The 72,089-nt window shown below is 35.9% G+C and overlaps 1 protein-coding gene across 1 annotated transcript; it reads left to right on the top strand.

Annotated features, from left to right (window-relative positions):
• The first annotated feature begins 28,601 nt into the window (after positions 1-28,601).
• LOC145669292 (ionotropic receptor 84a-like) lies at positions 28,602-69,754 on the top strand. The gene is made up of 8 exons (XM_081737606.1): positions 28,602-28,920; positions 34,987-35,102; positions 37,278-37,451; positions 40,832-41,055; positions 43,812-44,020; positions 49,303-49,577; positions 61,893-62,090; positions 68,808-69,754. Exons 1-8 carry the CDS (start codon positions 28,660-28,662, stop codon positions 68,977-68,979), a joined length of 1,629 nt encoding a protein of 542 aa, XP_081593732.1. The 5' UTR covers positions 28,602-28,659; the 3' UTR covers positions 68,980-69,754.
• Positions 69,755-72,089: the final 2,335 nt, after the last annotated feature.

Here is a 72,089-nt window from a genome sequence, read left to right as displayed (position 1 = left end):
TTAAATTTCCAGTAACTTGCTACGCTAATTACTATGATCACTTTTCTTATTGTTAACTTCATGTGTACAACGAAGTTCATAATTTTCCTATTTTAACTTTTCACTTTAACTTTTTAAACTTTTTGTGATTAACTTTCTACTTTCAATTAACATTCCTGTTTTCACTTTTAACATTCCTGTTCTTTATTTGCTTTAACATTTTTCTTACATTTTGTTCTTACTTTTCCGTTTTAACATTCTTTTAATTTTCTAACTTCTGATTTCACCTTTTAACATTTTTAAATTTTGTTTTTACACTTTGTTTTCATTTTTCACTATTTGTTTTAATTTTCTGTTTTACTTTTTACTTTTTCAACTTTTCTTGTTTTAACATTTTTCCTTTTAACTTATTTTTCTTATTACATTTTCTGTTTACACTTTTTAATTTTTCTATTTAACTTCTTAACATTTTACTACTCAATTTTTTGTTTTAACATCTTTAATATTTTTCTTTTAACTAATACTTTACATTTTTGTTTTCACTTTTAACTTCTGATTAAACTTTTTAACATTTTTTTAGTCGTCACTTTTCGTTTGTATAATTTTAATGTTTTAACTTTTTCTATTAACTTTTCTTGTGTTTTGTGTTTTGTATTACAACATATGTTAATTTCTCTAAGTGTAATGTGAAAAATTTTCAGTAATTTAATGTTACAACGTTGACAACAATTTTCTACTATCGTTTGTGTAGTCAACTTTTGTCACTATAATTATACATAACTTATATTTTTGTTAGTATTAAACTGTTTTATTTTGGTTGAATTTCAGTAATTTTTCAATTTATATTTATAAAGGTGTAAAAATTTACAATTTTTAATGTACGTTAATTTTTTATTCGTGTTGTCTTTTGTTTATGATAGAGTAAAACATTTTCCATAAAATCAGAAACATTTTTACAGGAAACATAATATAACCACATGAAACTAAAAATAAAATGTATTAATCAATTTGAACAATTATTAACTTAAATTGAAAATGCTTTTATTATAATTAAATTAAAGAATGATAAATACTAATTAGGAATATGTCATCTGGTGTTTCTCTATTTCACATATTTATTGTGCATATAGCATTTTTACGGGAACAAATACGTTATAATTTATCGGAGACCACGGGTCCGTTTCCCAATACTTTTGTTATCTTCGGTAAACTTCAACTACTTTGACTTATAAACTCTGTATTTAAAACATTACCTTCGATAATCTTTCCTTTTTGAAATTTTGTATCTTCGCTTCGTTAATGTTCGTGTTTTCACTTCGGGAAAGTTCGGGCCTTCAGCTGGAGAATATTCGAGTCTTCACTTCAAGTATGTTCTGGTTTTGACTTCGGGAATATTCGGGTATGTTCGGGTTTTGGCTTCGGGAATGTTCGGTTATTTTCGGAATCTCGTGAGTGTATAAAATGGGCATGTCTCTGTTGAAATTTCAGTATACGTCTGCGCTTCAAAGTAGCATCTACTCTATATTCCGTGATACTTTGTAATTCACCGAACGTCGAAGTTACCCTTTATCGGCAACTTCTGGAGCATTTCCCGATACTTATGTCATCCTCGGTAAATAATTCATTTTCTATCGTAGAACTTTTACTGATACAGTCAATGTACAGTCTTGTTACGTTTGAAGATAATAACTTATTACACATATTAAAATATACTTTAGTGACATTTCAAATAATATGAATTCAAGAAAATGAAAGTTTAGATAAATGAAGTTACTCATTTTAGCTTAAATTCTACACGTAAATCAATCAGAAATCTAATGTAATAAGATAAAATATAATCAGTAATTAAGAGAATTGACTTGAATTAGTGTATATGTTGACGGTTGGATTCAATTCTATTTCGACGCAGTCAACAATAAATTATTTCTTTTCTTTTTCTTATAGATTCATTGTCATTACGAATCAAGAAAGGGCTATTAAGTACTAATGTAAGTAATTGTTTGATGTTTTAGACATACATTTCTATTTTGCATCAAATTTTATTTTTATATTTGATTAAACTTACTTGTTCCATTACGTGCTTAATACTTTGATTACTATTATCGTTCTAATTACTGTTCAATTCTTTTTTATTACAATTACGAATTTGAGAAATATTTTGATTAATATAGCATATATTACTCGCTTATCATTTTGTTTGAAATATTGTTCTTAACTAAATGATTAATTTATTCTTACAGATGGACGGCATTCGTACAATCAATACCATATTGGATTTCATAGAGGATCGAGACTATTTTGACGCTGAAGAGGTCTCATGGGAAATTGTGACGCGTTGTCATGCCACTGGTGTTAGAGTTGACAATCTTAAATATTTTAAATTGCGGCGTGCGTTATATATTCACTATTATGAAGCTCAAAATGTTGTCCTGAACAGTTGTAAGACTGCAAAAGATATAATTGATCTCCATGAAGCTGGATTTTTTAAACATGGAGAAATAAGGGATCAGGCGCGTGAAAAGGTAATGCAATTGATATCGGATGATAAAACTTCTGGTTTAACTCTATCCGACTTCGTTGAATATATGAGGGACACTGTGTATTCGCTTAGTCCTACATCAGACACAGTATTTTTTGGTACAATTCCATCAACATCTTCAATGTACGGTACTGGTGGTAAACAATCTAACTTTCATGTTGTCAAAAGTACATCTAAACACTATTCTTACTTTGGTTTACAAGGAAAAGAAGTGACAATTCGGCGTGATGATGAAGGAATCACAGACCCTGAAACGCATATTCGAAAACTATTTGATTTCGTTATTGATAATACCCTTAGTGAAGTTGATAATGACACGTATGTAGGCATAACTATTGAAAGCTCTGCTTGCCATCTGAACAAACCCATATACATGTCATGGCGTCCAAAAGCGCAACTGAACCCTGATGTTCTTTTTTCTATAGTGGAAAACATGTTAAACAGCAACGAAGAGTTTCTATTCGCAAATGAAGTTACTTTTAAAGTACATATCGTTGACCCTCGTAAAGGAAGAGGACGAACCCTTGGTACTAAGAAATATGCTGATTTAATTACTTTCCTAGAACAAAATGTGATTCCTATGAAAAAAGATGTGTACTGTCTTCCCAAGAGTATTATTCTTGGGAAGGCTAAAGCCGATCATAATCGTAAACAATTATATCATCTTAAGTCTAACCCAAAACGTTTGTTGAAACAAGCCAAAATTTTATGTGCAAATGTAGATATAGACATTGTGAATAAGAATGGATGTACTTTGGATGACGTGAAGAAAATTCAAAATCATCTGTTACCTGATTACCAAGTTATTGTTTACGAGAAAAATGGTATGACTCGCGAATTTAATATAATATATCCTGGAGTCCACGCTGGAAAGCAAATTTATATTTTATATGATGATCAACATTATCAGTTGATTACAAATATCAGATCACTCTTAGGGAAACAAGGATACTGTCATCATTGTTTGGAAGCTTATCATCATGTACATGATCACAAATGTGCATACAAATGTACGTATTGTGAGAAATATCATGAAGTGTCTTTCTCAGACAATATGAAACGCGAATGTACAGATTGCCACGGACTGTTTCCTACGGAAGAATGCTTTATAAATCACAAAAGTGTATTAGGGAATGGGAAAAGTGTTTCTGATAATGTCAAAGTTTGTGTTGAATGTTCTGTTATTTATGATATTCGGCGACGAAAATCTCCACATACATGTGATGAACGATTTTGTAAAACGTGCTATAATCATGTCGAGCGCGATCACGTATGTTTCGTTCAAAAAGCAGCACCGACTCATGTAAATACATTTTTGTATATTATATTTGATGTAGAGACGATGTTACTCGATAAGAATGAAAAAGGTGAAAAAGAACACACTGTTACTTTGGTATATGTAATGCATCTTTGTTCGGATTGCAAGAATAAATCCTTAGATGATCCATGCCTTAAATGCGGACATAAAGATGGAAGTCGCGAGTTTTCCTTTAAGAGCATGGAAGACTTTATACGTCACGTGCTGATGGATCGGCCCGCCTTTAAATCGATCATAGCATTATCTCATAACGGCAGTAAGTATGATATGATTTTCGCTGCTAAGACATTGATCGAAAGTCAAAATCTTTCACCTTCAATAATAGCACAGGGACACAAAATTATTGAGATGAAATTATCAATAAAATTATTTTTAGAGATACTTTCCTATATATGGGTATCAAATTATCTGCACTCCCAAAGACATTAGGCTTAAATCAAAACTTAAAGAAGGGATATTTTCCATACCTATTTAATACAAAGGAAAACCAAAATTATGTAGGAAAGATTCCTGAATTACATTACTTTGACCCAGATTCACGAAGTCCGGAAGAACGCAAAGAATTAATTAGTTGGCACAAAGAATGTATAGAAAACAACATGCAGTACGATCTGCAAAAGGAAATGTTCGATTACTGTCGCAATGATGTTAGAATTTTAGCGGAGGCAGTAATTAAATTTTCCGATCTAATTGAAGAAAAGACTGGTGGTCTCCAATGCTTTATCTCTGCTAACACTATTGCAAGTACTTCAATGTTAACTTATCGAACATTGCATCTACCGGAAAATACTATTCCTATTATTCCACCCCTTGGATTTGATCATCGTGACCGACAAAGCCTAAAAGCGTTGCAGTGGTTACGATATATGGAACGTACCAGAGGTACAAAAATCGAATATTCCGCAAATGGATTGGAAAAACGTTGTGGTAAATACAAAGTCGATGGGTACGAGAGTAAAACAAACACCGTATTTGAATTTCATGGATGTTTTTGGAATGGGTGTAAAACTTGTTATGCTAATCTTCGTCATACAAGCCTTGATTCATCTTCAAATCATCGTACAACCATGCAAGATCGATATGAATCAAGGATCACAAAAATCGAGTACTTAAAAAAAATTTAATGTTATTGAAATGTGGGAATGTGAATGGGACGAAAAAGTAAAATCAGACAAAACAATACAAGATTTTATTAAAGATCAATGTGATGATCTTGTTGATCATCTTGTCCCTAAAGAAAGTTTCCATGGTGGTCGTGTAGAATGCTATAAGGCATTGCATGAATGTAATAATGACGAGACTATCTCTTACCTAGATGTTACTAGTCTTTACCCCTGGGTAATGGCTCGTAAAGCTCTCCCAATAGGTAAGCCAAACATTCACAAAGGACCATTTTTTCCAGACATTGAAAAGATCCATGGTCTCGTAAAATGTACTGTTCTTCCACCTTCGGATTTATATTTTCCAATCCTCCCTTACACATGGAATGGAAAATTATTATTTGGTTTATGTCGATCATGCATACAAGAAAGTAATATTGGAGAATGTACACATTGTGAAAGTGATCGCGCCATTACAAGTACGTTTTGTACTCCTGAATTACATAGAGCAATGAAATGCGGATACAAAATACTGAAAATAAAAGAAGTTTGGGAATTTGAGCTTATGGGATCTGAAGTTTGCCATTCAAATAGTTTGTTTCGCAGTTATGTAAATACATTCCTTCAAATGAAACAGGAAGCTTCAGGTTTTCCTGCTGAATGCAGTACAAAAGAAAAACAGGAAAAATACACTGAAGAATATTTCAGGCATGAGGGAATACAGTTAAATTATGAGAACATAGAGTACAATCCCGGATTAAGATATATTTCGAAAATATTTTTGAATTCGCTGTACGGGAAATGGGGACAAAGAACAGATCTTTCACAATCTGTAATCGTCGATACTCCTGAAAAATTTATGACGTATCTATATGCACCACAATATGAGGTGCAGTCAGTAATTCCCATAGGAGAGAAACATTTAATTGTAACATATAAAGACAGGGAAAATGAAAACAAACCGAACAAATTTTCCAATGTTGTGCTTGCAGCATTCATAACATCATGGGCAAGGCTTAAACTTCACGACCTTTTGACCTCCGTTGGACCTAACAACGTACTGTACTGTGACACAGATAGTATTATATTTGTTCAACCACGATATGAGAAATCCAAGCTTGCGATAGGATCTTACTTAGGAGAATTAACAAACGAGGTTTCAGAGGGGTGGGAAATAGATGTCTTTATAGGGCGTGGAGCAAAGAATTATGCTTACAGAATGAAAAATATTCAAACTGGAGAGTTCGATTACGTGTATAAAATTAGAGGAATTACTTTAGATTCTAGGGCACGTCAAGTAATTACCTTTAAGCATTATTATGATTTAGTAGAGGAAAATATTGAAAGTAAAACATTGTTTAATCCACGTAAGATTACTCGTAAGCACGGATTTACTATAGTTACAAGACCTGAAACTAAAATGCATAGAGTAGTAAACAATAAGAGACGCCGGTTAAATCCTCACAGTAAAACAGACTATAGAACACTACCCTATGGATACAAAAGTTAAACACTGCTCAGTGAGTTATAATGCATTTATATACGTGAATTATGATCTATAACCAATGAAAATATAATTTTAGAAAAAAGGTAAACGTTTGTGATAATCATACCTGTTGATTCAACTTGATAATATTTTGTATATGATATAAAATTACATGGATATTTTCATGTATTAAAATAATGTGTATTGTATTATTTGTTATTATTCCCCAACTGTATAACAATATTATATGTATATAAATATTTTGAATATCAAATGTATGTACCTTAAATTGTACTCATAATGGTAAATGACAAAACACATATTGTATAATATTAATTGCTAAACTTATATATATTTAATAAATGTATATCATTTCATGTAAGAATCACTATATGCATAACTGCATATGTAACTTTTTAAAAATTTCTTTATAACAGTATAATTAGAATAAAATATTTAAAATGTAAAATATTGTTTTATTTATTTCAACCTCTTAATACTCAATCATTTATATGATTTTTCAAACAATTTATTCTAAATCTATTATATACAAATCGAAATGATTCTTCATAAAAATATATTTATGCAAGAGGTCAACATCGCACAAAATAATTGTGGATTTACGTAAAGATCATACAAAATACGATAATTTCTACAAAACATTTACAAAAAAGAATAATTAATATTTCTTACAAATCAATTTCATATATAAATATAAGAGAGTACGAAGCGGTTAAACTAAGCAGGTTTGGGCATGAAAAAAATTCATCACTCTCAAATATGAAAGTTCCGCGCGACACATCCGGAAAGGGTGAGTATGAAAGGTAAGTAAGCTTTACACATACATTATTATCAAGAATACTATCATACCTAACGTAATATCACAACTTTGATTCAAATAAAGGGTATATTACAACACTTCTATACTTTAATTACAGTCCGACAATGAAATTACATACGCGGAATGCTATGTTATATACAAGTAATGAGAGTGTATATCTTCAAGGTTACATACATACATAAAAAAAATTGACAGTAATGAAACTGTTAGTACAAAAACTAAATATTTTCAATGTTACATACGCGAAGTAATAAGACTACAGTCCGGTACAGCATAAGTACCGGTAAAAAAAAGCCGTAATAATTTAATTACAAATGAACCTTTGTACTTCAATTTATTACTTCAATGAGAGTACTTAGAGTAATTACAATATTCATTACTTCAACGACAGTATGTACATAGAGTATAAGTACTTTCAAGGTCAAAAATGGAGACGTTTACAGATTACTCTACTCTACATCACTACTAGATCCGGATGTTGTAGTTACTTGTAGCATCATTTTTTACTGTAGGCCGTAAAAAAATAGTTTGTATGTACTTTAAGAGACAAAAATTGAATGCCTGTGTAAATCTCTTTCATTTAACGAGTACTCCCTTCACCTCCTTTCCATAGTAAACTTCTAAACTATGTTATACATAAGGATGGGAAGTAGGAAATGTTACAACAAAAAAATTACGTCCGTCAGTCTGTCAACAGGTATCAGAACAGAAACAATAAAGGACAGCGGAAAACGATTGTCTGATATGGATTAGGCGTACAAGAATATATTCCATCTCCGTCCTTTTCCGTTAATTCCAACCACGATTTTTATATAAATCTACAATTTCCGGTTATATTGTTAATTGCAATTACGGTAAAAGGTAACAAGAAACACTTTTTTAAATGTGAATTCAGCGTTTCGAGAATAGATTCCTTTTCTGCCCTTATTATTCTCCTGAAACTGAAAGTGGTTGAAACACTGTAACTTTCTATTCCAACGTCGATTATCATAGAGCAAAAGAGGTGATAATAACGAGAAACTGTTATATATATATATATATATATATATATATATATATATATATATATATATATATATATATATATATATATATATATATATATATAGATATAGATATAGATAGATAGATAGATAGATAGATAGATAGATAGTGACAGAAAGCTAGCCTTTCCGGTTTCGAAATTGATCATCATTTCAAGAACAGATGTCATTTCCGACCTCAACCTTGTACTGAAATCAAAAATTGTAGACAATTTCTATAATATTCGGTTTGAATATTGATTCCCATAGAGCTTGGACAGTAAAAGATAGCATGAAGAGTGTTTTTATGAATTTACTGTCCCAGAAATAGGTTCAATCTCGGCTCTTAATTCCTATACTGGAACCACCGCCTGTCGGATCCTCGTAGACGTCGGATACTCTTAGATCCTTCGGAGTCTACAGAAATATCATAAAAGCTATCATATGAATTTGTTTCCGAATTCCGCACCATTATTGCATATAGAGTAATTCGGGGGGAAGTGAACATAGTAAGCACGAAAGAGAAAAAAATCTTACACAAAAATGATAAAATGGCTGATCGATAATTATATATGAATAGGACATACCTTCTGCATTCTGAAAATACAAGTATGGTTCATATCGTGTCTCATGTAACGTGTACACAAAGAAATGAATCATACAAGGTAAATTATTCACTTCGCCCCACACGTGGGGATGAAGTGAATATAAATATGGAATGAAGTGGTAAGAAGAAGTGTCCTTGACATAAGGTATAAACTGCTAAATAATAAGTATACAGCTAACGAAGAACACCTGCATGATGTAAAGGTACACAAGCTATTGTTGTAAAAATGTTTAAGAAGCAAATAGACATGCCAAACCGAGATCGTGTCAAAAGTACCGTCTCTGGGACTTTGAGTTGTTTGATATTACAAGAAAGAGCACAATATTTGAGTTCCAATATGTCTTGAACCCATATTTCTGCTATACGAGACTGTGGTTTGGAGGACAGATAAGAGATAGTTAAATGTAAATATGTTCTTTGGTCTAACAGAACATTAACAGGACTATTCACATCACCCCAAAATAAGTTATTCACTTCACCCCGTCTCGTCGTCTTTTTTTAAAAAAAAACATGTTTTGTAGCTTTGTTCCCATTATGTTGAGGCACACACATCTAATAGCCACCCCATGATGCTGTGGACGTATTGGGTACAATACGATTACCTCACGAAAGTATTGCCCTAGTTTCTTACTGTTGCATATTACAATAGCAACAAGAGGGCTACAAATCTACGAACCTTCCCTGTTGTTCGTGCTCGCTGCATTCGATAGTTCGCTTCTTTCCTCTGTACACTAGCTTCTTCGTCAGCCCCAGACTCAATACTACATATACAGGGACTTTGAAAAGTCAGCGCCGATCGTTTCTTTGTTGCCACATATCATTAACCTTAACTCTATTCACTTCACCCCTAAGGTCACATCCCCCGAATTATTCTACTGTTGTTAGCGAAAATGTTAAACCCCTCTTAACTCTCCTTAGGATACGTATTACAAAAAATCATCCTTATTCTTTGCTTTTGTGACAAAAGGAGTATTATGTCCAACTCTTCTCTGAAAATCACAAAGTATAGATGCACAGTATTGCTCCTAGGATTGGACTGAACCAACGATTTCAACCGAGGTATACGTCTGTTCTACGAATACTCTTGTAACGAACATCCAATCGTAGCACTACTAAAAAGTGCCTACTCTTGAAAAAAAATTCTGATTGTACATATTTTTACTAATTTAAGGACGCTAAATCAAAGGGAGCTATTTTAAGACTTATCTGTCTAACATGTCACGAGTAAAATGATGTTAAAGTAGGGATTTTTGAAGTACTGCTTATGCCAATAGTGAAAGTACCGACGCTTCATTTGCAAACTGAGATACATAATTAGTAACGACGCTTTTCTCATGACACAGGTGACAGCAAAGTTGCGAAATCGGTCGGATATAAACGACCAATCTTCTGTAATACCTGTACAAGCAAGTAAATAAATAAAAAAGAAACTTCTATGGCTTAATCTCCATTCGAGTTGGAGAGCAAAAACTGTAAATTGGTTATATTTACCTTATTAGTCCCGTTTTCTAATCAAACGAAAAGATTCAAAGACCATATTTCATGGAAACTACACTGAGAAAAATTTACGGGTAAAAAGTACGTAAATTCAAGTGATTTTTAGGACCTTTCGTAAGAATGACTTTCCAACATTACTGAGAATGTTAATTGTTCTTGTCCGTTCTACGTATGTTTTCTCCTTACTTTTCCAGATAAAAATGATGACGTCAGAACTTATGAAAGATATGACGTCATAGTTAATAACAGTAATAATGGAGCGACATCATTACCGGTCATGTTAAAACTCAAGTGGAATGGAAAAATCACAAAACAGGAATGTTATATTTCTAGCTGTTGCTAGACATTTTCCGAGGCAAACATGGAAAAATCACATGAAGGAATGGTAGAAACTCCGTCTTTGACTGCATTTAAATCTGTATGTGGAGACTTACGCACTGTATATTCCAGTTAAATCTGTATGCACTACTGTGAAAATGCCATGACGAAAGGATACGAATACATGCATATACTTTCTTACCACGGTATGATGAAATGCTTGTAACAGTCAGGGACGAAATTAACTTAATCGAGGAATGTGTTTTCCGCAAGCATCGAAATAAAGCTTGCAGTAAATAATGCACGCAAACACTAATAGAATGTAGAATCCACTACATAGGATCGGAACACGCTCCTTCGGAATATACAAATTATAAGCACCCACGGTCACGGTCACGGTAATATTGAAGTTGTATGCAGAGTATCGGGCCAAAGCCCCTGACTCTATGAGTAGAATGAAAGAGTTCAAAATACAGAGGTACAGGTGAAAAACTGGGTATTACTATTGAGTTGGTAGGTATGGTAGGCTACATCTGCAACTGTCGCAGAGTGGCTGATGGTGACTAAGCACCCACCTTTTTTTGTTGTTGTCTGCTAGCAATTGCTAGCAACTACCCGAAGAGGGTTACGCCCTCTGTAGGGGAAGAGAGGTAGATGTACTATTGCAATATATTGGAAAACAATAGATGGGTTATGGGTTGTTAAAGAAGCATTTTTATTAACAAGCAATTCAGGTCATTATGGTTTTAATAACCATAATCATTAGGTTGGTTTAAGGTTTACATGTGAAAGAGCATCTGAATGGATGAGAGCAGATGGAAAGCAGATGGATGAGAGCAGATGAGGATGAGGTGCATTTCACATCACAACACATAGGTTTTTTTAGTATGACAAATGCGTGTTATATTCTCGCCTAGGGGCGACGCTAGGCATTAATGAAGACAAGGGTGCCCTGTTAGAACGGTAGGTATTACTGTGCATATGATGGCCAGATATGAGGGAGATGAGCATCTGAAGAATATGGTTCGTAGTAACGACTGTCTGGGTGGTCAGGGGGAATAGTGTAGCGGTAGAGAGTAAGCAGTAATGAAAGCGGAGGAATGAAAGCAGCAGAGGGGGAGAGATTACGGGCGTGTTCTTCAAATGTTTGCTGTAAAAGTGGATGTTGGACTGCAGACGCCGGGTAATATATTTTGTGCGAAGTGTTTCCAGATGATAGAGGATGTGTGGAAATGTGAGGCGATCATAGAGGTCCCGAGTTGGACTGGGTAACTTAATTCGAAAAGCAATGCGCAAGGCATGTCGTTCAAGAATTCGTAGTTTCTCATAGTATGATGGTGGTGCAGATAACCAGGCGGTAAAACCGTAAACAAGTATAGGTCGCAGAAAAACTTTATAGGTGTTCAGGATAGTAGTCGCAGAGAGTCCCCAGGTTGTTCCAGTAAGACTTTTCAGCAAATTGAGACGACCATATGCCTTTTTTGCGATAGCTTGCAAATGGGCCGACCATGTAAGGCGGTGATCGAAAGTAAGACCAAGATATTTGACAGTACGAGAAGGCTTGAGAGGTACATTTTGAACAGTAAGATTCAAGAGACTAGGATTACGGTGTATACGAGAGCGGTATTTCGGTGATAGGAATACAATAGCTTGCGTTTTTGTCGGATTTATTTTCAAGCGCCAGTGAGAGCACCAATCGACAAAGGTATTGATAGCATCTTGTAAGGCCAAATTAAGTTGGTGGATAGTTTTGCCAGTGGCGAGCAGTGCAGTATCGTCTGCATACTGAAAGAATTGTACTGTAGCTGGAACAGCAGGAAAGTCGGCAACATATAGAATGTACAGTAAGGGTGACAAAGCCGATCCTTGTGGAACCCCAGAATGAAGAAAAATTGGAAAGGAGCAACTGAAATTAATATAGACGTAGGCCAGGCGACAAGTGAGAAAATTACAAATGAAGCGGAGATAGGCAATAGACAATCTGAGCTGCTTCAGTTTATAAATAAGAGCTGGATGCCAGACCTTATCGAATGCCTTTTCCAAGTCAAACAGGACCAAGCAAGATGGATGTCCTGTGTTAAAATGGTTGTAGATGGAATTAGTAAGGCGAAGTAGTTGGTCGTTGATGCTGAAAGAGGGTCTAAAACCAGCTTGTTCAAGAGGAAGGCTGTTGTGTAGTGCCAGATAGCAGTGAAGACGTTTGACAATGATACGCTCCAGAATTTTGCAAAATGTTGATGTTAATTGAATGGGACGATAAGAGCTGACAGTGTGAGCAGGTTTGCCTGGTTTGAGAAACATGAGAGTTTTGGATGTTTTCCAGTCGACAGGGACATAGCCAGTACGTAGAATAAAGGTATATATAAGAGAAAGCAAATATAAAACAATATAGAGGCTTTCTCGAACGTGCCTGTATGTAATAGAGTCTATACCAGGAGCTGTGTTACGTCTATGAGCAACAACAGAAGTAATGTCAGATATCAAGATTGGCTTAGTAAGAGGATTGTTCTCGGGAAGAGTATGTTGAATATTTGGTTGTAAATGTGGAGAGTCCAGATTGAGCCTGTCGACGGGATGAGGACGATGAGGTAAATCAGGCGTCAGTGGTGTAAATATTTCCTGAAGGTACTGTGCAAACGCATTAGCCTTGTCAGTATCGGTATGAAGAGGCGTATTATTGTCAATAAGAGGGTAAGTTGTTCGAGTATTTTGCCCAGTGAGTTGCCGAAAACGCTTCCAATACTGCGTTGGATGAGAAAGAGAACCGAGATGGTTGCAAGTTTTGATTCAGCTCCGTAGTTTGTAAGCTCTGAGATAGTTGTGAACGGTGCGTTGAAGTTGTCGGTGGTGATGCAGGGAGTCTAGGTTGCCAGTAGCGACGAAATCCCTATAAAACTGACGAGAACGTTTTATCAACGGCAGGTATTGTGGAGGCAAAGATGGTCGAAAGGCAGAAGTAGTAGATGTAGGAATGTACTTGGCAGTAGCATTTCGCATGACAGTAGTCAGAGATTCGAGACAATGATAGAGGTCTGATTCGGTACTTGGTGGCGATAGCTCAGAAAGATTTTCTGTGAGATGCGATCTGTATGCAGTCCAATTTGCCTTATCATAACGATAGGTAGTTCGTGGAGGTATATCCTGAGAAGAGGTAGCCGAACGAGTTGTAATAAGGAGTTTTATAGGAGCATGATCGCTGCCAATGAGATCAAGTACTTCAACAGAGCTACGATGAGATATGTTGCTCGACACAATAACTATATCCGGGGTAGTCTGGCTAGAAGGCCTGGTAAGTTTCGGCAGTGGTAGTGTCACACCGGTAGTATGGCTAGTGATATAATTGAGAAACTGGTCTCGCTGAGTCGCCGGACGGCTGTGTAAATTCACGTCTGCCATGATTATATAGGTGCGAAAATTATTGGAGATGTATTGAAGGAAACTGAATGGAATATCATGACCAGGACGGATATACAAAGTGGCAACTGTTACATAGAGTTCTTTATAGTATAAAGATGTGATAAGATGTTCAGGAATATTTTGTAAGACGGGTGAATGACTGCGAAATGGGATGGAAGGAGAAAACCCAATCGCTACTCCCCCGTTGGCTCGCCTGGCTGCTATGGTGCTATCCTGCCGTAACAATTGAAATCGAGGTATGCGACATGTCATGTTGTGTGAGAGATGAGTCTCATTCAGCAGAAAGACATGGATCTTTTCTTCAAGCAAAAGCGCTTCAAAGAGCGGCTTGTGCTGTGACAGAGAACGTATGTTCAAAAACAAGAAGGAGAGCGCCATAATGCAATGAAGAGAGACAAGGTGGCTTTTAAACCTCGGTTTCCAGTACATTTGAATGATAGTAAACATTATTGCCAGAATATGTGGGAGGGATGGTAACGTTGAATTTGTTGCGCGATATGGTTACGTAAGAATGGGTGGACGTTTTGTAAAGACAGAGTAAGAAATGTTAAAAGCTGATGGACAGTTACAGGCTGTTGAAGAGCGGGATTTGTAGGTGGTTGGATTTGCTCAGGTATGCGCAGTGGCACTACTGTCTCTGGTTTTGATGGCTCAGGAGCTGGTTTGGATCGGCATTTGTAACTATATGTTGGGTGTGAATTTTCTTGACATGTGGAGCACGTCGGAGGTGATTTCAAATTAGTACAACTACGTGTAGGATGTGGGCCCGAACAGTAGCCACACTTAAATGGGTTTCTACACTGAGATGTAGAATGTTGTCCATAGACCTGACAGCGCTCACAGCGAAGAGGTAATGGAGAAGAAGTCCTGGATGGTTCTACATGATGGCGCTGTTTGTAGATATATGCACCACGAGTTAGCAGGTCATCAATGGTCTGCTGTGAACTGGTAAGTACGCGCACCATGTATGTCGGACCATGGTCGCCTTTGATCCGGATGCATTTGATGATAAGGTAGCCCTCTAACTTGAGTTCTTCGAGGATCTCATCGTCGGTATAACTCGGATCTACCCCACGAATAACAACAGAAAGAGTAGGTGATTTTTTCGGCGGAGGTGGCTGTTTGGTACGTTGGTCGCTGAGCTTGGTCATTGTAGATTTCTTTCCGAAAATCTCGAAACTGAACTTGTTCCGGATTGTACGGAGAAACTCTGGATCAGGTGTCTTGATAATCATTCCGTTCCTGGTCTTTATGATTTGAGTGATATTGACACGAGGTAGGTATTTAGTAATCTGAACGAAAAGAAGTTTCGTGTTAGTGAATTTCGGGTCAAAATTCTGAAGTAAATAAGAATAGATAGCAGGGCGACCCGGTGGAGGTAGATTAGGAAACTGGTTATCGTCTCGAATGTCAATATTCATGGAAGATTCAGAGCTGGCGTCACTGATCTTATGCTGTCGTTTAGCAGGCGGCAGTTTTGTTGATGCTACTGGTGAACGGGAGCGAGCTGAAGAGCCCTGGCTGGCAGAAATCCGTTCCAATGAATGACATCTTCGTCTGACCGATGTCCCGGAAGAACAAGAGGGTTGTGGTATAACTGGTGGTAAACCGGAGTGTTGGCCACTCAGAGGTTGAGATGGCATAAGGCACGTTTGGGTTGATGGTAATCTCCGTTCTGTAGTAAGGTATAGTGGAAATGATGATGATGATGATGAAGAAGAAAAAGAAATGATGAAGCTAAGCTTCCAAAAATCTTGTACACTGATTTGTACGGTAAGGCAGTATCCATTTGGGTGAAACCCTTAGTCTCTCTCACTCTCTCGCCCGTAACTAAGACTTGCCGTGCTTGCGTCCACAAGCACGTAACAATCCTAGCCTAGACTTGGCAATGCAAGCAGTGCCTCCAGTGAGAAAGCTGGAAACCAGCGAAGTATCAGCAGGGTGCGAATTACCGGGGGGGATGAGGGGGATTTTCCCCCTCAATCACATTTTGTTCCCCTCCAAAGAAGTCAGCTGAAGTATCCCCACCGGGGATGCTCGCTTTCCCCCTCAAACTATGCTTAGTATAACTCCAAATTTCACTGATTTTTGTTATTTCTTGTAAATTTCATCTTCTAGCTGTATTTCGAAATGACCGATGTAAACTGTTCAGTTTTGGTCATTTCTACTTACCACCTAATTACCCACTATTTTCAACGTTGTTTAGTAGAACTATATTATTATGACTACGGTTGTTACTTGCAACTGTACCTTCGTACCCTTCAGTTCGTCATCGTTTGTGAATTTGAATGTACTAATTGCGTATAACAAAGGCACATATAGATTTATAAATGTTCTTAGCGGTTGGCCAAGAAGAAGTAAACAAATAGCTTCTTCTACCATACTTGGCGAAGTTCGGATATGTCTTATTCATCCTCTATATTTGTATCGATTATCATCTTATTTTAATTTTTGTTATAACATGTTATTTCATTTTCCAGTGTACACTTTGTTAGCACATGGTCTTCATTCCCTAGTAGGTTGTGTGTATGCAACTCAAAAGTTGCATTTAATTTGTGATAATTAGCATAGTAATCACTGCTTTTACAGTTTACGAAAATGAACTTTTGAAACTGTACTCAAAATCTGAGATATAGGTATTCTCTCGTAAGTATATGTTAACGTACACGCTGGGGGATACGCTCCTAGTGAGCAGACATGTTAATGAAGGTGATTTTTAGTTTAATAAGCGAATAATTCAAGATTTGTTTCAGCATTTGTTAATACGACTGGTTCTCCGTGTCATTGTCCGTGTCTGTATAAGCATTTCAACTGGAGCGGGTTTTTTTAAAGTTAACCCTTCATTTTTCCATCTTTTCGCTGTACAGTTTGCTGTCCACGCAATTAATGTTGTCTGAAAAACTTCAGTGTAATGTTTTACTTTATTTGAATAATAGCCCATAGTGAATCAACTCATCTTCAACCTAACAGTAAAGTAATTTTTAAGTGTTGACTTTCCGTGCCCATCACGGAATCGATATTTGGAGAAAAAAAAAGTCGTGATGAGCACAGCTGTAGGGGGAAGTAGAAGCACAAGCTCGAAATTTGAATTGAGAGATTTTAAATCTTTGGCCTTCGATTTGACCTTGATGTGAGAAATCGGGACCAGCAACAATCCATTTCTTATTTGATAGGCTAATATCTAGATTTTCTTTTTTAAAAAAATGTCCGGTTTAACTGATAATTTTAGTGGTTTTCACAAGATTGAAGTAGGTTACTTTTCGCAACCTGTATGTATTAATGCAAAGTGGAAGCTTTCAATATGAAAGGAAAAATTAACATATGCTTGTGATCATGGCTACCGCTCGAACCAAATTATTAACTAAATAAACCTTAGAGAGCTACGGGGACAAGAGTGAATACAACATTAAAACACGTTCAGAAAGGTTTAGTGGGGTGTGTGTATGTCAGACAATATATGTGCATAGTTATTGTCGGTAGATTTATTAAATTAATAAATCTCTTATTTATTACAGATGTCACACACACACACACACACACACACACACACCAGAGGGTTGATTAATTCGTGTGTCAATTTCATTTGTTCACTGTGCAAAAGTGGTATGAGGTAAAGCCTCGCAATTTGGTGTAACTTTAGACGAAGAACCTAAGTTTTGTTTCTACATAGAAGCATGTCACTTGTGCTCAAGATTGAAGAGATATAGGGTCAAAGGTCAAATTTCGATTTTTTTCCTTATGGGACTGCAATGATAAATTCTGAAAGAGCCTGAAAAAAACGTAAATCGAAGTGATAACAAAGAAAATGCTGTATGGTATGATTCTATGTCGCAAGGCGAACAAATATGCGTCAATCAAGTGTCAAGGTCAGAGATCACGGTCAGATCAAGGTCACAGGTCATCTTGAGAACTTATTTGAATACACTGAAAACAACGCAATGTCCGTACCTCATCATGTCAAATGGGTTCTCAAGGTGACCTGTGACCTTGATCTGACAGTAACCTCTGATCATGGCACTTGATTGACGCATATTTGGTCGGCTTGCGACATAAAATCATACCATACAGCTTCTTCTTTGTTACTACTTCGATTTACGTTTTTTCAAGCTCTTTCAGAATTTACCATTGCAATCCCATAAGGAAAAAATCGAAATTTGATCTTTGATCCTATATCTCTTCAATATTTAGTACAAGTGACATGCTTCTATGACGAAACAAAACTTATGTCCTTCGTCTAAAGTTACACCAAATTGCGAGGCTTTACCTCATACCACTTTTGCACAGTGAATAAATGAAATTGACACACGAATTAATCAACCCTCTGTATATATATATAGTATGTATATATATATATGGGAGGTAAGGCATTAATTGTCTCATTTTAAAATTTGAACCTTCAGACTATGTCCTTTGGCCTAATTTTATCCCCCCCAATATAGATTATCTAATTCGCACACTGAGTATCAGCACCCACCTTTTTTTTTTGTGCTAGCCATAGGCTAGCTTCCTTTTAGAGGGCTACACCCTGTCTGAGGTTAGAGAAGTGGAGGAATTGTGGTAGAGAAATAAGGCATGGCTGGGCTAAGAGGAATTTAATGACTTTATTTATTTTATTTCCAGAACTAGGACATTATGATCTTTGCGATCATAATCATATATAAATGGTAGGAGGAGTTGTACATTAACATATAAACATAACGTAAATAACAGAACATAAAGAACATAGCATATCAATGTACAGAACATAAATAAGGAAATGATAGATATATACATAAATGAGGTAATAGAGGAAATCACGAGAAAATTTAAGGACAAAGATTTGGATGAGAGAAAGTATATAAGTAGACAAAGAGTAAAACGTTATTATACAGGTATATGATTATTGATTAAGTGAAATGATCCTGGAAGGTTAGACTACCAAATTTATGGAATTTATAATGAGAGTGAGAATGATAGATGGGGCGATGTGCGATACACAGGACAACACAGGGTACGTTAGTAAGACAAATGTGTGTTATCTTCTGCCTAGGGGCATCTCTAGGCTGATGAAGACGGAGGGAGCCCTGTTAGAAACAAGAGGTGTCACTGTGCAGTGAAGGATGGAAAGATGTGAGGTAGATGAGCATGAACTTGGTAGTCTTCGAGCAGATACAAATCCGGATGGTCAGGTGGTAGAGTGTAGCGGTATAAAGTGTAAAGCAGACTGAGTGGAGAATGGGCATAGCGAGGACGGACAGGGTGGAGTTCATGATGGCGCATAGTATCCATGAGTAAAGGATGGTGAGAGGTATATCGGATAGTGATGAATTTCAGCCTAAGAGATTCAATATGGTGTGTGATGCTTGGAAAAGTGATAAGATCATATAGTGCTCGGGTCGGACTGGGGAGCTGTATGCGGTGTGCGATTCGAAATGCATGACGTTCTAGTATGCGCAGTTTTTCGTAAAAGGTGGGTGGTGCAGCAATCCAAGCAGGGAAACCGTACGTAAGGACTGGGCGCAGGAAAGCTTTGTACGTATTGAGAACTGTATGTGGTTTAAGGCCCCAGGTAGTGCCGGTGAGGCGCTTGAGAAGATTCAAACGTTGGTAAGCTTTGGCCGCGACTTTCTGAAGATATGGTTTCCATGTGAGATGTGTATCATAGATTATGCCAAGGTACCCGTAGGTAACTGTGCGAGTAGGGACTATGAGAGTATCATGAACGTGAAGAGAAAGCAATGATGGGTTTCTGTGGACTTTGGAGCGTTTGCGTGGTGGAATGAGTGATGGCTTGTGTTTTGGTTGCATTTATAGTGAGACTCCACTTAATGCACCAGCGAGTGAAACGGTTAATAGCTTCCTGCAGGTCCTGATTTATCTGGCGAATAGTCTTGCCTAAGGCCAGCAATGCTGTGTCATCTGCATATTGAAAAAGATATATATCAGGAGGAAGTGGAGGAAAATCTGCTACAAAAAGTATATATAACAGAGGTGAGAGAGCTGAACCTTGAGGTACACCCGACAAAAGAAAAATGGGATGAGATAGCTGCCCATTAATGGAGACGTAGGAGATGCGACCAACCAGAAAGTGATAGATGAAACGAATATAAGCAACGGGAAGTTTCAGATGATTGAGCTTGTAAAGAAGTGCCAGGTGCCAAACTTTGTCAAAGGCTTTTTCCAGGTCAAACAACAGAAGGCAAGAAGGTTTGATGGAATTATAATGTGAGGTGATGAGACTGGTGAGGCGAAGAAGCTGATCGTTAATGGAATATGAAGGGCGAAATCCTGCTTGGTGAATGGGAAGAAGATGTTTAGTTTCGAGATATGGATGTAATCTTTTAACGATGATGCGCTCCAGGACTTTACTAAAAGTGGATGTCAGCTGAATCGGACGGTAAGAGGATGTATCACTAGGAGGCTTCTTAGGTTTCAGAAACATGGGTGTTTTGGAAGTTTTCCAGTCTGTCGGGAAAAAGCCGGTTCGAAGGATGAATGTGTAAATGAGGGCAAGAAGGTTGAGAAGCAATAATGGACCTTCTTTAATGTGGCGATATGTAATATTATCAAAGCCTGGAGCGGAATTTCTTTTGCGATTAACAACAGCCATGATTTCATCGGTAGTGACAGATACGGTAAGAGGGTGATGTGGAAGTGAATGAGTGACGTCGGGCTGTAAGTGAGGAGATGCAAGATTTAGGCGATCTGTTGGATGTGGAGTGGAGGGTGCTGCAGGTGTAAAGATATCTTGCAAGTAGTCTGCAAAGGCGTTAGCTTTCTCCAGATCTGTTTGGAGTGGTACATTATTATGAAGAAGAGGGTAAGAAGGCTTGGTGTACTTGCCACAGAGAGCATTGAATCGTTTCCAGAATTTGGTTGGGTGGCTGGTTTCGTTGAGATCATTGCAGGTCTTAACCCAATTCCGCAGTTTGTACGCTTTGATGTAATTGCGAACAGTGCGTTGTAGTTGAGTGTGATGATGGAGGGTTTCAGGGTTCCTACTACGGAGGTAATCACGGTATAGCTGACGGGAGCGGCGAATCATGGATAAGTAGTGAGGTGGAAGATGTGGTTTATAGGGAGTAGAGTAAGTAGTCGGAATATACAGTTCGGAGGCACGGTTAAGAGTCGAGTTTATAGTAGTGATGCTGTCGTACAGTTGCTCATCTGTAGCAGGTGGTGTGTGATGTTGTAAAGACTGAGAGATGTAGTCGCGGTATTTGTGCTAATCAGCTTTATCGTATCGAAGTGTTGGCCGTGGAGGTGGTAGATTAGCAGATTTAGTGGCCTGGGTATGACGATACGTCAGCTTAATAGGTGCGTGATCACTGCCAAGTAGTGCTAGAACGTCAACGGTGCAATGGGTAGCAAGAGTATTGGATGTGATGACTATATCAGGAGTTGTCTGAGAAACAGGGCGAGATCCCACCCAACACAAGTACATACTGATCATGTGTAAAGAATGTTCCTCGAGGTACATTGGAATGTACATGATAGGTACGTGAATAGAGCAATCATGTGAAATACACATGTAAGGAATAAGGTTACTTCCGCCCAAAAGTACGTGCATGACACATACCGAGGAATGTATCTATTATGTGTATATCACGTACCGTGTATGTACTTGACACATTTACTTGGCATTGGCATGTGCCAGGAATGTACTAGGCATGTCAGTAATGTTCCTTAGGGCAGTGCTATGCAACTGGGGGTGCGAGTACTTAAATACTAAAACCTTAACGCTTCATTTTTACGTTCGAATTTAGAAGCTTGTACTTTTAAAAAAAGCCAAGCAACTAACTCTGAAAATATATGCCCTCCTCCGGCATCTGTGTGGCAATTTAACAATCTATTAAAATACTACAGTAACATTTACGAGCGACCGAGCTCTAACTTATAATCTTAGAATTCAAACCTTTGATTTACGGTTATTTGTGATTTCACGTTTATAACAAAGACAAATATTTTTAAAAGAGTGTAGTTTAAATAAATTACTGAAATAAATATTTTTCACAAAGTTTATCCTTTTAAATTATTGTTCAAAGGCCTTTGCCTTTAGTAAGCCTTCTCCGAATTACATGCAAATGAATTGTGCTGCCATCTTTGGAGCTCTTTTAAAATACACACATATGTTTCTCGACAATGAGATCTCAGAAACTACAGGCTCTAGAAAGATGACGTTTTCACTGATCGATTGCAAATTTCATGTAGATTGTCCAGTTCTAATTGAATATTTAAAAAACATGGGCACTATTTCTTTAGTACATTTTTACGGGTACATTGGAAGTGTTGAACTTTCAAAAACATAAAATAAAACATCACATCCTAATCATTACACATTCCAACACCACACTGTTGTATATAGCGGTTGTATATGTCTCCGGCATTTGTTTCATAGCCAAATAATAATGGAAAAGGAAGGATAACCATTTCCTGAAGGATGTCTATATTATCAGGCTGAATTTCTTTAAAGAGTTAGTTTATACTTAAACTTACGTCTTCCCGAAAATTTTATTTAACGTCTAGTTTTAACGTATAGGTTTTGAACTAATTCTCTGCTGTGTAACGTCACAATATAACCATCAATGCTAATTTTATGAGGACAATTCTGCCAGTGGGGTTTAGAATGTTACAACCTAGAGAACGCATCAAACGTCAGAAAATTGCAAAATGACACACACAATATATTACAATGTGGCTAAACTCAGAAAGTGGCTATAGAAGTGAAAAGCATATGGCTAAAAAGCCACTATTGGCTCTTTGGAAATTATGTGACTAACGACGTTCTCAAAATGGCCAGATCTCGTCACAAAGTGGCTAAATTGGCAACCCTAGTCGCAATACGAAGCAACTTACGCACAACCATGCCATGGTACATGGGGTATGTGCCATTCACATTCCTCACATTCCAGTGAAGCATGTAAAAGTACCTTTCAAGTGTCAGAAATTCCTCGAAAGGCACGTACCTAGCGACACGTGCTATGCATATGAAATGTACATTTTTCAAGTACCAGGTACGTAAACGGTACATATGGAACTTAAATGGCACGTTCCTAGAATGTACCTGGTTGGGTGGGATGGGGATGGTAAAGCATGAATGATGCCTGTTGTATTTGAATCAACAAATTGCGTGAACATGGTACGTTCGTTATCTGAACGACTATGAAGATTTATATCTGCCATGATGATGTAATGCTTATATGTATTGGATATAGCTTGTAGAAAATTAAGAGGAATCTGATGACCTGGTCTGATGTAAATAGTAATGAGTGTGATGGCTATACTCGGGAAATATAATGTTGTTATTACGTGCTCAGGGAGATTGAGAATTGGGCTAGAATGACGTCTATATGGAAGGTTGTGGTAAAAGCCAATTGCTGCACCACCGTTTGCTCGCTGAGCGGGAAGAGGGTTGTCACAACGGAGGATGTTATAGCGTGCTATATGGCTAGTATCCGATCGTTTGAAAAAGGTTTCATTGAGTAGAAATGCATTAACTTTTTCTTCGAGTAGAAGCGCTTCGAAGAGAAGTTTGTTTTTGAAAAAGGACCGGATATTAAGAAATAGAAACACTAAAGCCATGATGATCTGCTGTAAGAGTTGGCTGTTAAGAATAAGACGGAAGATGTGACGTATGAAAATGAGCATCGGTATTAGAGTATGTTGCGTTGAAAGAGACGTGGAAGATGATACGGGCAGCGTGGATGATTTGTTGGAGGATGTGTGGACGGATAAAAGGGTGAATGTTTTGCAAGGCAAGTGTGGTAAATGCGAGAAGTTTATCTATAGTAACGGGAGTTGAATCAATGAGGAAATCAGTGTTGGTAGACGAATCATGAGTTCTGAGGGGAGCACCCACCGCATGTCTTCCAAGCATATCAGAAATAACTTCTGTACTGGCTATGAAAATTAGCATGATTTTATTGTTTGAAATAATCAAAGGTTTACGCAGTATCTTTGGCATTTATACCAAGTAACAAATAATGTTATCTGTTTTCTGTATGTCCATCTGTCTCAATAATAGTTTTGTGAACGTGTGAATTGTTGGATAAAAGTTACAAGTCAATAGTGCTGCCATCTGTTTGCCATATCTGTTATTCTTGTGTCCTAGCACAAAAACATTCCGGTTTTTTTCATATAGTGTGGAATTGTGGGTGATGGAAATTTTGCATTTCTTTTTCCCCACCTATTATAACTGGAGTAATGCGTTACTGTCTGTATGCTAATATTAAAGTAACATGACAATACAGACTTTAATTCCAAACAACTGTATGATTACACAGAGTTTCAGGACTTTTTTCCATTACTTACTGTAAATTACTCGTTCTAAATGTAGTTTTATCCATTTTCTGGGATATATAACATTATAATGACTTTCTATCATACCTTTACGTACTTTATTTGTCGCACTTTCCGAGTGAAAGGTCAGTTGTACGTAGCAATTTTACGTAATCATGTTTTCCTTAGACTGTCTTTTAAAAGTAATGATAAAACATTTCGTCTCCTTGCATAATGTCTGTAAAATACGGATTTGTTTGATCTTTGCAGTGTAGAATGGGTAGGTCTCATTATCATGACAAAATTTCATTACTGACGTGAAGTTTGCACTTTACTACGAACATTTTCACATTACTGAGTTTCTTTTAACATTATAATGTAAAAAATGCATTACAAAGACTATTTGTTCTTCTTCCTGCGATATTTTCCTTACTCATGTCAAAAAACACGTACTGGATAGGATAACCTGTAATATTTTCATTCCTGAAAGGCATTTATCTCTCGTGGATTACGTCACATTTTCTGTCCAGTCTGGAATGTACGAGGGCAAGTCAAGAAAGACTTGGACTGATTTTTTTCCCGGCAGCTCTGTTAACGCTGGAGCTTCATAGTTTGGCATACAAGTAGGGTGGGTCTTGCTGTGCATATATATAAAATGTTGTTAAGGAATCATTGCATGTTTGGTAACCACGACTTTTTATTGCAGGTGATGTTCTGCGCCGCCTCTAGAAGTCGCCTGTAGAAGAAATGGAGTCATTACGAGATGAACAATTTGCAGCTATACGGTTCTGCTATCGCCTGGGGAAAAGTGCAACAGAAACTCTAGGAATGTTGAGAGCAGCCTACAAAGATGACGCTCTGCCACGAAGTACCGTGTTCTGGTGGTTCAAAGAGTTTAAAGAGGGCCGAATGACAATCACGAAAGCTGGTGGACCAGGTGTATCAGCGTCAGCTGTTACTGAGGTGAACATTAACACGGCAGCAGTCATTGTTAGAGAAGATCGCCGCATCAGTAGCGACGATCTGGCAGCCGCACTACGCATATCTCATGGCAGTGCCTTCAAAATTTTTCATGACCACCTCCACATGAGCCGAGTGTGTGCGCGATGGATTCCGCGACTCCTGACACCAGAGTAGAAGGCCGTTCGAGTGGAGACTTGCAGGGAGCTGTTGCAAAGGTTTGAGGATGGTGGAGACGCCTACCGCACCGTGCGACTTTTTTCTATTCCCTGCCCTAAAATCCAGACTGCGTGGACGCCGCTTCTCCGATAATTCCGAGGTTCTGAAGGCATCGGAGGCGGTTTTGAAGGACCTCTCAGAGAATGGCCTGCGACACGTGTTTGAGGACTGGAAGACTCGAATGAAAAAGTGCATTCAAATGGGCGGGGACTACTTTGAAAAGGATCATGTGCCTGTTGCTGAGTAATAATAAATTGCCTGGAAAAAAAATCAGTCCAAGTCTTTCTTGACTAGCCCTCGTATTCTTAACATTACAGAACTGAAAACCTTTCTGTCGTTACGTACATTTATTGCGTACTACAGATGTTTCATAAAAGACAAAATGCAGCATGTTGTATTTCCATTTCGCCACATGATAAATTAACATTATAGTGGTTTCAAGTCCAAATGTACGTAATTTAAGTACGGAATAACGAAAAAATCAACTTTACATGTCTTTACTGTTAAATTTTCTATGAAAATTTTTCTCAGTGTATGTGCAAGGCTTGGGAGAAGTAATTGGACAAATCCTGATCTTCTGAAAAGTACAGACGTTGCAATTTGTTGCTAATGGAAGATTGCCCCTATCTAAAATTAGTACTTTTACTGATTGATATTTCTAATTTAATATTTTGAGTTTGGTATTTTAGTATACCGGAAATTTGTTATATTTAGCAAAACTTTCACACAAATCACCACCTTATTCTACCTATTAATTTTCCAAATACTTGATTGATTACACTAGGTCTGCATGTGTGAAAGTGCCTTACATAAAGGTTTGTTTCCATTAGTATTAATTCCTAATTTTGCACTCGTCCAGCATTTACGATATCCACAGCGGGAAGTGGGAAAGATGTAATGCCATCATTGGTAGAGCGCCATTCCTTTAAGATTATGATAATTCTTTCTTTTCCAGGTAATGTGAGCCTTCTGAAACAGCTCTCATCAACATGGAACGTAGTATCGGTCAAGAATCCTGCATATATTTTTGATCAAATGCATGACCTTTTTTCCTCGAGTTACCAAAGTCACACTATTATCCTTGATCTGGATTGTGAAGGAACTTCAAATATTCTAGAAATGGTCAGTACATAAATTTGTATCTTTATCCAACCTTTCTGAATATACATAAAATGTTCATACAATCATAAGCAAATATCTATCATATTAGATACCTGATAAACTACGAGTAATACGTCCCAGAAACAAAATCGATGATCGCAATAGAATGGGTGCATATTTATACGAAGAATTTGGCTAGAAATTCATTACATTTTTTTTTTTTTTTTTTCAAAATCGACTTTCAGTAGTTTAAACAATGAGCTTTTAGAGGTGACGATGTAATCCTAAGTCAAGTTTATTTTATGAGAGCATAACCTTTATAGGTGCAAATGCAGAATATTCTATGAGTAGATAATTAAGTTAATAACAACAAGCGATTATTGAATAATTAGTAGAATAAGAATCTGAAAGAAAACTCCGAGAAATCTTATTGATATGTGCTGTCAACCACGAATCCTGGAGTTGATCCAAGTACAATCAGAGATGAGTGCTTAATGACTCAGCTTCTGAATTCCAGATTAGAAAATTAAACATTGTTGTTTTCATAAAATGTAAGGAAGTTTAAAAATGGCGAGGAATTGATGTACCCTAAAGCCAGATATTTTATTTCAAAGAAAACAATGTTAAATATCATAGGGGTAACTGAAATCTGAATTCGAATATAATCGTAATATAGGAGGGCTAACAATTATTATTTAATCTTACCTTCTAACCTTTGAGGTTTTATTATATAAATAGTCGCAGCTATATAAACCCAGTCGGCTTTATCGCTGAAATTGTTTTAAAGTAAAAATTGATTTTCAAAATGGCCCGTCGATGTAGACGAAGTGGCCAGTTATAAGTAAACTTGTTATCACTAATAAATATGAAATTAGAGGGGATAAGAGACACCGAACATAATTATTCTATGCTAAATATCTTTATCATTGTATCAAACAGTAAATTTGTCTAAAAGTAAAAATTAATTACTACGGAAAATTAAAATTGGAAAGAAATGAGAACTTGACACTCAAATATTTAGCTGTCTGGCAGTCATCTTGATCCCCCGACTAACAATTCTAAACTATCTTTATTCGAAAATGTGTTCTGTATATACCAAAGAAATATTACAATAAGAAAATATAATTATTAAATAGTACTCTAATAGAATACAGGAAAAAATTGAAGTATTTTCACGAAATATTGCTCTCAAAAAGTTACCCAATTACGATTATGACTTTCGTTTCATATCGGTTGTTGAATTTTTCACCAATTATAACTAACATGTATGTAGAAGGACATTAACAAGAGGATTATATAAGACTTATATATTACCAACCAAGTTAACTCAGAATATGCTTGATGTTGATATCAGAGTCTCAGATGAATGGTTGGAATTAAAACTGTATTTCAGTAACTTTTGTAGTACTCGATTCAGACAATTTCTCAAAAACAGTGTAATTAGGTTTTGTTCATATTTCATAAATGAATATTTTATTAACAATGTAGCATAATTCACCCGACTAATTTTGATTTACACATTTCACAAATGAAAATTTATGACCCTAGAAATAGGCAAATTATCTTAAAATTAATTTTTCTCCAATAATAATAAAAATTAATCTATTATATGCTTTCTCTTGACATTTGGAGCATAATTTCTTATTTGCGCCCAAATTCTACCACTCTGTTTTTTTTAAAGGTACTCAATTTTATTCAAATTATAGAGAAAAGGATTAATGTGTATAAGACGAGATGAGATAGAAATTTTGTACGCATCTAACAAAAACAGATACGTTTTCGAGACGAGAAATCATTTTCACAACACATTTTCAACTCTTGTACATGCTTAAAGAAGAAGCAAAAACAAATCTTTACAAAAAAGAAAAAACTTATTTAATTTTTGATGATGTTATATACCATTATATGTTTCTAATACTTTCTTAGGCATCACAGAAAATGCTGTTCAACATTCAGAACCAATGGTTGTTATTGTTGACAGCAACAAATACATCAGAAATGTCTACAGAAGAACTATCGTTTTCATTTGGACACCTAAACATGTTAATTAATAGCAATGTAGTGGTTGGTGCTGTGAACCAGAATGCAACTAGTCTATCACTCTTTAACATCTATAAGAGAACTCAAGAAGAACAATCCACGGTTGTGTCAACTTTTGGTACTTGGAGTCAAAGCAAAGGAATTCAAAAAGTTTCAAAATATGAACCAACAATATTAAGACAAAACATGCAAGGTGCTCGACTGAAAGTAATTCTTGTAGTAAGTATGTTTGGTTTTTTATGAGTCATTACAGAAACCTTCTTGTTTCATGCAGCCTTAATGCTTTTAAGTTCAGACAAGCAAAATATGAGCAATTAACAAATATTTGAAATCACAAGGCAGGACTAATGGGATGTTTAAAATATAAAATAATTTGATTTTAAGTTTAGCGTTCCTTTTAGTAGTGAGGGCATATAAGACGTTGACTTTCAGCTTACGTGGTATCTGAACCACATGAGCTCCCGCCGGGAATTGAACCTGTGTCTCTCACGCCAAACTCGTGTATGCTAACCGCTTAGCCAAGAAGGAGCTCAACGTAAAGGAAGAAAACGTTCTGTAAGGCTGGCCTCTGTATATAAGAATCGTAATAGACGTAAATAATCACGTATAAGATGCAAAAGAGAAACTGTCTCTTACTCTCTTGAATTAGATTGCAGAAACGAGTTATACATTTGCTAAATACAATGATAGTCTATTAACTGAACGCAGTATATAACATTCTTCCAGTTCAGGGCTGAGAATTTTTTTTTTTTTTTTAATTTAAAGGTCGCATTGATAATGCCCATTTCCCAACAAAACTGTTTATGATAGTTTTGAATAGGTCTAATCTTTTTGATTATTTTACAGTTATTAGATATATTAGTAATGCACATGAAAATGTTTTAAATTTACACTATCTGATATATGTAACTTCATAATTATATTTCCTACATATTTCATATTTATCATATAATTTAGCAGTTTTCATAACAAGCACAGAATTCCGCACTTTATGACTCTGAAAGCTGAGAATCTCTCCACCTTTATTCTAGTTTTTTCTTCATTTATTGTTCTTAAAGCTGTTAAGTATGGAAGCCAGACGATTTTCTCCCTCTTGTATTTGTGATGTCAGTGTTGGTCACGAGACCAGAAGAGAAATATGGTTTTCTTGTCCAGTATTATCAATTTTGTAGAAATCTTGTCTGGATTCATGAAAAGCGTTTTTCATCTCGCCTCGTTTTGTAAATTTATGCCTTGATTTTTTTTCGTAATTTCATATAGAAATTACCAGAATCCTTCCGCATCACGAGAGATCAATCAAGGATGTGATATAACAACATTTTAACCAAATTCAATAATGGAGTACGTTTTGTAAAGACTTGCGTGTCTTCAAACGTTGATAAATGCTCTTCATGGCGTCCATACACTCACTTTATCAACTTATATTTTTTAATACTATGAATCAACTAACACTAAAACAATATTTGAGATCTAAAGCTCGGGTGAACTACTATTCCCCATGAAACTCGTGAAATTTATCATCTTGTGACCAAATTTGTAGTTTTTGGCGAAATGAGAATTAGAGAACTGAGAGTCATTTTAGAAACAAGTCCATATCATCATCGTACATAGCGGAGGGAATTACACAACAGGAGAACGTTTTCTCTCCAGGTATACGAGAAAAACGAAAATAAGTCACTTTGTTCCAAGAAGCTCAAACTTTGTTTCAAATTTTGTCCCGACAACCTTTTTCCAACCTCTAAAAAAAATGTGAGGTTAATAGTTTTTCATTAATTTCAAAACTTCTCCTTAAGTCAACTGAAATTTCTTAGCGTTTCACTTCTTCAGTCGTCATGTTTGTCGGTGGTAGAATGGTGAACTGTCATAGATGGCTGAAAATTTCCAAGTCGTCTGTCCGCTTATCACTTCCTGTACTTGACACACTTTGAGACTACACAGGAATAGATCACTGAAACAAAAAGTCAAATATACTCAAATGGTTTTATTGTCACCTTATTCGTCTGCAGTCTTTTCCTTCATTTTCAACAAATCTCTCTCTATCTATCGGGTGTTCTAAAACTGGCGCCCACGGACCACAGAGCATTATTCTGCAGGTCAAAATAAAGCAAAAATTATATATAATTATATACCTTTCGGATGGTCGTCTGAAGACGCCATTTCCAATATGTGGTAACATCACATTGCAGATAAAGGAGCATACAGTTAATCTACCATCAAATAGTTACATCGATTCTTCCCAGATGGCAGTTAAGTCTATAGACGTTGATACTAGCACCATCTGTTAGCGTCGGTACAAAATAAAACAAATCGCTAATAGAAGAGCAAATACTTACCAAGTTAAGCCAAATAGTTTCTACACAAATACGTATTCTAGCTAAATCAGTGTAATTTTATTTTGTAATGAACCCTAAATAAAAAAGAATTGTTTTAAAAAAAGAGAATGACAGATCAAAAAACTTGCTAAATTTAAATAAATTCTGCTTCATTGCTTAGATGTTTTTATAATGCCTCACCGCAGCCTCAGTGAGATCTCAAAATAGAGGCCTATACATACATTTTTAATATTCCTTCTAAAAAGAGGCATAAATACATGATATAGATATTGGAAATGAATATAATAATTATACAATTAGATCGTAGGAGAAAAGATAAAACGTAGAAACAGTGGGATTTGAACCAGGTAAAAATGATCTTAAATTTACAAAATAAATGTGAAGAAAACATGACTTAGTACGCTCGGCTAACAAACAAAGTTAAAAATAAGGTGCTAGTATTACACTATATTCTATACTATGCATACAACTATCTTCAGCCTTTTTTCTATTCATTACTGTCGTTGATAAACAAAGTACATAAATTATTTTATTCTCAGTCAGCACAGACTAAATATTTTCGAAAGATAATTTAAACATATTTTGTGTAATAATAGAATATTTGACACTCCAAAATTTGAAGTGATGAAAGGATTGTTGGTGCAGTTGAAACACATTTTAAAATTTAGAAAAATAAAAAAATGAATATAATTGTTATTTAGATAACTTTACTTTAACTTAAATGTCTAAAATCTAATTGCTATAAATTACGAGCACATGTGTTAAGAAAACAGAAAACATTTATTATGGCGTACATTTTAGTGGAAGAATAACGTGTAATTTGTATTCTTAAGTGTAGGAAACTGACACCAAATTTTCAAATTGTATTTATTTATTTATAGTTTCAAGAATAACAGGAAATTATCATTTAAATAGCATGGTGTTCAGTTTTATGAGCAATGGCTACTATGAGGCTCTGAGTCCTGGAATCTCCTGTTTTCTACCGTATATTTTCTTTACCTTTGGTTTCTTTAAAATAGTCAATACTTCAACATTTCGTTTTTTTCTGTAACAAAATAGTAGGTTGGAAACACTGGGAGTCCCTTCTGTCTGAGCCTCACTAGCTTGCTAGACAGGTTTACGGGCTATGCTGCTCAGGGAGCGAAGTCATTGTCGCTGAGGATTGCACATATTATTAGGAAGGTGCGAAGGTTCGCCTCTGGGAGTTTAGTTTAAGCCAGTGTTGCCACACTTGATACAATTGTAACAAATTCAGCCCTTTTTGTCATTCATCGACCCGTTTGTACCACCTTGGTATTTTCGGCCCCTTTTGTGAAAAAGTTGGTACAATTCTACCCAATTCAGCACCATTTAACAAATACTTGTCACATTTTCGAAAGTGTCAGTAAAACTTTTCCTACATCTCAAGTTACTCATACTGTGTGTTGGATTCTTTAAAAATGCTGTCTTTTAAAAAGTACATTCTATTATCCTCCTTCAGTCTTGAAATAAGCGACAATAAGGGGCAATGATTTATATTTTAATATTTTATTATAACGTATTGTTTACACACGAACGCGGAGATGATTGATTTGTTCCTTGTTTGTATATATTTTTTCATAATGGTCATAATACCGTTTTGGTTTATTGGTCACTTTGAAATAGAGCCGCGTTTGGTTTCCTTACAATACATACCGTAGACGATAACTGTTTTCCCTTTTAATTTGCGCCTCTGTTATACTTCCTACATGCAAGAAAAGTTTCATCTATTTCCACAGTTGTTTTATTTCCTCCTATTTGGATGTTTTCAAACAGTAATTTTTAAAAAGGAGCACTTACTTGATTTGGACTCTTGGAAGAGGGCAGGGGGGGGGGGGGGTTCTAGAACTTTACCTCTTTTAGTTTAGTGTTATAGAGCCATGTGTTACGCTGGTATATAATAATGAATTCGGCCCATTTTGTTTCAATTTGGTACTCTTTTTAGCCCACTCCAGAGCTAGGACTGTGGCAACACTGGTCTAACAAGGAACCCTAGGTATCTATCAGAGCCCGATTTTCATGAAACTTTGTATATACAGAGAGTACCTCGGGAAACTCGCACAGCCAAAATTCTAGCTGCAGAGTCCAAGACGTTGGGGCACTAGGGCCCGAGAAAGATCAAAAGTGGAACCTCAGTACATTAAGGACATGGTGAGAAAATGCACGTTTTTCTTTAAAACTAATCATTGTAACGACACGAAATGAGCATACATGTATATGAGATGGTCGATATGATTTGTTAAAAGTTATAAAAAGAATATCCGCCATCTTGAAAGAGGACATGTTGAAACTAGTGCGATTGGTGCAAATGAGAATAGGGCCACCCGATGCATTAATTTGAAAGTAAATAGCCACAAATACCTGTTGGTGAAATCTGTTGTGAGATTACATTATTCCTGTGCTTCTGGTAGAGTGGTTTAGGTACAAGATGAGCAAAGTGTATCTTATGACACTCGAGCAGATGCAGATTATGGAGCGCTGTGAGTGGGATCAGTAGAACTAGAAAACCGAGCGGAATATAATTTTAGCACTACATCATTTGTGTCAGAGTCAACATGTAATTGGTGGGATGTGCTGGTATGACGGGTTAAATCTTCATAATAATATCATGGTTGACATTAACTTGTAACTTTTTATTAGACTTAAATTAATTCGAACAGAAATCAGAACGTCATATCAGTCCACCTATAGCGCTCCATACCCTCCATCTGCTCGAGTGTCATAGGATACACTTTGCTTATCTTGTACCTAAACCACTCTACCAGAAGCACAGGAATAATATAATCCCACAACAGACTTCGCCAACAGGTTTTTGTGGATATTTACGTTCAAATTAATGCGTCAGGTGACCCTCTTCTCATTTGCACCAATCGCACCAGTTTCAACATGTCCTCTTTCAAGATGGCGGATATTCTTTTTATAACTTTAAACAAATCATATCGACCATCTCATATACATGTATGCTCATTTCGTGTCGTTACAATGATTAGTTTTAAAGAAAAACGTGCATTTTCTCACCATGTCCTTAATGTACTGAGTTTCCACTTTTGATCTTTCTCGGGCCCTAGTGCCCCAACGTCTTGGACTCTGCAGCTACAAATTTGGCTGTGCGAGTTTCTCAAGGTACTCTATCTATATACAAAGTTTCATGAAAATCGGGCTCTGATAGATACCTAGGGTTCCTTGTAAGCTTTGTTGAAGGCATCTCCTCTGTGGGCCGTGGGGCCATTTTTAGAACACCCAATAGATAGATAGATAGATAGATAGATAGATAGATAGATAGATAGATAGATAGATAGATAGATAGATAGATAGATAGATAGATAGATAGATAGATAGATATCTTGACTGAATGAATGACTGATTGGCTGATCATGATCAACATCTACAGAAATTAAGCTCTAAACTTGAAATTTGGACAGTATATGGGGTTTCTGGCGTAAGGAACTACTAAGATAGGATTTTTGTTAATTCGACGTTGAAGGGGAAAGGAAATAGTGCTTGCAATTATTCTAATGTGTCCAAATCTCGGAATTCTGGTTACATGAAACTCGGTACTTGGACTCTTCATTTAAAATAATCACCCCTATGTCTCGACTCAGGAAGGCGTGAAACCCTACGTAACGTGTTCTCAATGCCTCTATGCTTGAGAAAAATTTTAAAAAAACGAAGTAAAAAAGCTTTTTTGGTACTTTTTAAATCGAATAATGAAGACACTACTTTAGTACCAAAAAATAGGTACTAGAATCTAAAAGGGTTGTAATAGTGCAGCAGGAGGAACGCAAAATACATTGCTCCCAGTAATACGCATTTGCTTCTTAATAAATAAAAGAATTTTAAAAAGAAGAAAAAAAACAGGTAATCTCGATGCTATAAAATATTTAGTATAAATGCACTGTTGTGTAATATTACTATGTATATTTCTTATTGGCAGGTACCAAATGAAGATAGTTGGAAGAATAAAGAAGATTTGCGAACGAGAGATTCAAATCCACTTCTAAAAGCTAATTACGCCATGTCAAAGCTGTTATGCGAGATGCTTAATATTAGGTTTGTGACATAGTGTATTATTGTAGAAATTTACTGCACAGAAATACACAAGTTATTGTGCTCCTAGTATTTCAATAAGAATTTGAATACATACGACAACTTAAATTAACAACTTAGCCAATAAGAATTTGAATACATACGACAACTTAAATTAACAATTTAAAATAGGTTGTCAAACTGAAATGAATTTACTCAATTTCTCTTGCTTTAATTCATTCTCTAAAGCAGGGTTTCTCAACCTGGATATCGGGACCCCTAGGGGGTCGCGAGAGAGATTCATGGGAGTCGCAAAGATAAGCGAAAGAGATAATATAACTAGAATCTCGGAAAGTATTTTAAACATTATTTTGTTTTGATAGACATATTTTTTCTTTTGTACATACTGTTAAGAACAACAAAAAATAGGTCTACTAAACATTTTCAACAGGTGGGGAATGATTTAAAAATCAATTTAAATTAAAGAAATACGATATGAAACTATTAAGAATCGCATAATGAAATATCAGAAAAATACAAATGCAACAAAACCTACGTATTGAAATACAATTAAAATTGAAAGCTAATGAGATATCTGTGCATGGAATGATTTTACTAGTGCGGCAATGTCTGGTTCAATCTTCGTGATACACATTATCAAGTCATTTTAAAATGATAAGCAATTTTTTTGTATTTGTTTTAATGCTTACCATGAATAAAAAAAAAAAACTTTTGAAGAATGGAATTATTACTTTTAAAGCAGTAGAATCGAATTCGATATTTATAATATGAATGAACTGACCAGATTTGATTGTATTCATTTGCATTTTGGGGTTTACTGTATCCTCTATATACAAGAAATGGATTCTACTATTATAGAAATAGATGGATATCGTGAGATCTCCGCAATAGAAATATTAAAAATCCCACACAAGCTTATTATAAACCAGAAATTCTAGGGAATGGCTGTTAAGAGAATGTGATAAAATGGGGATCGTGATAGGAATTAGGTTGAGAAACACTGCTCTAAGGTATTGTGCATTGTTATTTTATTGGCGTCTATATCCAAATAATTGCATACAGTTTGATAATATACATGCAAACTGATGTGCCGTGAAAAATATTGCTCATGATTTAAACACACACACAGGTTAGGATAGGTTAATAGAGTAGAAAATAAGTAAAGTAAAGTAGGGAATGTTAGGTTAGGTACTTCTTTAAAAATTCCTTTTTAAACCGACATTACAATTTATATATAATTGGAAATCTCTGTTTTCTTCATTTTTTAAGTTGTTTGTTGTAAAAGTGATCTTACTTTCAACACGTATTACACTACCTTTTTAGTTTAATGAAACAGCTATTTTAAACATTTTTTTATCTCACACACAACATAACTTTCTTTTAATGATCTCCCCAATTATTTGTATTTCTGTATATCGGGACTGTGCCCAGATCTCATTAATCCAAATAATTGTAATTTCACTGTATTTGCTTAAATCAAGATGTTCTAAAATTTTGGTGTTATTTTATATTGTTTTCATATTACGAGGCAAATTCCGAAAATAAGTTCAGAAAGTGATCAAAGATGGCACGGAAGATCAGAGCGTACGCGCTTCCGCAGGAGTGAAGAAGGAACACGTAGCCAAAACCAGAAGCGACCACAGCATGGATTTTGGTGAGTCAGAATAGGTCACAGTGGATGAGAGTGCTTCGTGGTGGGTGGTGGGTCACGATGGGTCACGGTGGGTGGTGAGTCAGAGTGGGTTACCGTGGGTGGTGGATCAGAGTGGGTCACGGTGGGTCAGAGTGGATCAGAGTGGGTGGTGGGTCAGTGGGTCGTGGGTTACGGTGGGTGGTGGGTCAGTGGGTCGTTGGTCAAGTTTTCATTGACCCACGCCAACTCTGGCGCCGATCCTGGGGGGACAACCCCCTTCCCAAGTTCACGTGGGCCCCCTATTGCATTTATGAATATACAATATTTCGCATTATTTGAGTGCAATTTGTCTTAAAATCCTCATATATATACCTTCTGCAGCTGAATGGGCCCCCCCAAATTTACAGAGAAATCGGCGCCATTGTTCACTGCATTCTCTCTGGTAAACTGTTTTGGTAATTTTTTTAGAATAATCTTCCGTACTATTTATTTGCCACTATTAACTGCTCTTAATGCTAAATATTTCACTTTACTTTGTATTCCAGTATCGATTTGATTCTTACTGATCATTGGGGAAGGCTGCAAGAGAATGGTTCCTTCAGTGGACTCATCGGCACTCTTCAACGAAAAGAAGCTGAATTCTCGCTTACTCCGCTAGTGCTTACATTGCAGCGATTATCAGCAGTAGACGTTGCAGGAACTGCAATACTCTATTTTTCGTAAGTGTGTATTACCAACTATATATTTATATATATGCAAGTTGTTATGTATTAGTATAAGGAATCTTGTTACTCCTTGTTATTCCTTTAGGATATTGCACAGTGCAGATATTATGTTTTACTTGACAGCACATTTTCTAACAAAAACAATCAATGAGAAATTCCAGAAGCAACGAAAATAAATAGTTCTTAGATCGTTCATTCAAATGAAGAGTGGTAGCTCTTGAGAAAAGTTATATCGATAAAAAATAAACTTTTATCGGTACAAACTAAGGAAAGAAAACTTACCTAATTTACTTACTGTTGTATAAAAGAATTGCTACATTAGATAGGTTTTTCCCCTTCGTTTGAGAGTATAAACATTTGCTCCCTTCTACATGAGACTTCCCTAAAGAGCCACCACTGAAAACTAATGAGTTTCATGAACTCGAACCTTTTAAACAGCATTTCAGTACATCTTAGTCAAATATAATAATTAACTGCACAGTATTCATGCATTAGAGGCAGTGGCGTAGCACACTTTTGCGGGCCCCCCCGCAAAGTATAGAGAAGGGGCCCTAGTTGTAAAGCCGATAGAAAAAAGGTTGATGTTCTACTTCTTTAAATCTTTATTCATCCTAAGACTTCGGGGCCCCCTATACCTCGGGGCCCCCCCGCACTGCGGGGGTTGCAGGGGCAGCTGCTACGCCACTGATTAGAGGTATGCACGGGCTCGGGCAGGGCCAGACTCGGACCTACGAAGTATACATCACTTCGGGTTTGGGACGGGCTTGAGTCGTAAATTTTTTAATATACAACCATGTTTCTCGGGCCTAACTTTGTAAATATACTGTACAACGACATTTATCGAACCGTTCTTTCTGGAGAACTTTTAAAGTACAAGTGAAAAATTAAACCTATAATTACTGTAAATAAAAATACAATTTTACTTTAGTTATTAAGTTTCTGTAATTCGGGACTATTTCGGGCTTATTTGATTATTACACTGGTTCGGGTGGGCTCGAGTCTAAAGGTGGAAACATACTCTGGACTCGTGTCGGGCCTGACACTGTAAATTCACGGACCGGGCGGCGCTCGGGCTAAAAATTTCGGCGCGTACTGACCTCTATCATGCATACAGCTCTTGATGCATTATGAAGTGTTTATTAGAGGCACATTTATAAACAATATATATTTTAAAGTGTTCTTATGAAGCTATCCAGACAAGCCGTGATAAACGAGGCATTTCTGAGAAAGAAAAAGACTGCGTCGTGTGCATGTATAAATTTTATTTGAATGAATAAATATTTCTGAAGTTAAAGTTACTATTATTTTAAATTTGAGAGGTATTTATTTCTTCCAGGAGAACACAATAGAGAGTATTGGTGCCCATTGTATCGAAGTTATTTCAATTTGTAAAAATGTAGTCGACTTTTGAGGTCAGATATTAATAAATATACAAACAAACGATAATATAAAGAAATATTGTAGGCTAAAATGATTGTCGATTTGTTGAGTACAATGAAGCTTTAATAACACTGTGTGACCTTATGGTTCCTAGAGAGAAAGGCCTTCAGACATTGCAAAAAGGCGATTGTACGTACATTTAATATGTTTTTTTTTTTTTGAAAAAATAATATAGCTTTGTAATAATAATAATAATAATAATAATAATAATAATAATAATAATAATAATAATAATAATAATAATAATAATAATAATAATAATAATAATAGTAAAAGAAACTTTGAGGTTAAGGTCTCCAAGTTATATCCTTTGGGTCAGTAGTTTCCTATATTTTTGACTGACGACACACCTTACTTACGACATCGCGACTTGCATTTTTTTAAACGAATAACATAAATCATAATACTGATCATTATTGCTATTGCTGGAGGCGCTCACTGGTGCATTCTATCTCAAAATAGATCATTACTAGTTATTGAATGCTTCATGACTTTTAAATTCTAAAATTTTGACTCATCCTATGGGACCGCGACTGCCACTGTGTCAAGACACACTGGTTGGGAACCACTGCTTTAGGCTAATGAAGATGGGAGATAAACTCCAGTGAACGATTACGGAAGAACTGGTGGAATGAGGGTGTGGGAGGAAACCTTACGAACACGATGTTGTCCACCACAAACTCATATGGTCTGGGATCGAATTCGCAACCCTTTTCGTCAAAGGAGAGTATTCACCATTTTTCTATTGCACCTTTTAATTTTTTTAGCCCTTCTTCTATTGATTCACTAAAAGCCAATTACAAACTCAGCATCAAATTACACACATGCCGCCCATTAAAGATTTGGTTGTACTTTATAACTTTAAGCATGTGCGGCTCTATAATATGTTACAAAATTACGTGCTCTGTTAATTATTAAGAAGAAAATATAAATAAAATAATTATGGTAATTTATCCCTTATATGAATGAGGAACGATCGAACAAAATTTTAGTAATTTTAATAGATTATTTGTAATTTGTGGATTTATACTAAAGATTGTAATTTGAAGTAAAACAAAATGTATAGTCTATACTTACAGCAAAAAAAGTTTCAATTTTTTATATGTTTTAAACAAAAGTGACGAACTTTTATGTTTTAAAATGGTATCATCCAAATGAGAATAATTCTTGCAATGCACTCTTGTAACCTGCCATCGAAATTATGCACAGCACGTTCAGTCATATCTTGTAGAATTGTCATTATTTTCCTATGAATCGCGCTTTTCAGTTCTACTTACCATAGTGATTGATTCTTCATAAAATCTTTTCACTTGAGTCAACTCCACAGAAAACAATTTCATGGCGGTAGGGCGGGTGAGGAAAGTGGTTATGTCATGCTGCCTCGTTAAGAGATGAGGTGCCCGGAAAACGTGTCTGAGAATAGTCATCGATGTGTTTGATGCACATGCAATTGCTCAATCTTGTTAAATCTAAATTTATATCATCCACGAAATTATGTCAAGCCTTGCTATAGTGTAATGTAACGTTCAGAATTTTATGTCACAGAATATTCACCTTCTTCAAACATATGGTCCAATTACTCTAAAATGGGCTACTCCACAACATACGGTGAAGTCAGTTTTAAACTTAGGCTTTCTTCATTCTTTAATGAATTTTAAATCGCATTTCACTTCGTGTAAGTAAAAAGTATACTTTTGTTTTCTTTGAAATTACAGCCTTCTGCTATGAGATTTCTAAGACCACCAGACTTCCCTGCTGGACCTTCTATCACGGAAATGAGATGATCACAAGCACACTTAAGACACATCTTAGTTTATCATTCATAAGGACTAACATTTATCTCTAAACGTTTTAATCAGTGACAACTATTCGTACTTGTGAAATAAATGTTTTAATTGGACGTACTAATGATTTTTTTTTCTTCTTTGTTACAGGCCAGCTTTCATTCTCCGTAAACCTCCACTTTCCCATGTCACCAATATCTTTGTTTTGCCTTTCAAGCTGAGCGTTTGGCTATGCAGCTTCGGTTTAATCGTGGTGATATCATGTGTACTTTATGTCGCCCTAAAGTGGGAGTTTCGTTTCTCGTTCAAAGAACAGAAGACACCAGTAATCAGCGATATTGCCATGATATCATTAGGACTTATATGCCAGCAAGGTATATATATAAGTATATATATTGTGAGATTATTTTGGGAAGTACATGCAGATGAAAGAGATTGCGAAAAGAATGCAATTAGTCTATTAATATAAAGCTCTATTACAGTAAAATCTATATGACCGAGTACATACGTTTCACAAACATTTATTTAACTAGCTTTAATAAATAGAGTGTTTAAAAGCAACACGGACAACGTTTGGGCGGTGATTCCTGACACCAAGGTAAGACTATGTATATATATATAAACCAGGGTACACAAATATTTCCTTTCGGAGTTATAGGCTGTCGAAAACATGAAAAAATGAACTTAAAAGGTACATATCTCCAAAACTATGGGACCTACAATAGGGAGGTCAAGACTTCACGTATGAATATGTGCGCTATCCAAAAATGCAGTTTCAGAATCCTGCTGTACTAATACAACAATTTTTATAGAGAGAGTTTGGCTACGGCCATATAATTTGAAGTACTTACGAAATACCTCTATAAAAACTGTTGCAGAAGTACCGGTACCACAGGATTGTGAAACATGGATGTTTGGATAGGGCACATCCTAGTTCCTAAGTGAAGTCTTGACCCGACTACGGTAGATCCCATAGTATTGGAGCTATGGACCTTTAAAGTTTTTTTTTTTTTTTTTTTTTTTTGTTTTCGGCAGCCTATAACTCCGAAAGGAAGCATTTGTGCACCCAGGTTGGTCTATACTTTTTGCCTTATCTTGGTGTCAGGAATCACCTCCCAAACGTTGTCGGTGTTGTTTTGAAACACCCTGTATAACTTGAGAAGCTTAATCTACACGGAGTCAGAAATAGACAAGAATTATGGGAAAAGACGTGGTCAGTCCTGTATTTAACATGTTAGCAGTACCATCTATCCCTAAGTGAAGCTTAGTCCCATATTTTCATTCATATCCCGTCTATTTTAATTAATATTATTATTGAATGGTGAAGGAGAATGAGGTTAAGAATTATGATATTTCTTACATAATGGTATTTCATCGCTGCGCCTCGGAAAACTGCTATGTGCAGAAATAGTAACTTTTGAGGAGAAACAAAAAGTGTGCCTTCTTATCTCTTTATTAGCAATGTTTTTTGTTTAAAAAAAAAAAAAAAAAAAAAAAAAAGAGAATGTACATTTTGGATTACAGGATATACTCACTTGCCGGTGGGTGTTTAATTACACGGTAAGACTGTAATTTCTCAATAATCAATATTTGCTCGTCACATAGCAGATTAAAAGATCAGATAATTTCTTTTACAAAGCGATTTATAATTAATATTGTTTCCTTATTACGAGAAAACTACTAAGAATTCACATCTAGGCATACTATAGAATATGCAACATAACTTTCTGCACATTTTGCAGTATAAACTCAAAATCAAATCTAATCTAATCTAATTTTTGAAAAATGTCACGTAGCGATTTATCGAGGCACAGCGATCATTTAGTTTTGTTTAAAAATATTTACTTCTATTTGTCCTAAAAATCATTATAGGTACTTGCATTGGTCCTAAAATCAAAATAGCGTTATAGGTTTAGAAAGAACGTTTGTTAAACCTTAGTCTTTAAATATTACGCGAGTTTGAAGTAATTATAAAATTAGCTACTATAAGATGTCACATTCGGTTAGGGCTCGTTCCGACAACTTACGTACGTGGATCTCATAATTGGTTGACGAAAGGAAAGGAATATTTATGTAGACTCCTTATAAGCAATAGTATTCAGTACAAAACTTATAAACCCACCACCTTATGCCATTCCAAAATACATAACCTTTAAAAGTGTAATTTTTTGTGCTTTTTCTAGTGATTCCATGTATTGGTTTGCAACCCTGCATATTTATTTTGAAGCAAGAGTATATATTCTCCGTTTACTTTAGTCTCTCCTCTAAACATTCGTTTTTGTTTGGAGTTCGTCTGATACGTATGTCATGAGCAACTAGTTTTCGTAAACGCTTGCAAGTGCAAAAAAATAGCACTCCACCGACAACAAAGATGGCCGCCATTCAGGAACACTTGTACATACGACAACGTGAATGGTGTTATGGACCTTCTCATACAGAGGGTTTGTTATAAGATAGAATATAATCCATCTTCCAAAAGTTTCATAATTTTTGGAGGTGGTCGAGCAACCACCTCTGGACCACTTCATATGGATTGACGATTGACCCTTTGTCCAAAATGTTTTTAACAAAAACTCGGCTATTATTGAAAAACTGACTTTTGTAATCATGCCATCTTAACTTGTATACTTTAATTAACATATAAGATTAACAGTTTACTTAAGTTCGTAATAGTTTCCAAGCTGTTAGTTTTTTTTATCCTCTCCTGGATTTCTTTTTATTATGGACTCAGCGCTTTATGCTTTGGAGCTCCTGTTTTCCTTTCATCATTTTGGTTTTAATTTTTATTATTTGTTATTATTATTTGTTTCAAAAATATGTTTTTAAAATTTGTTTTCCTTTTATTCTTTCTTTTCTTTTTTTGTGGGAAAAGATATTGTTCACATAAGAAATTCTAACCTAATACTTACATTATCGACCGTCAAGGTTCTCTTGCGGTAATATGATTACCGTGCACTCATTTGGCGTGTGATACGCGTATTTGCTTTCGGTAGAAGCTCATGTGATTCGGACCCCAAGTTCAGTTATAGGTCCACCTTATTGGTTGAGTTGTAACGAATTACCAAAGTATTTTATTATATGTAACATAATTTATTAAAAGTAACGCCTTTTCTTCTATTTGTTTTTGAAGGTTCAGAAGTAGAGCCTCGTGGTACACCTGCAAAAGCCGTGTTTTTCTTTCTTTTGGTGATTGCAGTATTTCTGTTTACATCTTACTCAGCTTGCATTGTGTTACTTCTACAAACTCCTAGCTCAGCAATTAGAACTCCAAAGGATCTTCTAAACCGTCCGATATCTGTTGGAGCAAATGACATAGTCTACAATCGTAGGATTTTAGGGGTAGGTATCAGTTTCACAAGGTAAGTGATTTAAATATGTGCTACAAATATGTATTTCATTCCTTGTTTTTAGTAGTACATTACATATCAAATGAAAGCAATATTAACAGTTGGCTAATATACTATAGTTCTATGATAGAATTTTAAAATTCCCAATCCTATAATGTAATATTAATTAGAAAGATCTCTATTACTAATATTGACTTTTGTAGACATTAACATGCTGATATGCTAGGTAATATAAGTATTCAGTCATGATGCTATTACCCAAATATAATGGATAATAGAAAATAGAAGTGGAAATGCAATTTATAATTCTAACTATGTATAAAACTACATGCCTATATTATAAAATTGAAAGTGCCTATGTTTGTGACTCCTATTCTCTTGAACAACACGATCGATCTCAATCAAAATTTCAACATAGGTGAGGTTCGGGCCTGGGAGTGTCGTATCATTTCACCTTGACGGTAGAATTTAAGGCCTGTTTAATCCAAATTCAGCTCCGCAGCTTGGGGGAGGAGGAGGGAATATATATATATATATATATATATATATATATATATATATATATATATATATATATATATATATATATATATATGATCCCAAATGACCGATATTAGTGCCAAATCTGTAGTTTACGAGATCGCTATGATGAACAGTGACACTTCCGATCTAAATTCAGTCATGCAACATGGGAGGAGAGGAAAGAGAAATATAAAAATCATCGAAAATATTCGATATCAGAGAGCGCTTTAGTAGCACTTTTCTCTGAACTTAACCCAAGGAAGCGGGTAGTTGATGCTAGTATAGAAATAATTTCTCTTAAGCAAACAATATAAAGTTGGTTTATAAGAATTTTATAACAATCTAATTGCCCCAAATGAAAATAAATAAATAAATTAATTTAATATATACTGGTCATTCGTAGGAGAAAACACTCATCAAACTGCAATGCTCAGCAGTATAGTGTTACATTTGTTACTTACACTGAAAAAGAAACGTATGTGACATACGTAAAAACTTAGGTTACATATGTGAACCCTGTAGTTCTTGGACTTAACGTACAGCAAATATATAACTAAAAAAAGTATATTTTATACGTACGTATTTCCCGTATAAGTGGTCCGAATAAACGTACTTTCCGTACGAACAAATAATCTGTATGTAGGTGGTCTGGATCCCACATACAGATAAACGTAGTAACATATAGCTGACGTATGTAACATACGGAAGACTGTTAGATGTCAGACAGCTTGCAACAGCATGATGTAACACAGTGGCGGCGATTGGACGTTAAAAGTGGGGGGCAAGACATGATCTGAATATTTGTATATCAATCTTAGTTTCCCTGGTCTGTTTCCAATACTTTATTTGACAAAAGGTTGTATAACTAATAGGATACTATCTTTTTCATTTAAAATACCGTATTTCATATTTTATTAAGTAAATTGACAAGAGCAACACAAGTAGGTATTAGCTTTTTGTACACTTAAACAACAAAGTGTAAGAAGAAATTTGATTCCTTGCTCATGAACATCTTAAAATTCTGTCTGGAAAATTGTGTAATCAGGTTATTTAATAACAAATTTGCATAACAAATACTATAAATAGAAAGGATAATATTAATCATAGTAATGAATGATGAGGCTTGTTTTGTAGAAGTTACATATAAACTGGGGAAAGGACCTAAAAACGGGAAAAAAAGATGTAAAAATAAGACCCAATTTAATTAGAATTACATATTTGATGAAAATAATGCTCAAGAAATACAAGCTTCTGGTATGTTAATGGTCTGTCCTTCTTAAACAAACTGAAGTACAAACTAAAATAAGAGAACTTCCCCACTCTCACCCCCTTGCTGGAGGAGATTGTTATGCTTCATTATCTGACTTGTGATTGTTGCAGATTTGGTCTTATCAGTCCAGTCGTTGAAGAATGTCTTATCTTTTGAATGTTCTTTACTAAAGGAAAGATGTTTAAGAGGTGGTGGTGATTCGAGTTAATGGCCAATAAATTTATTATCGAAAAATGTGCAAAAAAAAAAAAAAAAAAAAAACGTTAAGACCTATGAAAAACTTAAAATGACCAATAAACGAAAAAGAAAGAAAACGCCGAAAAAAGAAAAAGGGACCAATAAAATCCACTATGTTCTGGCCTACAATGACCTAAAATGAACATATACAGTGTTAAGCCTCGTTCTCGGGCACTCGTACAAAAGATGAGTTTTCCTCAACTTCTGGGCCCTAGTTACTGTTAGAAAATGAAAGACAGTAAATAATACCAACATATGCTACATTTAAAGAAATATTTACTTTTGCAGCTTCCCGAAACATGTTCGTTACCTTTAGGTGCAGTTTTCACTTTTTTGGACCACATCAAAACAGAGTACTTAGAACCACTTCACACTCCAGTTATACAAAATGATTCTAAAACCTAGAATTGTGTTGAATTCACTAAATATAATTTATATACCTAGGTACACTCGTACACCCCTAAACACACCACTTCACTCGCATATTACACTGGCAAAACAATGGAAAAGATAGTTGTTTCATATTACTCTCTTTTTAAACAATATTCCTTATTATTAGAAAAAAGAAAAGACATTTTAGAAACTGTCAATTTTTGTGCAATTAAAGAATAACTTGTGAAAAACTTTTTTTTCTTCTTTGCGAATTGTTTTCTGAATTAGTTTCAAAGCGGCTGACTAACATATGGAGCCTTTGTAAGAAGAAGTGTAAGTATGCTGGAATTGTTGTGCTCCAATAGGTTAATTTTGGGGTTATTTTTGGTAGCAATTAAAACCTAATTCCTGTAGCTTTCTTAACTCCACCGAAAGACAACCAATACTCACACAACGGCAAATATTGTAGAGGACCATTTTTTCTATGAACCAGTAATACATACAAAAACAACATTTCCAAATGAAACTATATACCTTAATGGACCACTTCAAAAAAGTGGGGGGGCAACTGCCCCCCTTTGCCCCCCCTAATCGCCGCCCATGATGTAACATCTAAACGGGAAAAAGGGCAGCACGTGTGTAACATATGGATAACGTATTTTCCGTACTGATTTCTGTATTAAACACAAGGAAACCATATATTTGTACCACTGTTCGTGTAACGGACTTTTCTGTGTAATAACAGGAAAGATAACTTAGGTCAGTGGCGTACAAAAATATGTATTAAGGGTTGTTCAAGATCTCAAGTTCACATTGTTTCAGGATTTTTATATACATATCTTAATACGGCAAAAATGTAATATTTCACAATATATTTTTGGAGCGGAGGGGTTTAAACTCCGACTTCTCTGCGTTACATAAATCGAAACAAAAGTAGTTTTATCTTTATATTAATCTTATTTGTCACCTTGAGCACTAGATATTTTTAAGACTGAGATTGCCGTTAATGCTCAGACAACTGTTAGTTTTTGTTTAATAATGACACTGTTAACAGTCTTAAGTACTGAAATTACACTAGTACCTGGAGTTCAATAAACAAAATGGTTATCTCTCCGCTGTCGCTCGGAACCGTTAAACTAGGAACCTCTAAGGAATCAGTGACTTTTGATATTTTAGACTAAGATTATTTCTAGTGACCTAGAGAAGATGGAATTACTACTTAAGTTTACAATAAGAGCTAGAGATACTGGTGTCTAGATTTTTGTTAAGTAGATAATTTGAATTTATAAAAATATACGGTATGTATTTATATATTCTTTTCGAATTTGACTTCTCTTCAAGGATAAAGAGATTTCTATATAAATTTCAATTTATATCGATTTTTCTTTCTTTGTTCACTAAAATTAACATTGGATATCGGAAATAATTCTCCTTGATACTCATGCAATAATGTGCTCTTACGAGTCAAGACAAGATCGTTTTAATGTTGTCATCTACATTTGAATACAATGAACAGAAATCCCTATGGTGATGATTAAAATGAATACTTGAACTAGCTAAAATGTCGATTTTTGGCACAGGGACAATAGGTTTGTGAAAAGTGTTTTAATCCTGTTTCCTTCTTTGGACGCATTTCAACTAAGGTGCTTGATTTGGACTCTCTTCCAACTTGGACTTAAATGTCATCAGGAATGTCACTATTGATCTCAGCAACTCCAAAACTATCGATTTGGCACTATTATCGGTTTATTTTTACTATATTTACACTACACTCTTTCTAATCTTAGTAGAAGTACTAGAGATGTCTTACCTAAACGGTACGGCATGGGGAGTGTTACTACTCATCTCAGCGACCCCAAAATCGATCCATTCGACACTAGTATCAGTCTTTTTTTTTTTTTTTTTTGGCTATTTTTACATATATTCCCTTTCCACCCCTAGAGATGTTAGGGATATCTTACCCCATGTTTTTTTTCTAAGATTACAAATCATAAGTATACCAAATTTGGGAAATTACTCCATTCGTTCCAAAGTTATTCTGGAACACACACACACACGCATGCATGCGTACATATACTATGTAATGTTGATATAAAATGCCATCTTGCCATCTTAACCCAAACATTTTCAAAAATGCTGGTACTCGTCTCCATTTATTTTTTATGACAAGATTATATACCGAAGGAGTTCGTAGCTTGATGCATTCGTGAGATACCCAATTTGCTTAGATACTCCCGATTCCCCCTTAGGATATGCACTTTAATGAATGTAACATGGTTAAGAAACAAGTTCGAGGTAGGCAATAACTATATACAAAAGATCTCCTCAATCACTTTAGCCATTTTCCCATTCTCGATTACTAGTAAGATCAGTTTCATTTGTATATGATAAATGAAACTTAAGTTCATTTCCTCGCATGAAGTTCAAAAAAGCCAATCAGACGAATTTTAGCTCGGAATTTGTGTAATTTATAGCCTACTTAGACTTTTCCATTGCCATTGTTGCCAAGCTGCTTGGTTAGAGTCCACATTTCTTTTAGGTAGCTTCCCAATTGCTCTCATGATGGTGGCTGAACCTCCCACTGCCAGCACCATTTGTGTTTTTTACTATAGTTACCCATTCTACAACTGGCCAACTCACATAGCAAATCTCTTGGACGTTCAAAATACTTGAATCTTGATATTTCCGGCTATCCGCTTATGTTCCGAAAACGAGATTTTCTGTGTGACTTCTCTTGAACTTTATTTTTTCATTATTATTTAATCAAAGAGACTTGAATATTTCAATTTTGTTCCATAACAGGCACATGTTTGTTTGTAAATGTAAATCAATGTTTCTTTCATTATTTCTTGATGTTCTTTTATCTTTTGTAGGCAAATGCAGATCCCATTGTACGGGAACTGTATCGTAAGAAAGTAGCACCTCAAGGTAAAAAACCTAATTTCTTACCGATTCAAGAAGGACTGGCAAAAGTACGGAAGGGACTCTTTGCTTTTTATGTAGATACGGGTTCTGCCTACACTGTGATTAGTAACAAATTCGAAGAACATGAAAAGTGTGGACTTCGAGAGATTTACTTGGATCCCAAACAACCTGTATTTCTCCCTACAAAGAAGCAGTCACGCTTTAAAGAAGTAATTACTATTACGTAAGTTCCGATAAACAATTAATATGTAAGCTATTACCTACGTGTAATCAAAAAGAAGTTCCAATTATACTATTTAAAAATTTTATGAATTTATTTATTTATTCGTAATTCTATCATTACAGGAACTGCAATTTGCGAAATATGTTGAGGGCGAGCACAAGCATTATCCTTATTGCTAGCGGCATATAAGAAATAGAGAACAGAGTCACAAAGAGAATTATATTTCAATCGGTCAAAAATTAGTTTAATAAGCATGAACTGAGTAGTTTTATCTCGTAAGTTAAAGGACGGAAGCGGTATGATTCAAACAACGTAGCTCCCATAACTGAACAACTGCTTGGTATTGACTATTAAAAAAAAAAAAAAAAAAAAAAAAAAAAAGTACTATTCTACCTACTTATGTACAGTCAGCAACAAAGATCTTTCCGTGTGATTAAATCAGTTTCGTAAATAACGCCAGAATGGGACAATTTGAGTACAGTTTTCAGTAAATTAAAAATAATATAACTTTCTGTACGTTCCAGCCATACCACCGTTACTCCCAAAATAAATTTTACCAAACAGAAAGAACTTTTGTCGCTGACCGTACAAAGGCTTTCATATAATCTATAACAAAATAGGATTAATGCTTGACAGAAAATGTTCGCATCTAGACGAAGATAACCAATTGTTGTTACGAAGACAGAGTACTTTGGCTAATGCACTGACTTTCAATTAGGATCACGCTAGTGGTCCTTACAATATTGTGTTCTTAGTATGTCCGTTGTAGAGACCTGCACGGGCCGGGCCTGGCCCGCGGGCCGGGCTTGGGCGGGCCGACTCTATTATTTCTTTGGACCGGGCCGGGCTTGGGCGGGCCGACACTGAATTCTCTTCAGGTCGGGCCGGGCTGGGGTCGATTAATTGCAATTCTTTAATAATTATTGACATTCGTTAAACGATAATTAGAATAAAGGCAAACGTTGAAGAAGTGTGCCAGTGAAAATGTTACAAAATGAAACTTCGAAAATTTATCGGGCCCGGGCCGGGCTTGGGCCAAGAATTTTAAAAACTTATCGGGCCGGGCCGGGATCGGGCCGAAAATCTCCAAAACTTTTCGGGCCCGGGCTGGGCCGGGCCTACGTACATTCGGGCTGGATTGGGCTCGGGCCGAAAAATTCGGCCCGTGCAGGTCTCTAGTCCGTTGTTACTTCACACGATAACTATAACGGATTATTTTATTTTATTTTATTTTCTGCAATAGACAGTTAGACAGCTGGCGATTATTTTGGCCCAGTTCGTTAATAGAGTTAATTCGTTAACATCTTCGTGGGTATCGGTGGTTATCCATATCTTGGATCCCACATACGAAAAATATGTGCTGAATAAAAATATATTTTGGGTTTATTATTTCTTAGATTAAAAGTGTCTTCGAGATTAAAAGTATTTTCCATTGTTTAAGCTTTGCTTTAATAAACTTAAATCCGATTTAAATTTCTCACTGAGGAAAAAAGCAATATGTTTATTGTAAACATTATTAACGTGTAACAGTTTCGTCAACTATCCACTTGGCTTCATCAGACACTATGAATACATAGGTAATGACAGATTATATAATATAAAAGACAGCGAAACAATTTTTGAATACTGATTGGTTGCTCCTTAGCCAGCCCAAAAATGTAGGAGGAACCCGGTAGAAGTTTGAGGGGCTGATCTCTAACCATATTATAGTTCATTTGCAAGTCTTCCGTGAACATTTTAGGGGGCTAGTAAAAATTTAGGGGCCGGTCCCCCTTGACCCCCGTTGATAGGGACCCGCTGATTGGTTACCATACTCTATTTCAGTCAATCCCTTTCAATCACAAAACTAGAATATTAAAGAGAAACAAAAATCTCTAATTCCCTCTCACCCCTGTTGACACACCGTTAAAATAATTCTTAAATATGAATAAGTATAATCTGACCAGGATATTAGTGCGGTTTTTCGTGGAGGGCGCTAGTGTTGTGTTTACATCAGTTTCTTGGTAAGCGCGGTGGGACAGGGGAACGGAGAGTGTCACTCTGCAGTGCCAACGATTTTCAAAACTTGCAGTTTACATGTTATAAGTAGCCTAATCTGTTTCGCTTAATAATAATCATCATCATAGGTATTCTGCCTTTATTGGCAGGTCACTTGCCGCAGCTGAGAAGCTTCCATGCTCCACGGTCCTCCGCTAACCTTTTCGTCTTCGCGTATGATCTTTCTGTTTTAATATCATCCATTAATTGTAGTCTCCTTCGCCCCCTCCCTCTCTTTCCCGCCACCATACCCTCTAGGACGTCCCTCATGATACAATATCTTCTTAGGCAATGTCCCAACCAGTTTCTCTTCCTCTTCCTAATAATATCTAAAAGTGTTCTTTTCTCACTCACCATTTCTAACACTCTCTCATTCTTTTTCCGCTCGACCCAACTAATTCTTTCCATTCTTCTCCACACCCACATTTCGAAGGCTTCCAGTCGATTTTCGTCACCTTTACGTAATGTCCACGTTTCCGCCCCATACAGTACAACACTCCACACGAAGCATTTTATTTTTCTTTTTCTCAACTCTTTGTTCAAGGTCCCACAAAACAGACTTTTCTTTCTTTTAAAGGCTTCTTTCGCCATTCCTATCCTTGCTTTTGTTTCACGTTCGCATTTCATGTCATTACTAAGAATACTACCCAGGTATCGAAAACTATTCACTTGTTCTATTTTCTCCCCTCCTACTTTTATATTTGACACAGACCCCTTCGTTCCAATCACCATGGCTTTTGTCTTTCTAACATTTATTTTCATCCCATATTCTTCAAAGCCCTTTCTCATTTTTTCTAACATTTTATTGATTTTCTTTTCAGATTCTGCAACAAGCGCCATATCGTCTGCAAATCTTATGCATCTAATCATTCTATCTCCTACTGAAATGCCATCATCATCATGTAGGCTCTTTTTCACTATCTCTTCTAGATATACATTAAATAGTGTTGGCGAGAGGCAACATCCTTGTCGAACTCCCCTTCCAATTGCACTCTCTTCCGTCAGTTCTTCCCCTATCCTAACACTTACTTGTTGGTTCATGTATAAGTTTCTTATGAGTCTTCTATCTTTCCATTCCAACCCTATCTTTGTTAGAACTCCCAACAACAATTCCCAATTCACGCGGTCAAAAGCCTTTTCTAGATCAATAAATACAACATACATCTCTTTCCCTTTTTCTATAAATCTTTCACCAATCACCCTTAATCATCCAATAGCATCTCTTGTGCCCTTGCCTCTTCTGAACCCGAACTGGTCTTCCTCAACATCTTTATTTGTTCTTCCATATAACCTTCTGTTCAGTATTCGGAGCAGAATTTTAGCTGCATGAGATATGAGACTAATAGTTCTATAATCCTCACATCTCTTTGGGTTCGATTTCTTAGCCATCGGTATCATGATCGTTTTCAGAAAGTCTCTTGGCCATTCTCCTGTTTCATATATTTCATTGCATAGTCGCCACAATTCTTTCTTTCCCTTGTCTCCTATATTTTTGATGAATTCGATTGATATGTTCCATTCCTATCGCTTAATAAAGAACTCCATAAATTATATAGTTGCTTTTGAATGCAGTAATGGTTATTCCTGCAGTAATGCAGATGTATTGTGGATAATGGCATATGCATGGAAATTAACAATTTAAGAACAAGATAGCACACAAGTGAGTTTCTACCGTGTATTAAGCAGATTATATAAAAAAAATGATTACGTTTTATTTGATTTCATTATAAAACAGTAAAAATCTGTAAAACTCAGTAATAATATGTTAATGACTAAAAAATTGATTATGGTTTGGTAGCTTAGATACTTGCGCAATATCTTGTAACTGTAAGTTTAAATCAAGTTAAGGCTCGCAATGCTTGTATTTGTTTTAATGTAGGTCTATCGATTGACAACTAAATTATTTTCTTGAGTTGTAGCCAAGAAAGAATTCCGATACGTTTCTACTCGAGAACTGTGGAAGTTCTCTCTGTTGGTCTATTGGCTAGCGCATGTGTCTTTGTTGTACGTGGTTCTGTGAGAGCCCAACAATTAATTTTACAATCTTTCACTTTCATTAATCATCTGTCTCCTCTAGCATAAAGAGCATAATCATGGGACGTTAAACTAAAGAAATTTCATTTCATTTTTTCGATGAATGTGAATCCTTTGGGGGAAAAGGAAGTGAAGAAGAAATTTTCCTTAATTTTTTAAAGGGCTACGGGATTGGATAGCTTGTCTTTCAGCATTGCCTTGTAAAAGCTGATTACAATGCATCTTTCTTTTAGGATTATTATCGAAATCCAGGCTTTTGGTAATTGTGAAATAAAAGTATCGATAAAATATCAGCGTATGGGTAATGTAAGTATAAATATCATTGGTTCAATACACAATAAATTCACAACTTTTATTTATGAGTATAGAAATTCCCTTTGAACTCCCTCTGAATTTCTTTCAGACCTTAGGTCTCTTGTGACAAAGAATTAATTCTACTATCTGTTTTCATACACAATATAATTTTGAAACTTGGGAGCTAGTATTGTCTTTGTGTCTGTATTACTCATTTGTCGATTGACTTCAGAAGACTGAGTTTAGCCCGTGAGCATAAGTTGCATATAGTTCAAACATATCAGATGTACGGTCTTATTTAACAAATCCTGTGTGCACATATGAAATTCAAAGACAAAGGCAATCAATCGTCTTTAAACAGCTGTATTTTTATTTCAAGTGTAAGTACTAAAATGTGCTACGTATAGTTCCAAGAGGTTGGGATCCTTAAAAAACTGAACTTACGTACTTAACATTAGCACTCATCCAGAGTTGGCGTGGGTCAATGAAAACTTGACCCACGACCCACTGACCCACCACCCACCGTGACCCACTCTGACCCATGACCCACCACCCACCGTGACCCATGACCCACCACCCATCATGACCCATCACCCACGGTGACCCACTCTGACCCACCACCCACCATGAACCACTCTCATCCACTTTGACCTACTCTGACTCACCAAAATCCATCGTCATCAACTCTGAACACGATCCACGGCCTCTTCTGAACTGACTAAAGAGTTTACACTTGTATGAAATTGTCATTAATCGGAGTTTGAATTTCTAGTCAATCGCTCAAGCACCACTCTATTATAATAACGGTGGATCTGACCTTTACGATATAAAATGGTAAAGTGTTTGTCAGTGAGGAAATTGAAACAGTTTGAGGTGGGGGGAAATTAGTGTGTGCCTAAAATATACTTGTACTAAGAGAATATTCTTGCAAGTGTTAATTTCTGAACGCATTCCACAAGAAACTTCTATTCGCAGGAAAATACCCCTGTATAATATGGAAAAGGTTATGGTTTCTCAGTTCACAGTATTTTTCTCACAAAAGACTTGAAAAATCAATTGTTCATAGGGTATAAAGGTGCTCGGGTACCCTATGTGAGACCATTTCCATAAAGTATGCTCATAATTGTAATTTGTGTAATCACTAAAACACCGCGTTAAATTTAAGTTACAAATATGCATAATTGCAATTATTATGAATATTTATTCAAAGTAGTTCACCTGAAGCAAAGAAGAGACTTACTAAAAATTAGGTAGAAAGTTGAATAACACAGAAAAGCCATTAGTAATACAAGTATGCATTTTTCGTAACTCGTAATTTTCCACCTTAAAACAAATCTGAAATCGGATTTATTTCCTGTTGGTAACTTTTTGGCGGTAAATCATCCGCAGTGGAATAATGTCCATCCTTTAGCCAAGAAATAACTAGCTCGTCTACTTTGAGCATGTCTAGCGGTGGGCCATTAACATTGATGAGCAACAAGTTAGACAATGTTTGAGCACTTACCGTTAGTCTATTTCTAATATCAGTCATCTGTAAATTCATATGGGGAAATCCCCGTTCGCACTCTGTCGTGGAAAATGGTAATACTTCTATCCGACGTAGAAATTTCTGCAACTCCTCATCGACTATTTACTTGCTAGACTTGTCTGATAACGATTTTTCTTGGTCAGGTTTGTAATACTCAGCAAGAAGGATCATCTCTCTATCACCATACAACATCTTTTCAATATCGACCATGTCAGTTGGCAATGTCGACCCATGTAGAACAGAAACTTCATCTACCACGCCTTTGATAGGGAATCTTGTGAATAAATTATCAATTAAAGCCTGATAAACTGATGATTTCTTATTTGTTTATAAATTTAATTTTTGTAATTACACATGAAGGTTTGATACCATTACCAAGTTTCCTCCCCCGTCTAGAAAGTGAAAGGGAACGTGGTTCCTGAAAGTGTTCAGAGGTGAATGGGAATTTCCCTCCTTCAACTTCAATTACCACACTGCTGTTTGCCATGTGCCAAATTACGATGAATTTCAATTAAATTATCATAGTATAATTATTTCCTTGTTGAATTATCAATACTTTTCAGTGGAAAAAAGGATGAAATTTCGAAGTTCCAAATTAAAGTAAGCAGACCAACGTAAAGGGAAAAAAGTGTAAAATTTTCCACACAATTATGCGTACAATCCAAACTTCAAATTTCCGTGTAATTAAGCTTACAGTAGAAATTTTATGCCTATTTTTCTCACAACTTTATGGGTTGATTGCCCTGTGCTGTAAGCGCTCCATATAATAAACATAAGCTTCAGCAAATATTATAGCAGAAAGCAATGGTTATATGAAGCCAAGCACTGTATTTTTTGTTTCTGATTTTTTTCTTAAATAACATCGATCGTTTTCGATCATTTTTACAAACCAACTCACTACCAATTTTCCATATATAGAAAGTGCCCCCCCCCCCACACACACACATAAAGAAGAATTTTTAAAAAATGCTAAGACACATTCTGTTTATTTTCAATAAACAGTTAATACACTGAATTTCAGCTCCGTAAGTTTAACGGCTTGCGAGATACTCTTTTTTTTTTTTCTTTCTTCAAAAATTCGGATCCTCACTACCTTTTAAGGATATTATGCATTATAATAAAAGCAATATAACATCCCAATTTGGATTAAGGCCTAACTATATACCAAAAGTAATTTCATTTGACTTTGCAATTTGACCGTGATGATCAGGCACACATAGTTACATTCAATTTTTTATATAATAATTTATATATTACAGTGATTCAAAAATGTAGTTTTTCCAGTAGTTAGCTCTAAAAACTCACAGCTCTCGAAAGCCAAGTTGTAGTATAAGTCCTATTGCTATTATTACTATTAAAAATATCAATATCCAAAAGTGCCTGAAGTTCTTTTTTCACTTGGTTAGATATACTCACCTCAGGTAAGTAGACAGAAACAAATGGAAAAGGAAGGGAAATGAAGGTCTTGAAAGTAAAACGGAGACAAATTTACCAGTCTTCAGAAGATACTGTCTACAATGCAGTGAGCAGAGAGGGTCGGTAGATAATACTGAGTCAGTGGGTCACGGTGGGTGGTGGGTCGCAGTGGGTCACGGTGGGTGGTGGGTCACATGCTGTTGACCCACGACCCACTGATCCACTCAGAAAACTTGACCCACTTGACCCACTGACCCACCGACCCACTGACCCACTCCATCTCTGCACTCATCTTCTTCCTCATGATTTGATGTAAGAAGCGGCCACATGATTTCCGGCCAATTGTTTCATCGCCGGTATCTTTGAGCAATGAGATGGCAGTGGAAGACAAACTTCGTTCTTTTAACTTGATATTTTGAAAAACTTACGCAAGTGGTTTTGTTACTTAAATACATATCTATTCACTCTAATCAATTTCAAAAGTACCATTAACTTTATAACATAATGAATGTAAGAGTTACCATGAAAATGTATTTTGTATTTCTTTCTTAATATGAAATTCATTTTTTCTGAATTTCACTGGAGCTATAAGAAATCAATCGTCAGGCTCCCCACTTTAAATTTTAATCGCTCCCTTGCCGCCCCCATTGTAACATTGGGTTTAGCTTTTTTAAATATTTTTTTTCAAAATATGGTAGAAATACTGGATTTTTAAATTACCAAACCATGCTAAATAATGACAGGTTAGATATCAGAGAAAGTTATCTTTATCTACCATCTTAATTAGGGGCGGATCCAAATCTCCTTCGGAGACGGTTAGATTATCAGTTTCTCTCTCCCCAGTCTTTTGCAGCACATTCGAAAATGATCTCAATGCAAATTTGTTACTGAAGGTACTGTCAATCGATCGATCACATGGTCCAAATTGGAAGTAATTTCGAAGACGCCTAATCTCAAAACTACACAATAGAACTTGCTTTAAACAATGAAAGCGCAGTTGCCAAAGTATAACTATGATTCACAAAGATGAACTTCGAGGTTTTGTTAACAGATGAAGTAGGAATTCCTTACACTCTAATGCAACGAAGTTCTCAGGGTTCATTTGTACAACACTGAGGTTAGGTTATTCGCAAGTTATTGCCAAATTAATATGGAGGGTGTATGTACTTTTTTTGCAGTCCCTTAAAATGTTCTGAAAATAACTTCCATAACTCCATAACATATGCGTGAAGTGGTTTATTATGAACAGGGCAAAAACAACTGTGATAGATTAATTACAAGTAATCCGGTTAGAAACACTGTTGTTTGTATTTTAGTTCCAAAACCGGCCGCCCGCACTCGTTTGCTGGTCAGGTTATAACATGAAGTTAATAAATAATATAGAATAAATAAATAAATAATACTAAAATTTACAAAAATAACCTGTACAATTAACATATTCAATCTCTGAGGCTCCATAGCAATTTATTCCACTGTTCATCAATTTTAAATCCTGAATTCCACTTCATGATCCTATCACCTTCTGTTTCAATAAATTTTGCTTTTCTCCATTTCCTGACCAACCTTCTCTCCTTTTGGTCCAGCATTTTCATATCACTCCAATTAATTGAATATCCCGTGTCTCTTATGTGCTTGTAGACTGCATTTCTGTCTCTCTTCAATCTAATGTCGTCCTTATGTTGTTTTATTAGCTCTTTAATCTCTTTCCCGTTTCCCCGAAATAGCACATATCACACTTACTGTACTGGATCTTATATACAGGGTGTAACAAAAAGGTACGGCAAAATTTCAGGGGGTGGATTCTTTATGAGTAGACAAGAAAAAAGTTTATATGACCATATGTGTGAAAATGCATCGTTACAGAGTTACGGCCATTGCGCCGTCTGATGCTGTGAAATAGTCACATTCTGGTTGCCACTTAATGTGACTCAATTTAAACATCAGTAACTCACCCCCTAATTAAGCTAGAAAGGTAATTTTGGTATCAATGTCTTCCTGAAGGATGAAGCTTTCCGCTGATATGTATTTTATGTATGTGAGGGTACCACGGCGGACAGAGGAGAGAAACTACCTGATTTTCTGTTTTTTGCTAGTTACCCTTCCCGTCTACATACCGTGATACCCTCTACATACATGAAATACATATCAGTCGAAAGCTTCATCCTTCAGGATAACGTTGATTGTTTATATATATTGTTTGTTTACCCATCAGGAATCCACCCCTGAAATTTTGCCTACCTTTTTGTTACACTCTGTATTACTCCTTCTTTCTCCATCATTTTTTCCTCCTCTTCTTCTCCCTTTTTCTTCACTTCTCCCTTATTACCTCTAGTAATCTCCTGCTTCCTTTTCTGTACGTAGAAATATCTCCAATCTTCTTCAGCATTCTTGTGATAACTTCTGTCTCTTCCCCCATACGCTCTATCTCCCAACACATTTTTCTTTTCTCTTTCCAGTCTTCCTACTATATTTCCTTCTTCTCTTACACATTTACATATTTTCAACGAACTTATGGAGTTTGTTATTGAATTCTCTATGTCTGTTTGTACCTTATTTGCGAATTTTTCAATTTTGAGCCCTCCATTCGATAGAGCACCAAAAACTATATGAGAAAGTGATGGAATATTTCGCGTCACTCTTACCATTCCCGAGATATTGGCCAAAAAGTTTCGATTTCGTTAGATATAAGGAGCCATATCTCGGATCGTAAGTCATAGAGAGATAATATTTTGCGAATTTTTCAATTTTGATCCCTCCATTTTGAGCATGTGTCTTTGTAAAACAAAATATCGTAGGACGTTTTAACAAAACTCTTAATCAAAACATGTAAACAAAATTTAGTACTCTAGGAAAATATTAATGAATAGATATATTGCAAGAATTTTTAACGAGTATAATACAGTAGTAAAGTACATAGAACAATTGGTATAAAGCATGTAGAAGTTAATAAGAAAACTTCTTTTTAAGTTCGTTCTGGCAATGCCCTTGGAGCATTCTCAACTGGTTGCACATGAAAGTAATTACTAAAGTATGAAAGTAGTTTACAAATTTTGCAGTGTATGCTATTTGGGATTGTGTATGAAATATATTACTGAAATGCCCTCGACAACTCCGTATCATACTCTCGTTGTCTCGAATTTTCCATAACTTAACGATAACACTAACCTATAAGGACGCCCCGAGGGTTTAATGTCGACAACCAAAACAGTTTTCTCAAATTTAGCAATCAAATTCATCACAATCGACTTATTCGGCGCATTACGTTGACCAAACATTTCATGGAGTTTGCGAATAGTTTCTGCACAACATTCAGCATATTTGTAAATAGCTTGCACTACGATAACATGCTGTTCCATCGTCAAGCGCACCACTCCTAACGTTCACTCATGTCCAAAATTATTGTCGCATATCTATAACAGTCTTCTTGTAAGAATAAAATTTTATAATGATTTTTGAGGGTAGTTTTAATACTGATACTATGTGTATAATCGGGAAATGTATATTTGTGGTAAATTTCATAGGAAAAGAATTATAAATACGAAAATCAGAATGAGTAAAACAAAATGTTGCTAAATGGACAAGAAAGTTTTGTTTTCGTTTTATTGTTCTTATTTACTGCTCTTTTGACATGAAATTTGCCACATTCATGTCTTTATCGATTATACACATACTAACAATATAAGAAATACCGGGTGAATTCTTTATCAAATTATATTCCAACAACAACACATTTATAGACATGCGACAATAATTTTGGACATGAGTGTACAGAACACAGATGACGATCATGTGTTTTTCGGCATTTCGTGACTACTAACCACAAACACAACAGATCAAAATCGTGGAATGTTCAGTGTGCTGCCAACCAGTGTTCGTAGTTTGAGGGAAATTTCTCTAATTTAGGTAAATTTCGAACGTAAAGTTAACAAAAAGGAAAAAGGGAATTTTTCGATAAAACGTGAAAAATCCAGGGAAATTCTCACGCTGACTGATTGACGAAAATAAATGCTAAAATTTTTCTTTGTTCTTCAGAAATAAACCAACACATTAGCAATAGTTTAAGTGATGTCTGTGTGTGTTCAAAGTAGTATAATTTGCACTCATTGCTGGTTGGGTGGATTTGTGTGTATTTTAAAATAAAATCTTTAAGTTTTACGTCCCACAATTATGCCACCTAGGCTAAAAGAGACGGTGATGATGAGAAATGAATAAAAAATGGTGCTATGAAGAAAGTGGAAGGAAACGGGATAACTCCGAGAAAACTCATGTATATGGTGTTTGTTCAGCACAAATCTCACTTGGCACTAACTGGAATCAAACCAAAGACACCATACTCCAGAGGTGAACGCTCTACCACTGAGCCACCGCCGTCGTATTTAAAAATGTAAAGGAAAAAGTACAAATATAGAAGCAAAAAGTATATGAATAAAGCAAATGTGTTTGGCAATTCCTTTAACTAGTTAAATTAATCTTATCGCATAACTTGTCATAGGAATTGAATACTCAACAAAGTAGGGAAAATTTGATAAGAAAAGGGAAAATTTTGAGTCAGTTGAGGGAAATATCCTTAAGGAAAACTACGAACACTGCTGCCAACTTATTAGAACAGAAATATTGGACATTTCCAATGAATTTTGGTCTATCGCACTAATGAGCGTATTCCATTAACATTCATCGCAAAGGTTTAGTCTTTAGCAAGCATCTTTTAAACCAGCAATTCCTGCAAGCTTGTGGAAACACAGGTCGGTTTTAAACCTTACGTACCGGCCATGAACGAGGGCAACAACGCATCCCATCATAGGAAAGCGAAGTGCAATAGACACTTCCTTAAACATATAGACAATAGTGAAAAAGCATACAAAATATTTCTTTGAAAATTGTACGAAAACTTTGGTTTCGTGGAGGAGGAAATGCAAATAAATATATAATGCCTTTGCTATACCTAGGTATATATTTACTAAATGAGTGCGAATTTCTACAATATTTGCTGCATGTATTTATTTCAGTACAAGACGCATTACAGAGGCTGGTATTCGCCAAAGAATCATTAATCTGTGGTTCACAGCAAAACCCAAGTGCCAAGGCAGAACATCATACTTCGTAAGTGTAGGAATTGCTGACTGTTATCCTACACTTTTAATTTTGGTATACGGAAATATTGTCTCCATTTGCATCTTCATTGGTGAAGTAATATTCAATAGAAGGTAAGGATAAATATTGCGATTAGGGACACACACCTCATCTATTTCATTAAAAAAAAAAAGTTTCTGGTAAGGTACTAGTATTTCACAATTCTTTCAAAGCACAAATTTTGGACTTTAAAAGCAAGGAAGCGTGGGTTTCGGGTTTCATATGAAAAATTAAGCATTCATTATATATACAGGGTGTTTCAAAACAACACCGTCAACTTTTGGGAGACGATTCCTGACACCAAGATAAGACAAAAAGTATAGACCAACCAGAGTGCACAAATGCTTCCTTTCGGAGTTATAGAATGCCGAAAACATGAAAAAATGAACTTCAAAGATCCATAGCTCCTAAACTATGGGACCTACCGTAGGTCGTGTCAAGATTTCACTTAGGGAGTGCCCTATTCAAAAATATATGTTTGAGAATCCTGCAGTACTTCCGCAGCAATTTTTATAGAGGTAGTTGGTGAGTGCTTCAAATTTTATGCCCATAGCCAAACTCCCTCTAGAAAAATTGTTTTGGAAGTACGTCAGAATTCTGAAACATGCATTTTTGGATAGGGCACATATTAGTTCCTATGTGAAATCTTGACCCGACTATGGTAGGTACCATAGTTTAGGAGCTATGGACCTTTATAGTTCACTTTTTCATGTTTTCGGTAGCCTATAACTCCGAAAGGAAGCATTTGTGCACCCAGGTTGGTCTATACTTTTTGTCTTATCTTAGTGTCAGAAATCACCTCCCAAACGTTGTCGGTGTTGTTTTGTTGTTCTATATATATAGGGTGTTTCAAATATATATAGAAGAACGTGTATGGTAAAAGTGCATATGCGTATGTTAGCTGTGTTTTTCAGAAGTTAGTCTGTGGAATTTCGAAATAAACAGAGTAAAGATATGTATCGAGGGCAGTTATGTCGTAAGGACAAAGAACATAAATAGTTAAGATTGTTGGTAATTGCAGTCAATGTAAGGATTCTCTCAGAAATATAAATAATTATGAATATTCAGGTTTTGCGACAATTGAAATGAAATCAAATCAAATCTTTGAGTTTTACGTCCCACGGTTATGCCGGTTAGGCTAAAGCAGACAGTGATGATGAGTAATGAATGAAATGGATGAATGAAGAAAGTGGAAGGAAACGGGAGAACCCCGAGGAAACCCACACACACGGTGTTTGTTCACCACAAAGTTCATTTGGCGGGGCCTGGGATCGAACCCGGGACCCCAATCACCAGAGGTGAACGCTCTACCACTGAGGCACCGCGGCCCCTTTTGCGACAATTGAAACAAAGTAGGTTTTCTCTATAATATAAATGGCCTTCTCAAGTAGATTTGAAAGACAATGAGAAAAGTTAGTTTGGCTAACGTTTAAAAGATAGTTCTGGAATGCCATTCAAGTTAACCACTCTACTCATAATTATTTATTTGTCATATAAATGCATTCGTGCTCTTTAAAGTTATACGAAAAATGAATTATTATGTTATTTTTTTTTATTTTTTTCAGTACCGTGCCGCGGGGGAGAGGGGGCCAACGGTCCCGGGCGCCTAAGTAAGCGGGACGGAAAATTCGGGAGGAAAAAGAAAAGATATAAAATTGAAGGAAAAAGTAATAAAACGTGCTCAAAATCAAGGAAAAGCAGGATTTATTTTTTAAAATTTTCTTACGCTTTGCGATCCCATGGTGGCGCTTCGCGGCTGGTCTGTCAATCTCACTCATATGTACAGGGGGGGAGCGCCGTCATGTACTCTTGCCGCGGGCGCTGATTTTCCACGGCACGGCACTAATTTTTTACTTTCTTTTCCTACAATTTCTGCTTATAGTGTCTTAAATCCAACCGATAAGTATTCTTTTGAGAGATGTAATGATAAACTTCCAAACAGACGAAATTACTATCTTCGACACTTCCTTACAAACAAGGCTTCATAATTTTGCAAGGAAAATTTTTCGGATGAATCTGCCATCTCCTATCCATAAAACTACATGAACTCACTGACATAAAATGACGGATACTTCCGGTTGACATGGAAAGTTTAAAATTTAGAATGATTGCAGCTTTTCGAAACTAATCCACAAGAAAATTATCAAAAATGAATATTTTTAATGCTTAGGAGGTGTCGTTGACAGTTTCGATGGAGATGAGCTTACCGTTTCTTTCAGGCATGCTTCCGGTGAGGCTTGATCCACCCAGAATTGACCAACTGTTCTTTTCATCGGAGCTAAGATAAATGACGACTGTATGTCATTTGAGTTGGACATCTCTTTTATGAAATAGTGTTTCAGTGATCTTCATAACATTTTGATTCCTCCTCCACCTCCGGAGAATATTCTAGAAGAAAATTATATTTGAAGAGCTAAAGAATACGCAATAGGATATTATCAGACAATCAAGTCAATCCCACTGACCAATTCAGGGGCGGCTGCAGGACGGACTTCTGGGGGGCGGTGGGTTATAATACTGCTACTTCGAGCTTCGAGCTACTTTTAAGAGCTCCAAACTCTGGGATGGGTTTTATTTATATATAAAATATAAAAGTTTCCTCTTCTGGGGGAGCGATCGCCCCGATCGCCCCCTGGATCCGCCACTGGACCAATTCACATCTATTTAATGTTTTTTCTGGTCCAAAATGTTTCAGTTGCACGGTCAGAGAGTTTATACTACGATCGAGGAACATGACTGGGACATGTTCCGTCGTCTGAGATTCGATTGCATTTTCAAACGAGCTTATTTACTTACACAATTTGTGAGGATAGTAACAAGGAAGTGGAACACTTACTTGGGAAAAAACAGAAAATATACTTGGGAACAATTAAGCAACGAACTGAAAATCTATTATGTATATTATAAATGTCCAAGAGCACGAAGCTCAGAGATTCTTCAACCATGACCGTAATTTTGTAAATAGGCAGTTTTTGAGATATTATTTTACAGAACGACGCGACGCACAAAAACATCACAGTCAGAACTGTAACTTTGTGTTGGTGCGTTACAGCTATCGAAAATTAGAAGAATGGAAAGAAATGGAAAGAAGTCCCTGAAAATGGAAAGAAGTCACGACACCAATATTCCCAAGAGGATTTTCGAATTCAATAAACTGTTGTAAAATCCAGTCACGCAACACTGTTTTCATCTCTGCATTTACGAACTTGAACTCATGGTCAAGTTGCTATAATACAATTATAATTGTGTGGACAGTTTCTCGAGTTGTGGATTTGCTGAAGAGTTCGAATTACAAACGCTCTCATCTCCGTGATTTGACGTCTAATTGGTGTCATGTTTGCTGTGATTGTCAGAGGAGTGGGGGGTCGTCGCTTGTGCTCACCTCTCTTGTGTCATTTTCTGTCGTAATTATGGTTTAGTCAGGAGCTCATACATAGTCGAGATTATTTTCAAAAGCAGCAGTTCTGATCACAGTATAAAGAGCAGTTTTGCTTCAACTTTGCTATTCCACGTAATAAAAATATTCTTGATCGGAAGACTATCTTGCAGTGGGTCGAGAATTTCCGAACAACGTGTTCAGCGTAGCAAAGAAACGCCTGACTGACCTATAAGTACTGAAAATACTGATGTTGTAAGACAATTTGTTCTACAAGGAAGTATGTGACAACTGTTGGACTTCCTAGGGAGAACGTAAAAAAAATTTACATGAAGATCTGTAGTAATTACAAATTGTTTTCAATACTATTTTATATTTTTTGATTAAACAACTACTTTTTGAACAGGTCTTCTCGGGCTAGCAGCCAGGTGAATACTGTTATATCTTGCGACGTTTCGAGGGCTGACATCGTCCTCATCTTCAGGCGAATATGATATAACAGTATTCACCTGGCTGCTAGCCCGAGAAGACCTGTTCACAATACGTCGCCAGGAAAGCTTCAATAGATACTTTACAATACTTTTTGTTTTATTAGCCTTTAAATGTGAGAGATTTTATTGGGTCACCCTGTAGAATACTTAAAGAGTGACAACGACGGCAATGTCGATTGTAAATAAAGCCGATCATTATGATAATTATCAAAGATTTATGTATATCTTTGTTGAAATCGAAGCACTTAATAGGTTGGCTTGTTTTGTCTTAATGACGTCACCTATTTATGGTCTTCAAAAGGAAAGGGACAGTCATACTGCAGCAAGGAGCTCGGAGGATAGAAGACTCTGCTGAGCTGACCAGAGTAACATTCATATATACGAAACAATTAAAAGCAATTCGTTGTTACATGAATGATAAGAGGAGTGTCTATCATACATCAAGCTTCAACTGTCACATCTTCAAAATAAATCACTGATTGAGGGGGCTCCAGAAATATATTTGAACACTTGGAGTGACTGATGAGATCCTTTCGTAAAGTAACATTAGTTGGAATAAGATGTTTTCAAGATTTCGGAATCAAGATAAAGCAACATTAAATATTCAGAGAGCCATTTCTTTGTGTCCGAGATCAATAACAACTTTCGGCAACGTCTTGCCTTGAAGTGAATGAATATTCATTCTGTAACGAACAGTGATCGGCATCTGTCATCGAAAGGTTTGTCATCTAGGTATTTGCTCCTCGTTCTAGTTATTGGAGGGATCACTATGCAGTTATTACAGAGTCGAGGACCAGTGTACTTAGGGAAGTTAATCTCGGCCTTGTAACATGCCCCTTCTTGCTTAACTGTTGATTTTGAATTGATTTTCAGTTTAGCGTTCCTTTCAGAAGCGAGGCTATATGAATCGTGGATTTACATCTTAACGTGGGATTCGAATCTCATGATTTCCCGCTGGGAATAGAACACAAGTTTCTCATGCCAAAGGCACGTACCCTAACCGCTTAGCCAATAGGGAACTTTTGCTTAAATTTGGAGTTAAATGCCATATTGATTGTCACAAATCAGCTTAGAGACCCCGAAAACTGTGGATTCAATACTACTGTCGTTTCGGACTATTTTTACATGTCACCACCTCCCAACACCCTAGGGTGCTAGGTTTGTCACTTAAGCTTAGAGATCGTCACTTAATTGAATACACTTAAACAGTGGCATCATTTCAGGCTTCGCTTGGTGAGCAGGTCAAGACTCTTCAATAATACAACTAGACTCCTTTTTGATTAGTATAAACGTATGTATTACGTCTTCAATACCTATATTATTGATTAAAATGTTTAACTCTCAAATTCACAGGGGCAATTGCGCTTTAACTAAATAGTGCAGCGCCACTAAACCTTTCTGTCTCCTACCGAAATAACCCTCCCCCTGGTATAGTGACTAGTACGCGTGGCTTTCGTGCACGGGATATTGGGTTCAATTCCCGATGGGAACATCTTTAAATTTGAATTCATTATGGTGTTTCGGATTCCACCCTAAACTGTAAGTTCAAGTCTTATATAGCTTTGGTGCTGAAAAGAAACACTAAACTTCAACAAACAAGAACTCCTACCGCAATACCGGGATCCCATGTAAATCCTTCAATCAATATTTAAAGTATAATATTATGTACAGTATTTTTAGAATTATTTAATTTATTATCAGCAAATGCCATGATTACAGGCAAATCTTCACAAAAGAACACTATCTACACTGAGAGAAAAATGTATGTGGCGTACGTAAAATCGTATGTTACATTTGTAAATCCTGTAGTTTTTGGACTGAACGTACAGCAAACGTATAACTGAAAACGCATGTTTTATAATACTTTCTGTATGTGTTCCATCTGTACGTACTTCCCGTATGAAACAATATAGACTGTCAGGATCTCACATACAAATGGACGTATATAGCATATAGCTGACGAGGGTAACATACATATATGTATGCAATATGAGGAAGACTGTTAGGTATCAGACATCCTGCAACGGCATGATGTAATATCTAAGGGAAGTGCCTATGTAGCATACGGATAACGTATGCTCCGTACTGATTTCAATAGTGAGCTAGAGGATTCTGTATATTTGTAAAATGTACCACTGTCGGAGAACGGATTTTTCTCAATGTAGGGAAAACTCTCTAAACTGTTAGCTTGATTTATTTTGTATTCTGACAGTGGGTAATCATGTATATTGATCGACAAAAAGTCTATGTATTATCGATGGGTATCTGGACAAAGGTGATATGTCCATTTTTCTTCGAAAATCAGGTTTTGACTGATATGAATAATGTCCGAAGGGTTTTTGCATTTGTAGCACATTACATAAAAACAAAAGAACCTCCAGCAAATATTCCATTAACAAAAACAAAGTTTTGCATGAACCTCTGATTTATGAGATGCCTTGAAGTTTGTGTCCTGCAAAAATTACGGCACGGACATATCACCTTTGTCCAAATACCCATCGAAACACTAAAATCTTTGGAAAAATATCTTAATTTACAAAATATCTTTAATGAGAGTTTTTCGTAATTACTCTAGATTAAAAATATACTGGGTTCTCTACTTGACGTTTTGAAACACATTTTGTATAAGAAAAACTCTGAAATTAGTATTTTGTGATACATTTGAAACAGAGGGTATACATTTAAACTCAAATTAAGGTCAAAGCTTAAAGATTTTTAAAAAATATAAATGTCTATTCTAATAAATAACTATATACTTCGTACATTTTATTTTAAAAAATTAAGAACTTTAAAACAAAAAACTTTTTTTCCAGGTAGAATAATTACCATTATTTGGAATAGTAATATGTTAATTGCAACAATTTCAATGAAACTCACTACGTCTGGATTTTGACTGATTTATGTTCTATTCTTTATCATTTCAGATCGAAAAAATACGATCAAAATCGTTGGATGAAATGTAAACCATCCAAGCTGTTCAACGTAAAATGTGCTCGTGCTAAAGGAAGAATGCGTCGACTACAGAATACTTCAGTGACCATCAGAAAATATCGAAGATTTGATTTACACGAATATGCAAGAAAATGGCTAATATGACATATTTCCCCGTATGATGTAGTTACTCATGATCAGGCACGTAGCCCCCTGATTTCGTAATAGGGAGTCGTGACATAAAATATTGTGGTTATTCCACAGGAGCTCGATCAATCTAAACTATTTTACCCGCAACATACCCATATTGGTTTATTAGGACAACAAAATGAGGATATGTTAGTAAGTATTTTAATAACAAACTATAAAGAAATCTCCAGTAAAAGAATATTTTTAAAATATTGAAAAAGATATAGTCTTTTGTGGTCATTGGAACTCGGTTCGTCTTGTCTTCTTTCTTCCTTTTCCTATCTTCGTTTAATGCCGTCAAGGATAGCAATGAGATCTCTTTGGCAGTAAAGACATCCTATAAAATGAATTAGTGTTGCTGCGGAATTGAAAATTTCTCTAACACGTGTAACTGGAATTTATGTTGCCAGGCTAATATTATTGGTGATTGTGGGCATTTCTTAAGTTCTACCTAAGAGTCTTTCTGATCATACGGGTTTATCCATTGTCATTTGTAGTCCATAGGATTCGAATGGTGTTAGATGAAATTCGGAATGTTCCGTTCCAATAATGTCCATTCTAAATTTGAACCCCTTCCATTTTCTTCACACAAAGCTTCTCATAAAAAGAATAACCAAACGTTTGCTGTAGTTTTACATTTTTAACACTGATTCTTCTTTTTCTCGTTTCTTTTTGTTTCATCGTTCCTTAATTTTTTCATTTATGGTTTCGAAGGGGGGTCTGGACCCCCCGGACCCATCCCTTGGCTACGTTCCTGCTCATGATGGAAGTTAATAAATGGAAATTATTATAATTTATAATAGAATATTTTTATTTAGATAACTAACAAAGTAAAATACCTATCCGATATATGTTCATTTCTAAGTAACTTGGGCAAATATACAATAGTAGATAAGAAATGAAATCTTTGAGGTTTATGTCCCATGGTTAGTTGTTACTATATCAGGTTTCAATATTGATTCTGATAGAGCGAAAAAGATACTAGGACGCATCAAACTGTTTTTAATACGATCCCAAGAAAAGATTTCAAACCCTTCCAGCTGGTCTGTCTAGCGCGTGCTCCTTTATTGCATGTGGTTCCCGATTGTTAGAATCCCACTTCAAACTGTAGGTCCGTGTCTCGTACAGTTTCGGTCTTGAAAGGGAGGCTGAACTCCAAAAAACAACCAAACAAAATAGACTTCTTCTCAATAGTACGCTTCTACTGAAATTAGAACTAGTGAAAACTAATACGAAAACGAAAACACACTGTTTAAAATTTAAATTCGCATTTTATTAGGTCACTACTGTCAGACACTTTATTTTTTTGTCGTACTAAATATGAAATATCTTTTTTTTTTTAAAAAAAAAACAATACACTAGTGTTTTGTTACTATTAAACTACCTGTTTTTGAAAGCAGTCATATCATCTTTGATACTAAGTTATTTACAGAATATTAGAGAAACGAATGGGAATCAGTATAAATAATCACTTTACGTTTCATATTTTGTTAAAATTAATTTAAACACAGAGTTGTCTTGATTCTTTCACGATCAGTTTATACAGGGATCTTCAATTTGATAATCTGTTAATCTTGTCAGTAAGTTATAGAATTCTTTGAAGATAATGCATTAATAATCCGTATAAGCGCCTAGCTACACTTTGGTGTTCTGTAAAATGTAAATTTAACAGGGTTTACCTTTGATAATTTTATTTTTAATTTGTTGATTGATTGATTGATTTTTTGAGTTTTACGTCCCGTTCAGCAGCGAGGCTATATGAGACGTGGACCTACTGATTAACGTGGAATGCGAACCACATGAGCTCCCGCCGGGAATCGAACCCGGGTCTCCCGCGCCAAAGGCTCGTACGCTAACCGCTTAGCCACGGAGGAGCTCTATTTTTAATTTGTATCAACATACTGGTCGAATAAAACGTTCTGCGAAATAGAATACGATGCAAGCCCACAACTAAGGGTAAAGTCGGGAACTGACAATGGGAAATCGTGGAATTTTTATTTTAAGAAGAAATTTTCGGCCTCCTAATTTTATCCTAGTTAGCTCTCAGAGATGGCGTGGGTCAATGAACACTTGACCCATGACCTACTGACCCACCCCCCATCGTGACCCATTCCAACCTATCACTCACCATGACGCACTCTGACACACCACGCACCAAAAGCCATCGTCATCAACTCTGATCTATAATCCACTCTTTTCACCACTGACTAAAGAGTTTATACTAGTAATAAAACAAGGGTGTGAAATTATCACTAATCGAAGTTTGAATTTCTACGGTCAATCGCTCAAGCACCGCTCTGTTAGAATAACGGTAGATCTGATCTTTAAGATATAAGATAGCCAAGTGGTTGTCATGGGCCAAATTATTTCATGGGCCATGAATTTCAATTTAATTATCATAATTATTTCCTTTTTGAATTACAGATCTTTTTCAGTGAAAGTCTCAAATCTAGGTAAAGTAGGTGAAAGTTGAATTTCTATCACCTCTGATTTTATTAGTGTTAAGGATGAAATGCATTTTTGGAACGACTAATAGATTGCAGAAAAACGCTCCTCGCTATTATAGATTCGGCTTTATAGTGGTAAACATTAAAACCGGAAATGGTTAATTTCTAATTTCTAATTAATGGCTAATTTGAGGTTCGATTCCCGATCTATGTCCAACAAACCCGAGTAGTGGTTCGGATTCCACTTTAAACTGTAGATCTTGTCTCATATAGCCATGGTACTGAAAAGGAAAGTAATCCTCAACCAACCAAATGAATATATTTTCATTTCAAGCAACATTTACTGTACACATTTCAAATGACATTCTAATTTACATTTTTCAACGGATATTAGAAGCATGTCATATGTTAGGTTTTTTCTCTTCAGTCAAAGATGCGCAGATTGAGTTGAGTTGATTTTGAGTTTAACGTCCCGTTCAGCAGCGAGGCTATATGAGACGTGGACCTACTGATTAACGTGGAATCCGAACCACATGAGCTCCCGCCGGGAATCGAACCCGGGCCTCCCACGCCAAAGGCGCGTAAATGCGCAGATTGAACTGACATGTACGCTTTTACCATATTATTTACATTGTATTT

This window comes from Thermobia domestica, chromosome 13 (genome assembly GCF_964235325.1).
Source record: "Thermobia domestica chromosome 13, izTheDome1.hap1.1, whole genome shotgun sequence".
Classification (NCBI taxonomy): domain Eukaryota; kingdom Metazoa; phylum Arthropoda; class Insecta; order Zygentoma; family Lepismatidae; genus Thermobia; species Thermobia domestica.
Note: the sequence above shows the minus strand (reverse complement) of the source record. Positions and strands in the feature narration are given on the sequence as shown.

What these genes read in the sequence shown, in the direction of transcription:
- LOC145669292 (XM_081737606.1), top strand. Translation starts at nt 28,660, where the DNA reads ATGTCTACAGAAGAACTATCGTTTTCATTTGGACACCTAAACATGTTA. An exon ending in GACTGAAAGTAATTCTTGTA is followed by an intron (nt 28,921 to 34,986) that starts GTAAGTATGTTT and finishes TCTTATTGGCAG; the next exon opens with GTACCAAATGAAGATAGTTG. An exon ending in GAAGTAATATTCAATAGAAG is followed by an intron (nt 62,091 to 68,807) that starts GTAAGGATAAAT and finishes TTATCATTTCAG; the next exon opens with ATCGAAAAAATACGATCAAA.